The sequence below is a fragment of the Manis pentadactyla genome, chromosome 11, assembly GCF_030020395.1.
Source record: "Manis pentadactyla isolate mManPen7 chromosome 11, mManPen7.hap1, whole genome shotgun sequence".
Taxonomy (NCBI): Eukaryota; Metazoa; Chordata; class Mammalia; order Pholidota; family Manidae; genus Manis; species Manis pentadactyla.
In genome coordinates, this window is record NC_080029.1 from 100,867,622 (window position 1) to 100,939,710 (window position 72,089).

Here is a 72,089-nt window from a genome sequence, read left to right on the forward strand (position 1 = left end):
TCTTTCACTAGTATATTCTCCCAATTCCCCACTGGTGCAAGTTTTAATACTGGGATGTCTGCTTTGTGCCAGGGGCTGTCTGTGCTCTGCCCATCGCCAGTGAGGAGGTATTATTCCTCAGCTGCCTGCTGACTGACCCAGCTCCAATGGTCACCTTGTTGTCTGCTTTCTCAGACCCCTCCTGGCTGCAACTGCAGCAGTCTGGGTCTCAGCAGGCTCTGAGACAGACTTTAATGTTCAGGATAATTATTAGGATCGACATCTGTGGGTGGGAGGGGACAGCAACAGGCTTGGGCAAAGGGAGAAATTGGTCAGAGAAGGAGGCTGATGGGCTCAGCTAACCCCACTGGGGTGTCTTATTGAAGTTGTCTTGTGCAGGGCTGAAATAGCCAGGCCTTTCTATCCTTGCCTTGATAAGTTGTTGTATTTGGGCCACCCAGTAAAGAGGCTTCTCCTTGGGCAAGGTGGATCTCTGTGCATGGGGCAAACCCTGAAGAAATGACAGCTGACAGCGGTGTGCTGGCCATAGTCCCCACAGCTGGGCAACGAGCCCTTTCTTGAAGGGCATCTGGTCCATCTATCTCAATATCCACCATGGGCATCATGTCAGCAACTTACTCTTAAATTGTTCAAGTAAAAAAAAGTTCATTTTGCTGTATGTGCAACTTTTCTGTAAGTTTGAAATGCTTTTAAAAAAAAGTGAACATATTTACATAAATTAAATGTGACTAAGAAAACACCTAAAAAAGAGTGTCCTGCTGTGATTCAAAGAAAAGGGAATGATCAATTATACCTCAATTTAAAAAAAATAGGGAATGATGTTGAAAGACAAAAATTCACTTGAATGAGTAACATATGGGTCACCAGCAGAGTTTGTGTGAGATAAGGCAATAAAGGCAAGTTGAGGCTTCATCCTTGCTGACACAACATACTTCAGAAGGGCAAGAACAGAGAATGCCTATTTCATCACAGCTAGATAGTCTTTTAATTTCACCTCACCTCTCTGAATAGGTTAAGCCTTTCACAGATTATCTTGCACAGTTACTCTTTCCTATCTCTTTCTTCCTTCTGTCTCTTTCCTCTCCAAGACCATCATGGAACTTGGAATGTGGAGATGTGAGTATTGCTCAGTTTCCCCAGACTGGAATGAAGATTATTTTTAGGATTAATCTCTGAGTCACAGAGGGAGGAGAGAAAGACTCATTTTAATCTCTTCCTTGTCCCTACTTCATAACGTGCTGTATAGTGAAGTCATTTTAACAATTTGTCCTTTTTCCTCTTCCCCAAGAATTGTTTGTCTGTTATATTTCCTTTGGAAACCTGCATCAGAGGCTTCTAAAAATGGAAGAAATTTTTATTTGCCGAATGGACCACAGGCTAAATTAGATGGCCTTAAACTGCTTTCATGTAAGTAAATCTATTTATTATAATACTGATTGTTGGGATTGAGAAGTTATATAGTTACTCCTCATCCCCTTCTCCCTGTCGCCTGAGCTGTACCCACTCTGAACTTTCCCTTCTGTTTCTCCTAGACTAAGAGTAGGAGACAGTCGGCTTTTTGTGGGGAGATGAAGGCAGAGATTTTGTTCTAGCCTTCTATTCTTGCTGCAACATGATTGAGCATGTTTCATGCTTCACTCCTTGACCACATTTTTTTAGGGATAAATTAGCATGAAAACAAAGAACGCAACACTTTTTAAAAAGTTCCTACCAATTCACATATTAAACATTGAAAAAAAACCCTTCCCAACTAAATTGCCATGGAAGTAGGGAGAAAGTTCTATCTTGGATAAAGTTGGCACTTAAAGAGTATCTGTGGAATGAATTGAATGAAACAAGAGGAGTTGGTTTAACATCAGGAAGCCATTTTTTAAAGAGGCAAGCTTTTGGATGGGAATAGTAATACCACCCTTTATTTATACAGTCATTTAGCATTTTCAGAGTGCTTTCACACACATTATCTCATGTAAAACTTGTAACAACCCTGCAAGTTGTTAGAGAGTGCCAGACTGGAGGAATCTTTTGTCTGAGTCACCATGGCTTTCCTGTGTTTGCCATGGCTTTCCTGTGTTATGTGCACAGATGAGGCAGTTATTATTTACACCATTTTAAAGATAAGATTATATGACTGGCTTGGAGTCTAACAAGTAATAAATGGCAGAACGGGAGCCAGCACCCAGGTCTGCTGATTACTGTTGGTGCCAAGACGAGATGGATTCTTCCAATTTCAGAGTGGAGCCCTCAAGGGTTACTGATGGGGGGCTTGTCTTGCTTAAAACTTTCACAGACTCTCTGAGAGTGGGCATATGAGAAAGGTCATTGGGATGAGATGTCCTTAAGCTCTCTAGAGAGTAAACACCATGCAGATGGATCTGAAGTGAAGAAAAGATAAATTGCACAAAGATCTGTAAATGGATGGATCATCCATTGTGTCGTTTCATCTGTAATGATTTTGAAACAGGGAATTTAGGACTGTTAGTCTCAAGTGTAAGATAAATTTTAGCCGAAATAAGCAGGCGAAGAGGGGCAACAAAGGGCCAGGTAGTTTATTTGAATGCCACTCCCAGGTGATGCTCCGCGGTCTGGGTACTACAGGCCGGGGAAGTCACCCCCGGTCAGGGAGGTGGGGGCTTATAAGGGATTAGGAGGGGGAGGAGTGGGCAAGCTATCCTAGGGGGTGTGGAGAGGTATGATTGGCTACAGGTGACATACTAGACAACTAGAAACTTTTTTCCTTCCAAGAGGGAGGAGGCTGACATCCGGGTCTTAGTTGGCACATTAGAAGGATGGAATTCAGGAAGAGCTGTTCCCTTTCCATATAAGGCACGGACCTTGGGGTCTGGTCTCTTCTCCCCCTATGGCATCTCTCTGTTCTGTTTGCACGTCCTTGTTTTTCCTTCCTCCAGCCTAACATCAAGTACAGTTAAAAGAAGATGAGCTTGGAGCTATAATAATAAAGTCATAAAGCTTTACACAGTAAAATGCTAGTTAAACTATACCTGGAATCATGTATCTCATACTGCCCAGAAACCTTAAGAGTAGTGGATTCACCAGGTCATAGAAAAAGGGTAACTAAAATAATCATATAACTTCCCTAAGAAGAAAGTTGATTTAAAAATAGGATTAAATAAGTGGCTATTTGGAGGAAATCTTTCCTCACCCTTCTGAAGTTTATGTCATAGAGGGCAATTACAATATTCAAAACCATCTCATTTTCAACACATTTACTGATGGACCACCATATTCAGGCACTACGTTCAACATTAGATTTTACAAGGAATAAACCAGACTTTCATGATCGTTTTCAGAGAGTGCCAGACTGGAGGAATCTTTTGTCTGAGTCACCATGGCTTTCCTGTGTTTGCCATGGCTTTCCTGTGTTACGTGCAGTCCTCAGGTTAGGCTGGTGGGCGTGGGTTGTCGGAGACCAGTCAGCCCTGGCGAAACTGGGGTCAAGTTCTTCAAGCTGAGGATCTGAGGGATGGGGCTCTTCATACCATCAGAGAATAAATTGAAGTTCTCACTGTAAACGACCTTCTTCTCATTAACATTTTGTTTACCTGGGTCCTCTGTGTGTTCAGCATTTCTGAGCAAGGAAGGCTCATACAGTCCCTGCATGACTGAATTAGGTTCCCAAAGTTGGCTTTTAACTTGGTTGTTTGAACATGAAATTTTTGCATTTTCCCAGAGATATAACATGACAAATACTGGCTGGGTTCTCAGGCCAACCTTGGCAGTCCAGTAGCCCATATGCAGCCTGACTATGAGAGAAGGAGAACTGTGACCCACAGCATTGTTTCTGTGGGAAAATGTGCCCCAGCAGCGGAACGAGGTCTTCCTTCCGGCCTCACTTCCTACCTCATCAGTAATGAAGCCAGAATGTTTACTACAGGAAATGCAGCTCCTGAGTGTGGGCGGCTGGCCCTGCGCAGCCTTGAGTACCTTATCCACAGAGCAGATAGTCCTTCACTCTCCAGCCCTAGCCCTGCCAGTGAAGGGGTTGGGGGCAGATGGGGAGTCTTCTCCTGACCCACCTTCTTCAGAGTCCAGCTGTTGGGACTCTTCATGTGACGGGGCGCTCAAAGCCGGCTGCATCATGTATGGGGGGCCCTTTTTTCAAAAAGTAGGAAAAAATGCAGTTAAAGTTTTTTTCCTTTCTTCTGATCCCTCTCTCTTGACTTTTCATGATGTTTTTAATTTAGATAGGCATATAGTTAACTATTATAACTTTTTAATATTTTCTCAGCATAAAAATTTAAGTTACTAGCATGAATTTCATAATTAATTTTTATATTGTGCAATACCAGTTTGAGATACAAATATAAGAACATTTAATTCCTATGTGAAATCGCCAAAATTACACAATTCTGTTTTGTAGCTCATACATGTATATATATTTTGTTCTTAACCAGATGGTGCAAACATTGCAGAAAACTTAACCAGTATTATTCCACTTACTGACACACACATCCTACCAACACTCTCTACCTTTGACTTACTGAGGAGTAAGAAAGGACTGAAAGGAAAAGGAAGTGTTTTCAGTATAGGCAGTTGGCTAATACAGGGAAGTAAGGCAAGAAAGAAAGGAGACCATAGGGTTCCTCGGTCTTTTGTGTTTCTTAGAATACCACTGTGTCCTGTTCATGTTCAAAGCAAGTTCTGGTTCCAATGGAAAAGATGGCCTCTCAGAGCTATCAGCAGCCCCACTTACTCAGGTGCAGATGTAACACACCTTGAAATTACTTGTTTTACTGAACTCCAATGCATCGCGGATCCACCAGAATTCTGTATGCATGGGGGATTGAGAACACTGTGTACATGGGTGGCAAGGTAGAGTGAACATGCATATGGCATCTATCTCCTGCTCACATGCATGCTCCATTGTCCCATCGAACTGCACTGCAAGACATGAGTTCAAAGATAAAGTTTGGAATTTCGGTGTTAAATGAAGCATGGGGTGTCTCCAAGCACGGACTCCTGTGTAATGCCCTGGGAGTGGGGCAAGGGGTTAGGGAGGAGGCAAAGTGGGCAGAGGCTTGTGGCAGTCTGCAATGGGCAGGATGGGTGGACGAATCTTAGGTCTCCTGAGGGCCTGGCCATTTCCCTTTCAGAATACTACACCTAGTATTGCTGGAAACAGTGATGGCTTTAGTCAGAATCCAGAGGTGGATACCAGCCTTTGGGGATGATGATATTTTCAAGGAAGGGTGTTCCAGTGGAGGTCACTACCAGCTGGCAAAAGATTTCTCGAATAGAAGGTGAGTGATGAGATTGTGGCAGGCCTACAAAACCACATAATATACTAGTTGGTAACTTGAGAACTCAGGTTGCCCAGTATAAACAAATTTTCAGCCCAAGTTTACTTAGAGTTACAGATAATGGTAACTTTCTTCCTCAAATGACAGACAGCTACAAAGAGAAAGGCAATGACCCTGCATCATGAAAGCTTTGGTACCACAATTCAAAAGACTTAACACTCCCAGTAGATAGGCTGAGGGACAGTTTGTCTACTCTTTCCTTCTCTTTATGGAGGTCATGTGGCAGAGACCCAGGTTGTTCTAAAAAACCGAACACAGTTATAGAAGATTTTGTGATCTCAGGAGATTCAAGTTGCAAAAACAAGACTATCTTCAGAAAGAGTAGGAGCATCTGTTCTCTTCAAGCTATCAGGGCTTTTAAGATAGGAGGAGGATGGGAGAGGAGCCAAGATGGCGGCGTGAGTAGGGCAGCGGAAACCTCCTCCCAAAACCATACATATTTTTGAAAATACAACAAATACAACAATTCCTAAAAGAGAGACCAGAGAATACAGTATAACAGCCAGGCTACATCTACATCTGCGAGAACTCAGCATCTCACGAAGGGGTAAGATACAAGCCATGGCCCAGCGGTACCTGAGCACTTTCCCCATCCCAGCTCCCCGGCAGGAGGAAAGGAGTTGGAGCGGGGAGGGAGTGGAAGCCCATACTGCTAAATACTCAGTCCTAGTCATCCACACCGGGAGCACTGACACACATTGCATGGTGCACTGGATATTAGGGAAACAGAAAAGCAAAATATGCGAGCGGTCCCTGAGGCCAGCTCCCCTGTGACAAAAGGAAAGCGAGTGCTTTTTGAAAGTCTTAAAAGGGACAGGGGCCTCACAGCTGGACAGAATCATCCTGGCACTCTCAGCCCAGCAGGATGGGAATCCTGAGGAGCTTCGGGAGCCCCAGCCCCTTGGGAGGCAGTGCAGCTCTGAAGTCGCTCATGATGATAAACAGCCTGCCGTTCATTCCCCCTCCGGCGCAACCCCACTACAGCAGCCGAGCAGCCTGAGAGCAACCCCACCCAAAGCAGCTGCCCATAGTCTCCTCCCAGTGCGCAGCTGCCCGGGCCAGACTCAGAGGCCACCACCAGCACGCAGCTGCCCAGAGCAAGCAGAGGAAGCTGGCGCAGGGTGCGAAGGGGTGCTGTTCTTGCAGAAGAGCATACCCGGCATGCCTGCCTCTCCCTGCAGGGCTCTGGGCTACCCCAAGGGCTGCTCCTGGTGTGCAGGTAACCAAAATAGGCAGTGGAGAGGAGCACAGTGACCATCAAGCAGGAAGGTAATTTGTTCGCCCAGCTGACAAATGCACCACCTGCCCAAGACTACCTCTATCGCCATGAAAAGGCAGAATAATTTGGTCCAGTCCAGAATTACCCAGACAACCCCCGAGAGAGGACCGGGAGAGACAGATATAACCAAACTTCCTGAGAAAGAATTCAAAAGAAAGGTTATAACCATGCTGATGGACATGCAGAGAACTCAGCAAGGGCTAAAGGATCAAGTTAGGAGGGAGAATACAGAAATAAAACAATCTCTGGAAGGACTTAAGAGCAGACTGGATGAGGTGCAAGAGACCATTAATGGAATAGAAATCAGAGAACAGGAATACAGAGAAGCTGAGGCAGAGAGAGATGAAAGGATCTCCACAATGAAAGAATATTAAGAGAACTGTGTGACCAATCCAAATGGAACAATATTCACATTATAGGGGTACCAGAAGAAGAAGAAGAGAGAAAAAGAGATAGAAAGTGTCTTTGAGGAAATAATTGCTGAAAACTTCCCCAAACTGGGGGAGGAAATAGTCTCTCAGACTATGGAAGCCAACAGATCTCCCAACACAAGGAACCCAAGCAGAACAACACCAAGACATATAATAATTAAAATGGCAAAGATCAAAGACAAGGACAGAGTATTAAAGGCAGCCAGAGACAGAAAAAAGGTCACCTACAAAGGAAAACCCATCAGGCTATCATCAGACTTCTCAGCAGAAACCTTACAAGCAGGAAGAGAATGGCATGATATATTTAATGCAATGAAACAGAAGGGTCTTGAACCAAGAATATCCAGCACGATTATCATTTAGTTTTGAAGGAGGAATTAAACAATTCCAAGAAAAGCAAAAGTTGAGGGAATTTGCCTCCCACAAACCACCTCTACAGGATATTTTAAAGGGACTGCTCTAGATGGAAGCACGCCTAAGGCTAAATAGATGTCACCAGAGAAAATAAAATCATACCAAGGAAAGCAGACCAAATATTAACTAAAGGCAAAAAAATAAAATCAACTATTCACAAAACCACTCAAAGGAAACACAAAAGAGTACAGAATAAAACACCTAACATATAAAGAATGGAAGAGGAATAAGAAGGGAGAGAAATAAAGAATCATCAGACTGTGTTTATAATAGCTCTATAAGTGAGTTAAGTTAAAAGGTTAGATAGTAAGGAAGCTACCCATGAACCTTTGGTACCCAGGAATCTAAAGCCTGCAATGGCAATAAGTGCGTATCTTCCAATAATCACCCAAAATGTAAATGGACTGAATGCACCAATCAAAAGACACAGAGTAATAGAATGGATAAAAATGCAAGACCCATCTATATGCTGCTTACCAGAGACTCACCTCAAACCCAAAGACATACGCAGACTAAAAGTCAAGGGATGGAAAAAGATATTTCATGCAAACAATAGGGAGAAGAAAGCAGGTGTTGCAGTACTTGTATCAGACAAAATAGACTTCAAAACAAAGAAAGTAACAAGAGATAAAGAAGGACATTACATAATGATAAACGGGTAAGTCCAACAAGAGGATATAACCATTAAAAATATATATGCACCCAATACAGGAGCACTGACATATGTGAAAGAAATACTAACAGAATTAAAGGAGGAAAAAGAATGCAATGCATTCATTTTAGGAGACTTCAACACACCACTCACTCCAAAGGACAGATCAACCAGACAGAAAATAAGTAAGGACACAGAGGCACTGAACAACACACTAGAACAGATGGACCTAACAGACATCTACAGAACTCTACACCCAAAAGCAACAGGATATACATTCTTCTCAAGTGTATATGGAACATTTTCCAGAATAGACCACATACTAGGTAGGTCACAAAAAGAGCCTCAGTAAATTGAAAAAGATTGAAATTCTACCTACCAACTTCTCAGTCCACAAAAGTATAAAACTACAAATAAATTGTACAAAGAAAACAAAAAAGGCTCACAAACACATGGAGGCTTAACAACATGTTCCTAAATAATCAATGGATCAATGACCAAATTAAAATAGAGATCAAGCAATGTATGGAGACAAACAACAACAACAGCACAAAGCCCCAACTTCTGTGGGTCACAGTGAAGGCAGTTCTAAGAGGAAAGTATATAGCAATATAGGCCTATTTAAAGAAGGAAGAACAATCCCAAATGAATAAAGTCAAAATTATTGAAACTGGAAAAAGAAGAACAAATGAGGCCCAAAGTCAGCAGAAGGAGGGATATAATAAAGATCAGAGAAGAAATAAATAAAATGGAGAAGAATAAAACAATAGAAATCAATGAAACCAAGAGCTGGTTCTTTGAGAAAATAAACAAAATAGATAAACCCCTAGCCAGACTTATTAAGAGAAAAAGAGAATCTACACACATCAACAGAATCAGAAATGAGAAAGGAAAAATCATGACGGAACCCACAGAAATACAAAGAATTATTAGACAATACTATGAAAACCTATATGCCAACAAGCTGGAAAACCTAGGAGAAATGGACAACTTCCTAGAAAAATACAACCTTCCAAGACTGACCAAGAAAGAAACAGAAAATCTAAACAGACCATTTACCAGCAACAAAATTGAATTGGTATTCGAAAAACTACCCAAGAACAAAACCCCCAGGCCAGATGGATTCACTGCTGAATTTTATCAGACATACAGAGAAGACATAATACCCATTCTCCTTAAAGTCTTCCAAAAAATAGAAGAGGAGGGAGTACTCCCAAACTCATTCTATGAAGCCAACATCACCCTAATACCAAAACCAGGCAAAGACCCCACCAAAAGAGAAAACTACAGACCAATATCCCTGATGAACATAGATGCAAAAATACTCAAGAAAATATTAGCAAACCGAATTCAAAAATACACCAAGAGGATCGTGCACCATGATCAAGTGGGATTCATCCCAGGGATGCAAGGATGTTACAACATTCGAAAATCCATCAACATCATCCACCACATCAACAAAAAGAAGGACAAAAACAGCATGATCATCTCCATAGACGCTGAAAAAGCATTCAACAAAATTCAACATCCATTCATGATAAAATCTCTCAACAAAATGGGTATAGAGGGCAAGTACCTCAACATAATAAAGGCCATATATGACAAGCCCACAGCCAACATCATACTTAACAGTGAGAAGCTGAAAGCTTTTCCGCAAAGATCAGGAACAAGACAGGGATGCCCACTCTCCCCACTGTTATTCATCATAGTACTGGAGGTCCTAGCCACGGCAACCACACAAAACAAAGAAATACAAGGCATCCAGATAGGTAAAGAAGAAGTCAAACTGTCAATATTTGCAGATGACATGATATTGTACATAAAAAACCCTAAAGACTCCACTCCAAAACTACTATAACTAATATCTGAATTCAGCAAAGTTGCAGGATACAAAATTAATACACAGAAATCTGTTGCTTTCCTATACACTAACGATGAACTAGCAGAAAGAGAAATGAGGAAAACAATTCCATTCACAATAACATCAAAAAGAATAAAATACCTAGGAATAAACCTAACCAAGGAAGTGAAAGACCTATACCCTGAAAACTACAAGACACTCTTAAGAGAAATTAAAGAGGTCACTAACAAATCGAAACCCATCCCATGCTCTTGGCTAGGAAGAATTAATATTGTCAAAATGGCCATCCTACCTAAAGCAATCTACAGATTCAATGCAATCCCTAACAAAATACTAACAGCATTCTTCAATGAACTGGAACAAATAGTTTTAAAATTCACAGGAAACCACAAAAGACCCCAAATAGCCAAAGCAATCCTGAGAAGGAAGAATAAAGCAGGGGGGATCTTGCTTCCCAACTTCAAGCTCTTCTACAAAGCCACAGTAATCAAGACAATTTGGTACTGGCACAAGAACTGACCCACAGACCAATGGAAGAGAATATAGAGTCCAGATATTAACCCAAACATATATGGTCAATTGGTATACGATAAAGGAGCCATGGACAAACAATGGGGAAATGACAGCCTCTTCAACAGTTGGTGTTGGCAAAACTGGACAGTTACATGTAAGAGAATGAAACTGGATCATTGCCTAACCCGATACACAAAAGTAAATTCAAAATGGATTAAAGACCTGAATGTAAGTCATGAAACCATAAAACTCTTAGAAAAAAACATAGGCAAAAGTCTCTTGGACATTAACATGAGTGACTTCTTCATGAATATATTTCCCTGGGCAAGGAAAACAAAAGCAAAAATGAACAAGTGGGACTATATCAAGCTGAACAGCTTCTGTACAGCAAAGGACACCATCAATAGAACAAAAAGGCATCCTACAGTATGGGAGAATATATTCATAAATGACAGATCCGATAAAGGGTTGACATACAAAATATATAAAGAGCTCACACACCTCAACAAACAAAAAGCAAATAATCCAATTAAAAAATGGGAAGAGGAACTGAACAGACAGTTCTCCAAAGAAGAAATTCAAATGGCCAACAGACACATGAAAAGATGCTCCACATTGGTAATCAGCACAGAAATCCAAATTAAAACCACAATGAGATATCACCTCACACCAGTAAGGATCGCCACCATCCAAAAGACAAACAACAAATGTTGGTGAGGTTGTGGAGAACGGGGAACCCTCCAACACTGCTGGTGGGAATGTAAACTAGTTCAACCATTGTGGAAAGCAGTATGGTGGTTCCTCAAAAAACACAAAATAGAAATACCATTTGACCCAGGAATTCCACTTCTAGGAATTTACCCTAAGAATGCAGCAGCCCAGTTTGAAGAAAACATATCCACCCCTATGTTTATCACAGCACTATTCACAATAGCCAAGAAATGGAAGCAACCTAAGTGTCCATCAGTAGATGAATGGATAAAGAGGATGTGGTACATATACACAATGGAATATTATTCAGCCATAAGAGGAAAACAAATCCTACCAGTTGCAACAACATGGATGGAGCTAGAGGGCATTATGCTCAGTGAAATAAGCCAGGCGGAAGAATGATTTCACTCATCTGTGGAGTATAAGAACAAAGAAAAAAACTGAAGGAACAAAACAGCAGCAGACTCACAGAACCCAAGAATGGACTAAGAGTTACCAAAGGGAAGGGGACTGGAGAGGATGGGTGGGAAGGGAGGGATAAGGTGGGTGTGGGAAGAAAAGGGGCACTACGATTAGCATGTATAATGTCGGGGTGGGGCACGAGGAGGGCTGTACAACACAGAGAAGACAAGTAGTGATTCTACAGCATCTTACTACACTGATGGACAGTGACTGTAATGGGGTATGTTGGGGGGACTTGGTGATGGGGGGAATCTAGTAAACATAATGTTCCTCATGTAATTGTAGATTGATGATACCAAAAAAAAAAAAAGGAGGAGGATGGACAGAGTACAAATAAGAAAACCTTGGACAAAATTTCCCAAAGGCAGAGCGTCACTATGTCTGTGTGCCTCTTAAAAAGGGTGTGTGTGTTTGTGTGTTTGTGGGGTGGGGCGGTGGGGGGAAAGACATGGCGGGAATGGGGACCTATTGTATTACTAGTTTAATTCTACCATTTCTACACATTTATCTCCCTTCCAGAAAATACTGACTTCCAAGGCAGATGATTTATAGGGAGGATCCTTTAACTTTTATTGGTTTTATAAAACTACCCCACATAGGAATTTCTTAGTACATTTACATGTTTAGTTATATAACTACTATTAAAAAATTAAGTGTATAGATTTTTGTCTCAGAAAGTGATTTTATTACAAGGAAAGCCAGGTTTTGTCAAAAAATTTAAGTAGCTATTACAGTTTTTCTACAAAATCCATTTACCACAGCCTAAGAGAATATGTTCATGAAGTGGTTACCTGAAACAGGTTACTTAGTAGAAACTTGATAAATAATGCTATTACCATTCTTCCAAGGAGTAAGCTCTTTGTTGCCCCATCAAGTTAAATGTGGATTCTTTGATTTTCATTTACTGGTGTCTCCCACTTCAAAAAGCATTCAAGTGATCTGTCTCTTACAGAACTTCACAAACAACTTCAGTAGATTCTGACTGAAAACATTTTCTTCTTGATTTTTAGCTAGTCAATCCTCATGATCTGCAACTTTTATTTGCAAAATTGTCTACTTGCTTAATTTGCTACCCCTAAATTAGTACTCATCACTTTTACAGTCATTTGTGACATACACAGTTGCCCTATCTACATGTTCCCATGGAGGTTGAATGAGGTGACACTCTGCCTTCTTGTTTCAACTTTCATACTACAAATAAGTGTCCTATATGCAGTGGTCTATATAGTGCCATAATTTTTTATTTTTGTTGCTGATTTAGCTGTTTAAAATGGCCCCCAAGCATAGTATTTATATGCTGGCCATTGTCCCTAAGTGTAATCAAGCTGTGATATTCCTTTCAGAGAAAATATGTATGTTAGATAACTTTCATTCAGTTGGGGTCGTACTGCTGTTGGCCAGGAGTTCAATGTTAATGAATCAACAATATATATTAAATAAGGGGTTTTTAAATAGAAATGAATATAAAACAAGGTTATGTATTGATTGTTTGGTGAAAATGTTGTGACCAAAGGCTTGCAGGTACCTAATCCTGTATTTCTTGAAGCAATGGTTCAGCAGTCACTAATTGAATGTTTGCGGTGACTTCTTAGAACAGAGCTATCATAAACAGCAGGAATCAACTGTATTTGGCAGTGAATTTCTTCAGTGGAAAGATGCTTTGTTTACAAATTGAACTACAATCTGTACTCTCAAAAACCCTAGAAGAGCAATCACGTTAAATGAAAAGTATAAAACAGACACACAGAAGCTTCAATGTAAGGAAGACCTCGGACATTCTCAGCTCTCAGCAGGCCGCTACACACACACACACACACACACACACACACACACACACACACACACAGGCTGCCACACACACACACACACACACACACACACACACAGGCCACTACACACACACACACACACACACACACAGGCCACCACACACACACACACACACACACAGGCCACCACACACACACACACACACACACACACACACAGGCCGCTACACACACACACACACACACACACACACAGAGGCCAACACACACACACACACACACACACACACACACACACACACACACACACACACACACACACACACACCAATTCCTTTTATAGCATCCCTGACAGGTGGCTATTGTTTTCTGATTGAATGCTTCCAGTGATGTAGAGCTCACTTCATCAGGAGGTGCTCTCCACTATGGCTCAATTCCAATATCCAAAACTGTCTTTTCTTATGCTGAGCCAAAATCTTCCTCTTGGTAATAGTCGTCCTGATGGTCTTAGATCTGAACTCCAGAGCCACGTGGAATAATATATTCTCTCCTTTGCCAACAACCCCTTTAGCAATCTCTTTACTGCAGGTTAAGCAGACCCAATTCCCTTATCTTTTCTTCAGAGTACATAGTTTTTACACTCTTCTTGGATGTCTCTTTCTACTGAATTCTAATTTGTTATGCATGATGGCTCTTTTTATGTGGCATTTAGAGTTGAACACAGAAGTTCAGAAATTCTGAGCTTCAGCTCAGGTCTGGTACCTGTGTGACTTGAACACTGTTTTGCATTAATACAGACTGCTTTGTTAGTTTTCTGGTGGCTGCTCACACTGCATAAATATCTGTAACTTATTGTCATATTATCAGGTCAAGCCAAGTCTCCCAAATCCTGGCCTTTTTACAGTGATTTTTCTTAACAAAGATATTATACATTTATTTATTTGCAGAAGGGATGGAAACTTTATTAGAATTTATTATTAGAACCTAAACATTGGTTACTTATATAAGCCAATTTCATCATTATTATAGAGCAATATTATTTGAGTGAATGTTTTTGATGTACTAAATGCATATGGATTAGTAAAAAAAATTAAAAATGAATGATTTTGTAGAGTTGCAAATGTTGGCAGGTGCTAGATAGACATGGTTTAAAAATTTGTTTTATTAAAGTATAGTTGACATACAATATTATATTGGTTTCAAGTATAAAAATAATGATTCAACAGTTATATATACAATATAAATCCTCATCCCAACTAGTGTAGTTACTCTGTCAACACAGAAAGAACTGTTACAAAACTACTGACTGTATTTTCTGTGCTGTACTTTCAGCCCCATGTCTAATTTATGTTATGATTGAGATTGTTCTTCTTCCCCTTCACCTATTTCATGCACTCACCCCATATATACTTACAGTTGTTACAGCCAAATGTCACCTCTTTTTTAAGAAATCATGATTTTGAATCATTATTCTATTACCTATCATATTCTGATCTCTCCAAGTGCTTTAATTCCTTAAATCTGATAAATATCTTAACTCACAACATTGATAAAAATATTACTGAGGACTGGACAAAGGGGGAAAATCTGAACTGCTTTTCTTGAGAATTTGAGGCCTCAAGATTAGTGTCACTCCATTAATCAGCATTCTTTGACTCGACCTTTCTCTGCAATAATTGAAACCCATATCTCACCATCTTATCCACAAAGGTGGTCTTGACTTTTTGAAATGACCACCATCTTTGTTCAATGTAATAATTCTAACAAGAAAGGAAGTGGTATTTCTTTATAATGAGTTACTTGAAAATAATCCATGATGACCCCTATTAACTGTTACATATTCCCTAACACACTGTGTTCAATGATTATATTAGAATATTATCAGGGATTGGCATCCAGGTTAGTAGTCTGTATTTTAAAAATCTGTTTTAAAATCAGTATTGTGATTTTCAATATTTATAACAAGACGGTAATTGGAAAAAATATAAAACAAGTAGCCTAATGAGAACATTTAAATTCAAATAGGCAAAGTGGGAGCAACTGGGTGACTCAGGACTTACCTCTCACTCATCTCAGCATTCACCATCTAGTGATTCTGCCCCAAGAATATTGCTTGTATTGTCATCCCCTTTCTGTGCCTACTAGAGAGACATTCTTCCTCTTTGTCTCATGGTTAAACCAGAGTTTGGATTGGGTTTTCTGTCACTGTGATAGAATTCTGACTTGCAGAGGAAAAGGTGGCTCTTTAAAGGACATCAGGGTATCATTCCCAGAGTAAGGCAGACTGGATGCAGGGCAGAAAGAAACACTGTATTCTCCTACCCTCTCCCTTTCACCAATCTCTTGCTCTTCTAATCTACCTTTTCCATTCATGTCAGAATTATCATTCTAAAATACTAGTTGCATCAGCTAAATTCCTCTCCTATTGCGTTTAGCATAAAACCAAAAGTTTTGGCATCCAATCAAGGTCCTCTGAATCTGGTGCTAACTTGTCTTCATTCCCCTTGACCTATCAGATTTCTCCCATTTTCCAAAGTGTGCCTGGCACTTTCATGGCTTTGTACATTCTGCTCTCTCATCTGGAAATGTCTTTTTCCTGATCCTTCTTGATGGAATCAAGCCCAGCTCAAATACTCTCTCTTCCAGTTGAATCTTTCCTGATGTCCCCAGTCCTCATCAATTACTCCTTCCAGCAAGAGCAGGTACTTTGCATCTCTGCTCAGGAAGCAAGAATCTCCTGCTGCCTTACGGTGCACTTACCTGTTCCTTTCCTGCTTTCCTCCACGATGACAGTAGTTTAAAACTCTTTCAACAATAGCATAGCTCATAGCAATAATGAGCAATAAATAGAAATACACTTTACATTGTGACAATTGGCACATTAACATATGTTTGTATTTCATCAATTATAAGAAATATTCCATTTTAAAATCTCTGAAATCAGGATGTAGCAATAGGATATCATATTCTGATAGACTTTTCGCTTTCTTAAGAAAGTGGTATGTCATAATTGCTGACATTTTAGATTTGTTGAAATACAGTATGTAACTGAAACAAAAGTTTCACAGACCAATGTTTACCCTTTCTTGCCAGTAACGCTGTCTAGTTTTTCTTTCTCTATTTCATTAAGAAAAAAATGCAGGTTGTAATCCACCAAAATGCTTTGGCTAATCACTTACAGTTTGAAAAACTACTGAGAAGTTAAACTACATTCTGTATAAACATGACTTTAATTCCAAGAAATTCTTGCCCAAGAAGATGAAGTTGCAAATAAGTTAATTGCAGTTTCAGTAACTTCCTCAAAGTCCATTTATCTGAACAACAGAATACTGACTGAGCTAGCCTTCATCAGCATAAATAACCCTCTCCTCAACCAGACTATTTTATTGAGTTTATCAAACAACTGTTCACTGCAAAATTTTCCTTTCCCAATGTCCACCATCCTAAGCAATTATGTCACAAATTTAGCCCAATCTCAATCGTGCTCCTTTATTACAGAGAGGCCTATCTTAAACCAGATCCCCTAAATCTTGTAACTATCTTACTCTTGAGGTAGCTTTGAGACACTATTAATACTTTGTCAACATAGTGGTCTGCTGGAAGCAAAAACCTGGCATTGCTTATCAACAGGTTATTTTGGTGCTCTTTGCTGGAAGTCAGGAGCTGACTACATTATAAGCTCCTTGAAGAAAAGTCTAGTACTTGTTACTTATTCTCCTCCCATGACTCCTAGTGATCAAATATTGATGGATGGGGAGAAAAGGTGTCTTAGGGATCCAAGAAAGCCTAGAGCAGTGGCAGTAGGAATGGATAGTGGTCGTGGGTAAGGAGCTCTTGCTGCAGAGGCTCTATCCACAAATTACAAATCTTGTGGTTGAAACACAAGCCTCCCCTTTCTCTTGGTTTTTATCTACTCACCATCTCGTCTTTGCCCCTGGTACTCAGATAGCATTGTTTTAAATATAAGAAACATAAAACATTCAAGCTTCCTTCCTCTCACTACTTAACTTCAAACCACTCTTGCTACCTTTGTGGCAGCCTTTGCTTCACGCTTGAGGCTTGAAGCTTGAAGCTGTGCATAATAATGGATAAGGGGTAGCCAAAAGTTTGGTGATTAAAATATGAAAAAATATGTTGATCTGAGTCTCTAACTTCATAAATACCTACATAAATTTCACATATACAGTGAAATGGCTCCCTGGGCTCAATAAGACAAGATTAAGTAAGTTTGTTTTTCATCCAGTGGGCCCAAGAAGGTATGTTTCCCACTACATCTCACAGTACGTTCCTTCCCAAATTTTCTACGCGTCCGTTAAATTGGCCTAGTCCCAATCCCTGCAACAAGCCAGGGGCTCTCCTCTGCTGGAGTCCAGCTCCAGCAGGGGGGTGTGAAGCCCAAAAGGATGAGATGGAGTCGGTGCATGGAGAGACAGGACACAGAGTCAGATGGAAGTGGTCTCTCGACAAAGTGCTGATGACAGCTTTGTTTATACCATTTTGCACAAGGATATGATTATTTATTGTTCTGTTGATTAATTGGTATAGGCAGTTGATTAATAGGTATAGGCAAGCTTTTTTCTTTCTGTTTTCTTCCAATCTATACATGGTTAGCCAAGTGTTAGGTCTTTTTCTGTTCCTTGATGGAAACTTTTCCTAGCAACACTCCTCCTCCATGTCTTTGCTCACATACAGTTCCCTCCGCAGGAACACCCTCCTGCTCCTCCCCCCAGGGTTGTACTGGCTCCTTCTTAGAGGCAGCTAAAAGGTCACCCGTGGTGACCTCACTTAGAAGCCTTCCTCAATTCCCTCAGGCAAAATTAATGACCTTGTTAGCAGCACTTGGCTTCTAATGCGTTTGCCTTTACGTCGGCTGTTGCCTTCTAGCCAATCCATCTTCAAGTTCAGTCTTGTTCTCAGACCATCCCGGGTACAGGGAAGAAGGCCAATTCCTCTTGTAGGGCCTTGCCATTCCCAGTGCCTTGCCAATAGTAGATGCTCAGTAAACGACCGAAAGAGTTTCGTCACTTTGTGCTCTGGTGCTGGGGCAAACAGCAGACCAGAGAGGGCCCAATTGTCCACCTCCCCAGCCCCCAGAGACGGCAGGGGAGCCCGCGTGCCTCTCCTGCCACCCCCGCGGCGCGCGGAGCAGTCAACCGCGTTGGAAATTCCGGCGCGTGTAAGCGCTGGGGGCCGGGCGGGGGCGGGGGCACCCGTGGAGTGAGCCTGTGACGCATGGGGGCGTGGTTGCAGGAGCCCCCGCCCCCTCTCCCCCGTCCTCTCTCGCGGGTCGGGGTTACATGGCGGCGACTGCGGCAAAGCGAGAGCCTTGGAGACGCCGCTGCCGCCAGCACAGCCGGAGACCTGAGCCGACACCGGGGGCTGTCCGCGGGCCCTACACTCCCTCGATGAGTCGGAGAAGTCCCGTGAGTGTGTGTGTGTGTACGTGTGCGGGGCGCGCCGGCGGGGCGGTTCGGGAGGGCGCCGCTGAGGGCCCGGCAGCGGCGGAGCCGGCTCCCTCCTCCATTGTGTGTGACCCTCCGGCGGCCGCCGCTCAACAAAGGCGCTTTTGTTCCGTCGCCGGCCCGCCTGCCCGCCGGCCAGCCCGCTCGGGCCTGGCCAGACCGTCCCTGCGCGCGCTGGCGGGCGGCGGGCCGGGGTCCGGGCGTGGGGCCGGCGGAGAGGCCGGCGCGCCCCTCCCACCCGGCACGCCCCTCGCCGGCCGCCGGGCCGGGCCCGGCGGTCCCCGCCAGCCAGGGGGCCACGCGTGCCGGCCGCGTGCCGTTGCCGGTCCCGCAGGTTCGGAGCCCGGCCGGGCCGGCGGGCGAGGGGCTGCCCGGGAGCCTGAGGTGGCGCGGAGTCTCGCCTTGCTGGCACGCTGCCCTTCCATCTGCTCCCGGGCCGCCTCCCCCATCCCGTTCCGGTGACTCGGCCTCAGCTGACTCCGGCCGGGCAAAGTCTCCAGTGGAGCCGGCAGATTGCGTAGCGCGCGCCACTTAGCCGGCTGGTCTCAGAGCCCAGAAGTCCTCGGCCCAAGTTTTGAGTTCTAGCCACAAGTGAGGTACAGAAAACTCGTCTGAATCTTAATTCCTGACCTCCAAGCCCCCAACCCCGTCACGCCCCGCAGCCTTTCTTTAGCTGCGTTCGGGCCTTTGAGCGGTGGTCTGTTTTAAGTACCCAATGAAAACTTGTTTTGTCAGTTCACTGAAAAAGGCCTCCTCACTCCACTGTGCATTATCTGATTTGGTGAGGTGCTTTGAAAAGTAAAGGTGTTTGGGGCCGCCTTTTGTTCTTGGGCTTAGTAAGACTCGACTCGTTCAGGTATTATGTGGGAGCTCCGTGAAGCAAGCCCTTTTTTATTCCTTTACTTATTTATTATTATTTTTTGCTTGCTCATTGAAAAAGATCCTGTGAAGGGAACTAACAAGGTGGAATTAGAAGCCTGCTGTATTTGGAGCAAAATTCATGTTCTTCAGTGCTAAAAATGCCCTTAAAAGTCAGGCTTAGTCAAGGGGGAAAAAATTTAACGGGACAAAGTGGGACATAAACAGCTTCAGATTAATTAATTTTCTGATTACTTGATTCTGCTAGCCTTCTTATTTTATAAAGTTCTGATTGGACATATCCTCTCTTTTCAACCTTGGGAAACTGAAATGGGAAGAGTAATCTGACTAGAAGAATGTAGAGTCCAAAGGGGGCCTGGCCCAGAAAGGGAGCTGCCTCTAGAGTTTCTTAGAAATGTCAGATTTTAATGTTTGAAAAAGAACTTTGAATTCGGTGGAAGCATCTCTAAAACATCTTGAACAAGTAGTTGTTCAAACACGTTTATGAAGGGCTTGCTATGTGCCAAGGAGAGTAAAGTCCTTTCACATATATGTTACATCACTTAGTAAGAATTACCTTGTGAAACTAAAATTGCTTATTGCTGTCCAAAATTCAGTAATTGCAGTCATCTAGGAAATATGCCAGATTTGAGCAGGACATGTTTTATCACCTAGGTATGTATTACTGTTCAGAAAAAAACTGTGGGAAATAAGTGTTTATAAAAACCTTTATAGATGACCATATTTTGGAGTTCAATTATTTGAAAAAAGAGGATTAAAAGTAGTATTTGGCTACTTTCTGTGATTAAGATCTAGAGAAGATGGAAGATCAATCAGTTTTACACTAGAAGAAAACACATGTTCTAAAATGACAAGTGTTAGTACTAAAAGGGTTGCATACGTTCATTTAAGCGTGCTGAGAATTCGTAACTGACAAAATAATGTTTGCTGACTCAGGGTACGTTGCTGAAGGGGATGGGGTCTGGTAGGAGGAAGCTTAGAAGTGCTGCAAGTTTTGAGTTGGGTGATGACTCATCCAGCCCACGGACTGCTACGTGGCCCCTTTTTTTTATACACTGTATTTTTTTAAATGACAGAGGAAATATTTCTGTCCACATTATAATTTTCTCTCTCTTTCAAGTGTATCCAGTTTCTCTAAAAAAGTAGTAATGGCTCCTTAAATTGCATTTTCAAAGGATACATATTGTATAGGTGGAATTTTGTAATGTTTGTTGAGAGTAAAATTAATTTCTGGTCTGTTGCTGCAATTAAATATTTGATACTAGCAGTTCTTTAGTTAAATTGAGAGAGATTTGTTACAGATTATTTACAAAGAACAGATAGTACTTTTATGTGGGTAGAAATTAACCTTATGTTCTCATTGGTAAGGTAAAAGGTATCTTTATAATATCTAGAAATTAGTTGAAGTGTTGTAAAGTTGCAGAAATATTTAATCAGATGTAGCTCTGAATGTGAGCGTTTCACTCTGATGGAATTGTACCTACAGTGCTTTCTCCTGATCTGATAAATTTTCTGCTTTAATAAAACTTGAAATAGGTATTGTTAGAGACACTTTTTCATCAGTCTTTTAATATAAGTGAAAGTACAGTTCCAAATTTAAGACTTACATTGTAATTTAATAAGATGTATTGACTCATTTAAAAAAGCCATTGTTTAGCAGATTGACTTAAAATAAGATTGAGGAAAAGACTGAGAATAGCAGTTTGTTTTTATAAAAGAAACAAAGCTACTATCCTCTAGTTTTTCTTTACTATTTCCCATAAAGTAATTTATTTGAAGACTTTTGTGAACAATAAAGTGTACTGTTACTGTGAATTAAATCTTTGGATAGATTTTGGAAGAGCATTGCATGACTTACATAGAGGAACTTCAGTGAAATTTTGTTCAAACTTTGAAATATGTTTTCTACTAAAGGAAATATAAAATACAAAAATAAAAGTATTGTAGGTTTTCAAAGCATCCTATCAACTTAGAGGTTGAAATGTATTTCCAGTGTCCTTTTTTAATTTATTCATTTATTTTTTTAAGAATATAGTTAATTAGCTGTCATGCTTGATTCGGAATTTACAAACTGGATGGATACCTTAGCCTGTCTCTTTTCTTTGAGGTGTTGCCTTATGAAACTGTGAGCCTCACAACTGCTCTCCAGTTACTTGTTCACATTGCGGGCTGAACCCTCAGCGCCCCTGTTAAAACAGAAAGAAGATGCCTCAGAGTAAATTTTTTGTGTCATTGTTGGCAGCCCCCTCAGCTCCCTCAGCTCCTTCAGCGTGTTTTGTGGGCTGTTACTTTACAGCCTGCTGGTACTGGGGGGACTCTTGTCAGTTTATTGCTCGGAGCCCTGAGATTTTACAAAAACAAAAACAACAATGTTATTGTAGTTAATGGCTTTTTCCAGGGAGTTGGTTTTCTTGTGGAGCTGGTGTTTTCAAGGTAACTGGTGTGGGCGGAGTCCAGCATTGGTCTTTTTCCTTCCATGAACTGCATATTTAGAAAATACAACATGCCCATCTGATAGCTTTTAAAAGGTTTGTCTTTCATACACGCCAGCCTTTTAAATCAATTTCTGAAAAGTACAGAGATTGAGTGTTAATATTTCAAATCACATTTTCCCAGTGATTTTTCATTTAAGTTTGATGTCTTTTCATAGAAGAAAAATAGTACCACAAAAATTGTTAGAATCCTAGTGTTTACTTTCAAGGAGGAGATTGCTTTTGCAGAGCCTGAATCTCTGTGCATTTACTTTTGTACAAACTATAAAATATTAGTGTTTACAGAGGGGTCATGGACCTTATCTTGCTCCAGATATGTCATTTGACAGTTGAGGAAACCGAGGCCAAGAGAGAGCTAAGACAAGGCACTTAAAATGTGATTTCTGGACTGGTAAGCAGTATTAGTATCACTTGGGAATTCATTAGCAGTGAAGAATCTCAGCCCCATCTCAAAACCTGCTAAATTAGAATTTGCGTTTTAACAAGATTTCCTGGTGATTCAAATGCACATTCATTTCTGGAAGCACTGCTAGAAAATGCATACATAGTTGCTCAGCTCATTAGTGACTGATTTGGAAAACTCAGGTGTTTTTTAAATTTTTTAATTTTGATATCATTAATGTACAGTTACTTGAACAACATTATGGTTACTAGATTCCCCCTATTATCACGTCCCCCGCATATACCCCATTAGAGTCACTGTCCATCAGCGTAGTAAGATGCTATAGAATCACTACTTGTCTTCTCTGTGTTGTACAGCCCTCCCTGCGCACCCCCGCTACATTATGTCTGCTAATAGTAATGCCCCCTTTCCCCCTTATCCGTCCCTTCCCACCCATCCTTCCCAGTCCCTTTCCCTTTGGTAACCATTAGTCCATTCTTGGGCTTTGTGAGTATGCTGCTGTTTTGTTCCTTCAGTTTTTTCTTATACTCCACAGATGAGTGAAATCATTTGATACTTGTCTTTCTCCACCTGGCTTATTTCACTGAGCATAATACCCTCTAGCTCCATCCATGTTATTGGAAATGAGAGGATTTATTTTCTTCTTATGGCTGAATAATTTTCCATTGTGTATATGTACCACCTCTTCTTTATCCATTCATCTGCTGATGGACACTTATGTTGCTTCGATTTCTTGGCTATTGTAAATAGTGCTGTGATAAACATAGGGGTGCATATGTCTTTTTCAAACTGGGCTCCTGCATTCTTAGGGTAAATTCCTAGGAGTGGAATTCCTGGGTCAAATGGTATTTCTATTTTGAGTTTTTTGAGGAACCTCCATAGTGCTTTCCACAATGGTTGAACTAATTTTCATTCCCACCAGCAGTGTAGGAGGGTGGAAAACTCTGGTCTTTTGAGTTGCTTTTTCCATTGGCCCTCCTGAAAATTGAAGGAAATTTGTGGATCTAATCACTGTCCAATAGAATTTTCATTGATAATGGAAGTGTTCTATTTTGTGCTATCCAATGAGATAGCCACTAGGCACATGTGACTATTGATGACTTAACAGGTGGCTAGTGCACCTGAGGAACTGAATTTTTAATTTTATTTAATTTTGACTAATTTACATTTAAATAGCTTCATGTGGCTAGTGGTTACTTACTATATGAGACAGCACAAATCTAGATGATCTTTGCCCACACTAAATTTAAAATCTAAGTTGTAATATACAACTAATTAGGTTTAGTCTAATAAGTTCCCTCTTCGTTTACAAATAGGAGAGATGATAGGTTTCTAATTACCTACTTTTCTAATACCACCAGCTACTTAGTAGTTACTATAAAGCAATGACAGTTTTCTGATTGGTTATCTTGTATTCAAAATAGAAAATCAGAGTTGCAAGAATGTGTTTTCCTGTTGCTTCCATAAAGATATTTTCACTTGAATTTTTAGAAATTAAAAATAGCTATTAAATAAGTGTTCCCTTCATAATTTTGTAGATAGCATCGAGGGGACAGTTTTTGCCTCTGGACAGTTGGTACCTCCAGGGATGTTTGGCATTTGATAGCTTCCAGATCAGTCTGCTATTTGTTATTTCCAGGTGCAGAAACACTGAGTGGTCCTTAACCTCTCAACCTATGCAGTAGAAAGATTCTAATCCTAGACTAAGTCAGACTGGCCTGAGTCCAAATCTTGACATTTACTAAATGTGTGATTTCTGTGAAGTTTCCTTACCTCTTTGGAACATCAGATACACAAACCTGTTGTTTGTAAAATGATACTAACAAGGTAGTGATTCTGAGTAACAGAAATAATTTATCACTTAGAAAATGTCTGACACTTAATACATACTCAGTAAATTTAAATTACCTTTCCTCCCCCTCCTGCTTAGCTTTTATAGCCTCTGTAGTTTAGTTTTATGCTTAGAATTTCAACCAGGCTTAAGATGTATTCTGATTTTAAGTCTTGCTGGTTTCCACCAGTTACTATAATTTCATCCCTTGCTTCATTCCTATAATACCCCTTGTAGATTCCTCCACTTGTGCTCTAGATTCCTTTTGACTTCTTAAGGACTCATCTCTTGCTTTATCATGAATTTTTCCCTTTCTGTTAGGTCATCTTTATTAGTATATAAATGTGCTTTAGAGCTATACTGTTCAGTAGGGTAGTCATGAGCTGTGTTTTAAATAAAAATATTTTAAAAATTCAATTTCTCAGTCATGCAGGCCACATTTCAGTTGTTCAGTAGCCATATGTGGGTGTTAGCTACCATATTGGACAGCATAGATACAGAAGTCTCTTAAAAATCCTCTACTGATTCCACAAATTCTTCTCTACCTACTGTCTCATTTTTCTGATCTTCTTACAAGCAAATTTTCAAGAGTTGTTTTTGTGTACTTTCTTCAGCTTCCTTTCTTCTTCAGCCTACTCCAGACTAACTTCTATCATCATCTCACCACCGAAATTTCTCTGGTCAGGATTGCCAGTGATTTTCACTTACCAGATCCATCTTATAGGAAATCTTTTAGCATCATTGATGATACTTGACCACTGTTACTTGCCTGTTTACCCACTTTGCTTAGCTTATGAGACACATATGCTTGTTTTTCTCTTACCTCACTCCTTGCCATACTTTTTTTTTTTACAGGCTTTTGCCCTCTACCTGTCCTTTCAGGCAGATTCTACTATACTGACACTGACTCCGTTTGGGTTCCCAGACCCAGTTCGTGTGCACTTGTGTGTGTGTTTTCTCATGGTACCAGCAGGGTGTCTGTGGATTCACTCAATTCTGGTGCCATCTGACCAGAGACAGCACTATATTCCTCAGGTTAAGGGCTCCATCCTACCAGACTACCCTCCCATTTTCCACTCCAGATGTCATTTGCACGCCCCAGGCTGTTACTGACCAGCTACAGATGGGAGGTTTCAACAACCTTCCGCTTAGGTTTGATAAATTTGCTAGAGTGGTTCACAGAACTCGGGAAAACACTTAGATTTACCAGTTTAATAAAGGACACTGTAAAGAATACAAGTTAATAGCCAGATGAAGAAATATGTAGGGCAAGGTCCCAAATAAAGGAGCTTCTGTCCTCATGGTGCTTGGGGCCAGGCTTAGTGGCCTGTGGAAGTGTTCTGGTTCCCCAAGCATGGAAGCTCTCTCAAGGAAGCAGGATGCAAAGGAGGGAGCAAGCACGCAAAATGCTTTTCTCCTGAGGCATTTTTGTGAAGGCTTCATTGCACAGTCATAACTGATTAAGTCGTTGGCTATTGGCTGATTCAACCTCAGACCCCTGCCATCTCCTTTCCCAGGGGTTAGGGGCTGGGTGCTGAGAGTGCTAATCATCTTGTTGATTCTCCTGGCAGCCAGCCCCTGCCCTTAGGTGGTCCAAAAGACTGCCCATTAATATAACAAGACACCCATATGACCTTTATAGCTCTGAAGCGTTTTCAGAAACTGTGCAGGAAGACCTCATATATTTGAGAAATACATATTTGGTCATCTGAGTGACCAGATACATATTTCTTATAACTCATTATATCTCAACCTGACTCTAACTATTGGTGTATCCCAGAGTTAAGACTTTGGCTTTTTGTTTTCTTTCTCTTTCTCAGTTTTTTGCCTAGGTGGTCTCATTCAATGTATTATACATATTATCTACCTGTGGATAATTTTCAAATTAATGTTCCTGGTTTAGTCTTCTTGCATGAGGAGAAGACACATCATCCAACGGCTTGATATTACACTTAGTTATCTAATAGATATATCTAAATAGACTTAACATATCCAAAATAGAACTTTCTCCCATATTGTTGTTCTCCTAGTCATCCCCATCTCAGCATTTAATTCATCACCATGTTCTCTTGGTCTCCAAAATATCATTTGAATCTGTCTCCTATTTTATATCTTCATTTCTACCAGTCTCATCTCAGCCCTCATCATCTCACATGGCCTACTGAAATAGCTTTAACTGGTCTCTGCTTTTACTTGATTATCTGGTTCAGTCCATTCTCTTCCCAGTAGCCAGAATAATTTTTTAAAAATGGAAATGAAACTATGCCAGTTGTCTTCTTAAAATCCTTCAGTAGCTTTCCTTTGCTCTTAGTTATAAAATTTAGAATCCTGCCTCACGTGTTCCTTTCTGCCTGTTCAGTCTTACCCCATATCAGTCCCCACTCCCTTCAGTCAGGTTGCTGTGGCTACAACTGTTGTCTTTTCCTCCAAAACACCAAGTTCTGTCCTGCTTTAGGTTGTATTAGGCTGTTTTCTCTATTTGGAATGCTCTTCTCCCATCTCTTAGCAATGCTGGTACACATTCTTATAACGTTTCAGCTCCTTAGATGTCCATTTTCCAGCCACCCAATCATAGTACTTGGACAAATCTGAAGTTATGTTATTAGCTAACTTGTTTGTTAGTCTTTCTGAGGTAGGGCAGGGACATGGGACAAGCATCATGATTAATTTTTCCTGCCTGTGATTAAAAATGCTGAGATATAAATAGTATAGTAAGAATAGGAGGGGCTCCATCTTAAGGCTAAGATTCCATTTTAAAAACCAGGGTGTTAGGAGGTAAGATTCCTAATGTGTTTTATGGTAATCAGACAATAATGGACCCTATCTTAAGGCAGGGCAAGTAGTCTGAAATGGTATGTCACCACTGCTTGAGGGTAACCACTATCTTGGAGAAGAGCAGGATCAATAAATTCTTTGTGTTAAGTTTATTTAATAGAATATCTAAAGGACAGACTATGGATGGTGGCATGTCTCTTACTGGGGATAGACATCCTGAGACTATAGCCCCCCACCCTCCTATCCCTTTGCCCATTCTAGAAAGCCTTAACAGAGAATCCTAAGCCCTTAAGTAGGCCTCCACTTAGGTTGCCCGCACTTCCCTTTCTGCTAGTGTGTACCTTTTACCTTAAATACTTTGCTCAACTCACTGTGTTTTGTCTCTGTGCTCTTCGAGTGGTAAGCATTTTTGTTACTTTGCTGTTTTATTCAATTTTCTATACTTAAGCACAAGTCTTCACTCTCTCTTTTCTACTTCAGACAGTAGCGAAGGACTCCTAAGATCTCTGATTTGGGCTTGCAAGTTCCTGTTGCAGGGTGACCCAGGCAGGATGATAGTTGTACAATCATGCTCTTTAGTAGCCTGCTGCCAAATCTCCTTTCTTTGCCTTTGGGAAGGTCTCAGAACATAATCTCAGGCCATCAAGTGCTCTGCGGCTCCCCCAACTCCTCAGGTGGTAGGGGCTTAGTTCCTATGCTGTGCAGATTCAGGTGGACACTCGTCGCCAGGTGACTGGCTGAGCAATTAAATGAGCTTTCCTTTCCTCTTCCTGTTCTTACTTGCTCTCTGCTGCCTGTGTGACTGTTGCCACTCACTGCCACTCTTGCCTTAGTGAATTCGTTTCTTACCTACACTTGTCTGGCGTGGTCGAGAATTCTTTCTCAGAGTCAAGAATCTTGTCCTGTCCAGGTTGAGGTCTCACTCAGTGTGCAAGGAGAGACCTCTCCAAATGCAGATGCCTTACATTTCCAGATTAGAATGTAAACTCTTTGGAAGCAAAAGAACCTTAATTGTCTTATTCTCCACTGTATCCTGGCAAGTGGTCAGTAAATTTTTGTGGACTCTATAAATAATGTTTCTTTGTTTCCTCTAAATTTCTGAAGGGAAAAAGTACATTAAAGATTGCATTGTAGTCGGTGCAATATGTAATTCTGGACTGGGTCCTTTAGCTCTTAAGTGCATTATTGATATAATTGCAAAACTTAAATGGGCTCTGAATATTAGGTGGTAGTACTACACCAGTGTTAATTTCCTGATTTTGATGATTATATTTTGGTTATGCAAAAGAATATTTTTTCTGTAAGAAATTCACTTCACTCTCAAAGGCATGGGGGGATATGTACTATTTTTTTTAAATTAAAGTGTCTTTGATATATAGTCTTAGGAAGGTTTCACGTGAATAACACTGTGGTTTCAACATTCACCCATATTATCAAGTCCCCCACCCCATTGCAGTCAGTCAGCGTAGTAAGATGCTACAGAGACATTACTTGTCTGCTCTGTGCTGTACTGCCTTCCCCATGACCTACCTGTATTGTGATTGCTAATTAGTGCCCCTTAATCCCCTTCCCTCCTTCCCCACCCATCCCCTATGGTAGCCGTTAGTCCCTTCTGCAGTCTGAGTCTGCTGCAGTTTTTTTCATTCAGTTTTGCTCTGTTGTTAGACTCCGCAAATAAGTGAAGTCATATGTACTGTTCTTGTCAATAAAAACTTAACATTGTTATTTGAGACTAGATCATGGGCTTTCGTTGACAGACCTGAGGTTCAGATCTCACTGATGTGTGATCTTGAATGTATATTTAAGTTCTCTAAAATAAAGATCTTAAAACCCATTTTGCAGTGTTGTTAGGATTTAGTGTAAGAGTATGTGCCTAGCACAATGCTTCACACTGTGAATAATAATTCACATTATTAGTCAAGTTTGCTATTAACTGTTCCTTATATTCTTTTAAAATACAAATATTTAAAAAACTCTTCTTACATTCAATGCTATGACCTCCTTTATTACATAAACTTTTTTCATTAATTGCTTTTGTAATTGTTGATAATGTGTGATAAATATGCACCAAGATATTTATTTATATCCTCAAGTTAGAGCTTTTGGGCCATATTCCATAATAAAAAGTTTTAATATCTTGAAACTATACTTCTACAGCAGAGAGTAGAGCTCCTCCAAGTTATTTCAGTTAAAATACTTATATTGATTAACATGGGTAATTTCCATTTCCTTTGTAATTTTCAATGTTTCTGTGGTATTAAAATGTTAAAATGTTAATCAGTTTGTTTGTATTACTATTGATGTAAAAATACACAAAAACTGCCTGGCAAAATAAATCATTACTTAAAATTTGTGATTTATTTAGTTTTTTCTCTTTTTGCTTCCCTGTACTCCCCATTGATGGGCATGTTATTAAGTATACATAATACCCAAAAGGTGAAGAAGGTATTTAAAGATGACCCATGAACCTTTCATTTGTTGTCACAGTCCATTTTAAGTAATAAAAACTACTTCGCTAATATTGTGAACCCTGTAATTACATGATTCAGTTTACATTCTTCCACTACTTGGGGCTCTTGTCTTACGTTTGTAACTTTACATATGCTGTAAACCCCATTTTACTTTTTTTTTTCCTTTAAACAGTCGAAGTCTCTTAAAGACATTTAAACATAGGTTTTTTTTTCTTTTTTTTTTAGTTTTTTATATTTCTCGGTTACTTATCCTTTTTGGGTATTGTTCTTTTCTGCAGATCTGGGGTTCTGTTTTGTGTAATTTTTCTTAAACCTAAAGAACTTTGAACATTTTTTGTAAGGTCTTGAAAGTCTGATGGAAACTAATTTTTCCACTTTTGTCTCTAGAAGTGTCCTTTATTTCTTCTTCATTTTTGAAATATATTTTCCTAGATAGAGAATTTGGAGTTGATAGTTTTTCTTCTGGCACTTGAAAGATGATACTCTGTTGTTTTCTGGCTTTCTTTGCTCCTAGTGATAAATCAGCCATCATTCTGTTGTTCATCCTTAGTGTATACTTTCTCTTTTCCCTGGTTGCTTTTAAGAGTTACTCCCCCTCCCACTGCTGCTGCCCCCCATTTTCAACAGTTTGAGCATGATGGGCCTAGGTGTAGGTGTCTTTGTATTTATCCTGCTTGTTGTTCATTCAGCTTCTGGGTATGCGAGTTGATGTCTTTTATCAGTTTTGGAAAACTTTTGTCCATTTTCTCTTCATATATGTCTGTGCTGTCAACTTTCTTCTTTGTGCTTTTTAGCCTAGCTGCCAGCTCTTTGGACTGCTTGGACATTTTCTTTCCTTTCCAGTACTACCTCAGGTTTGTCTTACCTCATGTTTGCCCTGTTTCTTTGCCTTAGGAAGAGTAGCTGCCTTTTACTCACAATGCCTTGGAAGAATTTATCTTATGTTTACTGTCTTGTCCCCCATCTTTAGTTTCAGCTACCCCCCGTTTCAGCTGCCTTGGATGTGGTGGAGGCCCGTACACTTCATAAGATTGTCAGCTTTTATGCCTTACCTTCAAACTTTTGCACTCAGTGAGGACCCATGGGGGAGAGTTGACAGGTGTAGCTTTTAGCTGGGCCTCCTCCAAATTCTAATGTGTTATATGAATCCACATGCAGGCCATTAAAAGTTGGTTGTAAGTTTGGCTGGTTTCTTCATAATCCTGTTAGTGGAAAATTCTTGTTCTCCTGTCACTTTGTCAGGAATGAGAATTGCCATAGTCTCTTCTCTTATGAAGGGTTTGACATTTTGTGGAATTCAGTTTATTTAGATTTTTTTGCATCCTTAGCTTTCTGATTTTTTTTTTTTGATCTATGATTTTGTAGCTTATCCTGCTTGTGTTTTATAGGGTAACAGTAATGGTGTCTTGTAACTTCCTGCATTCAAATCAGAAGTGGAAATCCTGAGCTTGTTATTAAAATTATAAAATTTTAAAGGTGGAAGAAACTATTGAAGTCATGTGGGTTAGCTAAATCATTTTCCTGATAAGGAACTGAGACCTAAAAACAAGAGCTGCTCTGATTGTATAGCTAATTTAGCTACAGGTCCTGGAGTGGACATTAGGTCCCTTTAACTCATTGTTTCATTTGTTTTTTAAAATACGGACTTAGTGAAATCAGATAGGAGTTTTTCAGTAGTGTTAAACTCTAGTGTGAATCTGATAGAAAACTTACACTGTTTTTTTAATCTTACAAGCTTTGTTTAGATCTGAAGAAAATGAGATACGAAGGAGGAAGGATATTGTCGAAAATTTATATGCCATTCTTTCTGAATAAACTGAAGACTGTCCAATCAAGTCTGTGATTCTTGTCATTTGATGAGTATCCAGAAATGTTCTGTATGACCTGTATAATGTGGCCTTCAGACCTTCACCAGGGTTAGCTAAAAAATAACAGCAGCTACATTTGAAGTGCAGTCTAGAAAGCTGTAGTGCTAGGTGCCATGGAAGATGGACTGAAGAATAGTAAAATCTGAGTAATGTCAGTGTCTTATGTATTTTCATGATACCTACTTGGTATTACATGGGCTGATAGGACTTTTTACAAAATCCTGCTTGTCTAGTAATATAGGAAGACACTATTTCAGTGGCACAATCCATCTTTACTACCTCAACAAAGAAAGGTGAAGTTTTGTCTCATCAAGTCTGAGTGGGTTCAAATCAATTGCCTTCTTCATGTGCTGACAGACCTGTTTCGCCAGAGTGAGGCTCCTGGGGGAATGCCTGGAAAGGAAAGTGCCATATGTAGGGATTATTACTGGTGTTTCCTGTGGTAGAGTAGAATATGTTCAGATTCAGAAAAAATTGAGTGTAGAGCTTTGTAAAACTTTCTACTTCGTACTAGAATATGCTGTTTCCATTTAGTTCTTCAGTACAGTTTTTAAGGTGCCTACTGAGTACCAGTTACTATGCTCAGAAAACGTCAGGAAAGCTACTTAGTCCCATTAGTCCCAAACCTTTTAAATAGACAAGACACAGCTACAACAGTGGGTGGGGAATGGTGCCCTGGAAAATGAAGAATAGAGGATCTGAAGAATAGAGATTAGATTAGATTGAGGAAGAATGGCAAAAGTCAAGGGAAGGAGAACACTATTAGAAAAGAGGAGAAAGATGTTAGTGGGACAGGGAAGAATCTGCTATAATACTCTAGGAGCATGTGCTCCATGAGGTCTGGTGGTTCTTTTTTTTTTTTTTAAGAACTTTTTTGACCCTGCCTAAAACAATGCCTGGCATATGGTAAGCACTTGGTAAGGTTTTGTTGAATAAAAATGTGATGGATGGAAGAATTGAAGCTCTGTTAGTCAAATATGTTCAAACATCTTGGTTGTCTGCTTCTGGGACCATGTTGATTGCATTTCCCCACTCCCTTGAATTAGGTGTGACTGTGTGACCTGCTTTGGTAAATAAGGTGTGAGGAGAAGTAAAATGTATAATTTTGGGTGGAAGCAAAAGAGTTTAAGTCATGTTCATACAAGTCTAACATAGCTGCCATCCAAGCTGTTGAAGTAGTTGCAGTCTCTACCATTGCCATTCAGTGTGCCCGAGGGAAAGGAAGTGGGAAGCTCACTAACTGGTGCTTAAAGCTTCCATCTAAAAATGATTTTCACTGGGAATCCTCAGATGTCCAGACATACTTGAAGAAAGAAGCTTACCCACATGTTCCCACTTACTTATTGCTCCAGTGTTTCTTTAACATCAGTTAAGAGAGGAGTCTTGAAAACGAGGGCTTTAGCAAGAGGAAGATAGGGGATGAAGGGTTATTAATAATTACTTTAAAATACCTGTTTTGTATAGAAATATTATAATTACCTGAAAAAAGATTAGTAGAAGGGATTATGTTTGTTTAATGATCAGTGTACTGCAGTTTCAACCACATTTCTCCCATTCTGGGCATACCACCATAATAAATGCTTGGAAACAAAAACCAGGGAAGTGAAAGACTTGTACCTTCATAGATCATAGACTTTTAGAATTGGGTCTTTTGAGATTCCTTGACTAGTTGACCTGCTCTGTGAAGTCCAGTATTTCCATATGGAAACCCTAGAGTAAATAGCAACTAGAGAAGAGCATTAAAATACATACACTGGCTCTTATTTATAATGGCTTTTTAAATGGCCAAAAGCAAATAAAGGTTATGTTAAAGTATATTTAAGGTAAGGTTTGGACAATTTAAGAACCAGTTGGGAGGAGTTTTTAAAATTTTGTATACTTTGTTAGAAGCTATGTAATCCTCTGTCTTTGACTTTGAAAGTTTGTCTTTGTAGCTAATTGTAGTTACTAATAGGCAAAGCCTGTTAGATTTTGGTGTTTTTGTTTTAAGGAACTCTCCCCCCACGCTGGGTTCCTGAGGTTCACTGAAACTAGTTTGCAACATAGGCCTCCTTGAGATAAGTCCTGAGAGGGGTCCCTGATTACTCTTTGGGCTACCCTACATTAGGAGCAAGGGCTTTGCCAAGAATGCATATGAGTAAGCAGTTAAGTTGTAGCCTTTGGCCTTCTCTGCTTTAGAAACTTAGTAGCTTTAATGAGAGCTGGGGACATGATCTTAGGGAAACTGAATTTGCTATAACATCACTGTGTGCCAGGATTAGGAGATGGTCTTAGGTTAATATAAGTAGAGCTCAACCTTTCCTTTCTCTTCAGAAGTATCTCCATCAGGAGATGGAGGCTGGCTGGATTCCAGTTAACTCAGATTACTCACTTGACCCTTGAGAAGAGCAAAATAGGCAAGAGCTGTTGAGGAGGGGAAAGGGGAAGACCTGTCAGTGTGAATGTGATCAAGCCAGATAACCCATGTCAGTTTTAACCTTAGAAGAAGCAGAGTGGAAAATGGAAGAGAAAACCAGAAAAGTAACTATGTTTAAGGCCTTCACTTCAAACTTGCTTTGCATATTTGACTCCCTTTCTGACACAGGTCGAAGTTCCTGATAAAGAAGCGAAAGAAAAGCAACTTTCTATAGAATGGGGAGTTGATAGGGCAGAGTGAAGTTAATTCTCCTGTTTTTATTTCTTCCCTTTGTATTTTATAACTACTTCATACACTTAGGCTTGACTCAAGAGTACTTGTTTTTCTCTTGGTGTTGGGGTAAGCCAAGTGGGGTAAGCAAGAGGGAATCTTGGGGGAAGAAAGGAGTGCCTGAGGAGACAATTGTGGCTAATGCTGTTTCAGGGAACATACTTAGAAATGTAGGAAGCTGGTACCCAGCCTAGGCTACATAGAGAGCTTTTAATCCCATGTTATGTGGATCATTGAAAGAAGACCAGAGGTAAACCTTAAGCCGACTTCATTCTTAAAAATCATCTGTGTGCTTCATTTTATGCACCAAATTGTTATTAAAAACAAAAGGAACTTTGATCCAGCTAATTAAAACTCCAAGCAGCACAACTGAGGTTGGTAGGAATGGGTAATGTTTGGAGGCAGAGAAATTGGAAGGATCAATTAAATTTCTGTCCTTAGTTTTCCTTTCCTTTTCTTGAAGTGTGTGGAAAGTGCAAAAGGAATGTGGAACCCCAGATCTTTCATGAGTCTGAGGCTTGAACTTTGCTTTTATGAAGTTAAACATGAGAGGTGGTAGAGAAAATGGTATAAATGGGACATTTCCAGAGGTCAGTGGTGTGGATGGAGGATGCTCTGACTGGAAAACTGTTGGTCCTCTTGAGTTGTACTTGCATGCTTTAGTCAGGCCAGGGAGCTCCGTGATTGATGTGAAAGATGGAGGTGGTTGGAGACATCAGGGTTTGGAATATAATTGCTGTAAGGGTTACAGTGACAGGAAGGAAGCTGTTTTCATGGTCAGTAAGAGCATGGGAGGCCTCTGTCTTTTTATGGCTTCCAGAGACACACATCCTGACCTACCTTAACAATTAGGTCAGGTCCCCCAGTGTGTAGGCTTTCATAGCATTCCTTGGTACCACTTGTCCGCTTTGCATCCCCCCTTTTACCTGTTGTTAGTTTATTATTGTTTGCCTCCAACCACAGTATAAACTTCCTGTGGGCAAGGCTCAAGTCTGTTTTTACTTTACCACTTTATCCCCAGTACATAATATATTGACAGCTACATATGTAATTAGCAAATACTTGCCAAATGGAGCATGATTGAATGGAAACACACATTGGATCTGCTTTATCATGCAGAGGTACATTGTCTTCTGATGAGCTTACTGACTGAGCTGGGCTTACTTCCCAAGCTCCTGAATGAAAAAGTACTCCAGTAGCTTTTTGATGTAATGGATATTGAAGGACTTTGAAGAGTAATACTCAGCAATGGGCACATCACTGAGCAAGCAAGCACTGTGATTGTAAATAGTGGGTTCTTTTTTCTTTTCTTCCCCAAAACTTGTTATTGGTGCAGTCCTCACTTTCTAGTGGAATTACAGCTTTGTTGATAAATATTATTTTCTCTCTTAAAAATGGTCTCATACTTAGAGAAATTCTGTTCAAGGCTTTCAGTATACAGGTATACCTTGGAGATAGTAATTGTGGGTTTGGTTCCAGACCACTTCAATATTAAATGAGTCAAATGAATTTTTTGGTTTCCTGGTGCCTATAAAAGTTATGTTTATGCTATACTGTATTTGTTAAGTGTCCAACAGCATTATGTCTAAAAAAATACTCTATTACTAAAAAATTCTAACCATCATCTGAACTTTCAGTGAGTTATAATACTGAGAACGGATCATCATAGTAAAAACAATAATAATAATGAGAAAGTTTGAAATAATTTTGAGAATTACCAAAATGTGAGGCAGAGATGTGGAATGGGCAAATGCTGTTGGAAAATGCCAATAGACTTGGTCAAGGCAGGGTTGCCACAGACCTTCAATTTGTAAAAAACACAGCTATGCAAAATACAGTAAATTACAGTATGCTTGTGGCCATCATCTGAATCTGTAATGAGGATTCTGCAGTTCTCAGCCTAGGCATAACTTTCTGCTACCTTCCCCAGGATGAATTTGTACCTACTTTCTACCCCTGTAAGTGCTGACCAGTCACTGAGATTTCTGAAAAACATTGTCATTTCTGTAGTTGTTTATGGTCGACGATGCTTATTGGCCTCACTGAAATTGAAAGGGGGTAGATGTGGAGGGAGGTCTTCTAGAGTCTCTCACTAATGACTTTAATAATCTGGCTGCAGTTCCTACTATAGTGCTGTTCTTTAAGATGATAGTGGTGGCGTTTTTTGGCAAAGCATTATTTGCACTCTACTATGATTGATTGCTCTATTAATGAAATAGAAGCTTAAGAGAGTAGTTAGAGATTTTACTGTTCTTACGTCTAGACTTAAAACATGTCAAACTCTTCTTGATTGAGCTTTAAGGAATTGCCTACATTGGGGCAAGATGGTTAGGTGTGAATAAACATTCTATTTCAGGCAGAGAGTAGAAATGAAAAATTTCAGAAATACTGGAGCTTTTGAAAAATACTGTTTTTCTAGGATATTTGGTAGGGAGCAAGATGTATACAAGTAGGAAAAACTGGGGGTTGGGGGAAACACCACCACTAAAACCCTTTAAAATCAGAAGTATTTTTTTAATTCAAAGGTTTATTTGCAAACTTTAACTTCTAGATGGTTTACTGTAAATAGACTGATAAGCTATAGAACTTTTAGGAGTTTGCTTGTTTCTGAAAAGTAGACACAAACTTGCAAACAGAAGAAATTACCTGTTACAGTAAAAAGAAAGAAAGCTATATTGTTAATGTCCTTCACAATATTGCACAGATACAAGAAGTGTTCATATTTATTAAAAGAACTCAGGGCTAGTAAATAACAATTTTTATTAAGTAAAGCTGTTGCCATGAGGATCATCTGTCAACCTAGTCTCTGGGTTATTAGTATCATCAGTTTCTCTCTTTCATTTTTTTTTTTTTTATTAAAGTATCATTGATATACAGTCTATGAAGGTTTTACATGAACAGCATTGTGGTTTCAACATTCACCCATATTACCAAATCCTCCTTTCCCCTTTTGCAATCACTGTTAGCATAGTAAGATACTGTAGAATCATTACTTGTCTTCTCCATGCTGTACTGTCTTCCTCACCATCTATCCATATTGTGATTGTGAATTATAGTGCCCCTTAATCCCCTTCTCCCTCCCCACCCACCCTTCCCAAACCCTACCCTTTTGTAATCACTAGTCCCTTCTTGGAGTCTTGAGTCTGCTGCTGTTTTGTTCCTTCAGTTTTGCTTTGTGTTTATACTCCACAGATGAGTAAAATCATTTGGTACTTGTCTTTCTCCACCTGGCTTATTTCACTGAGCATAATACCCTCTAGCTCCATCCATGTTGTTGCAAATGGTAGGATTTGTTTTCTTTTTATGGCTGAATAATATTCCATTGTCAAACATTTTTAATATTTGCGCATTTCTTGGATTAAAGATTTGCTTAGATTGAGGCAAGTGCTGTTACCTTATTATATTTTTCAGAATTTCATATTTCCATGTATGTATGTAGGCGTGTGCGGCTAGCAGGAAAGAAGGACAGATTCCCTGCTGAAAGTTGTCACATCTTCAGGTTCAGAATGGGCTGCTTTATTTATTACCAGAAACACTGATACAGTTTCTCATTGCCCTTTAATGATTAGCACATTGAATAGAGGGATATTGTACCTGTTGCACTTCCAATCCCTTCAGATCCATTCAGAAAATAACACTGTATATACACCTAATACAAAGTTTTAGTTCAGAAGTAAGCAACAGAAGGCCTTTCCATTTAAGGGTTAGGCTGTATTACTTGCTTATTGACATATACATGTAAATGAGCTACTATGTTGGCCTATTGTTTCTCAGACATGCTAGTCCCTCTGTCTAGGAGTTATTCCCACATAGCATCCCTAAGGCCTACCTACTCCCTTACTTCCTCCTTTACAACTTTGCTCCAGTATCACATCAGAAAGGCATTCCCTACTCACCCTCCCTGTCTCATTTCTGTTTTATTTTTTCCGTACCACTTACTGCCATATGACATCTGTGTGTTGCTTATTTGTTGGCCTGTCTTCCCCCACTGTATGATGAACTCTTCATATGTACACCACCCAGCTTTAAGATTTTACTAATTTGTCGTACTTCTTTTTTTTTTTCAAAAAATAACACTAATATTAAAGATAAAGTTGGAGCATACTGTGTAACTCCTCCCTCATCTTAATCCCTTCGCTCATTCCCCAAGGTAATTATTCCCATGGCTTTGTTACTTGTCAGTCTGGTATGTTTTTTATACTTTTGCTACATGCGTGCACACCCATAGAATAGCATTATTTTGCATGTTTATGAACCTGTTGACTGATTTCAGCATGCACATTTCTGTCTGCAGTTTGCTTTTTAAATTTAGTGTATATTTGGTGATTTCTACTATTTCTATTCATTTTTGCATTATATAGTAAGTCACTGTATGAATGTAACTCATCTTATTGTTAAAAGCTTAGGCTGTTGCTATTTTGCCATTACCCCCCCCAAAAAAAGTGCACATTTAGATATTCATTTACAAGCATTTCTCTAGGAAGTGTTCCTTGTAGAAAAATTGCCAAGTGATAGGTATGCTGTTTATTTATTCATTTATGTATTTATTTATGCCAAATTACTCCTTGATAATCTGTTAGTAATTTAAACTCCCATCAGTATTGTATGAAAAGTTCCTTTGTTTCATATTCCTCCTCAGACTTGATAATAAGAAAGTCTTAAAAAATGTTTTTCCAACCTGAAATGTTATCTTTTTGAGGTAATTTGATTTTTCTGATTATCAGTGAAGTTAAACATGGTTTATTCACCATTCAAGTTCACTCTTTTGTAAATGAAAGAGAATGCTCTACAAATTTCTTTTGTGCTGCTGGATTTTTATTCATTGAATACTGATAGGCATAGTTAATAAGTAAACGTGTTATTTAATGAACTAAACACATTGCAGGCTTATTATATGTTCTTTGAGAGAAGTGTTACTAATGTTTTACCCCTCAGAAAATCCTAAAAAATTCTGTAAAAATGTTATGAACCTTCCTTCCTTCACTTGTTGGTATTTAAGAAATGATATAATTTAATGAGCCTAAATATTAAAAAGAATCTAGTATGATGGGATCTGGAGTCTGAGCCAACAGATGTGAATTGCTTACAGCATGGGTAGCTATTACTGATTGAAGGTAATCTTTCCACTTAGTGGCTATAAATAAATAATGTATCTGTAGTAGTTTATAGCTAAATACCCAGTTTTTGTCATTTTACAAAGTTGAAGAAAAGAGCATTTCTTGCAGTGGTAACTCTTTCCCTTCTTTTTTCTCATCCCCCAGGTTGTATCAGAGTAAGATGGACGGTAGCTTTGATTGTGATTGTGGTGAGCTGGAGCCACCTGATCACTAACAAAAGACATCTGTTAACCAACAGCTGCCAGGGCTTCCTGTTGAAATACACAGCAAGAAAGGAAGAAAAGAAGCAAAACGGAAATAGTGCTTACCAGCACCTTAGAATGATGCTGCTCAGGACCAGTCCAACACTGAATGTATCTGCACTGTGAGGAGAATGTTCATAGAAGCTTGTTGTGTGCATATTTATTCACATTTTTGTTAAATGTCAAATCGTTTAGCACAGTAAATCTGAGTGCATAGTATGTCATTTCATTCCGTTTGAGTTTCTTGAGTGTTTTTTTTAAATGTCTGCAGAGTTGCTGCCCCTTGAACTATGAGTACTGCAATCTTTTTAATTCTCAGTATGAGTAGAGCTTTCTGAGCTTTTAAATCTAAGGGGAACTCAACGGGCCTGGTTGGCATATGCAATGAACATCGAGAAACCATCTTGCTGTGGAAGCAAAATTATTTTTCTTTTCCCTTTTTGAAAGATCTTTCCTTTTGATGTCAGTTTTCTTCCTTGTTTACACAAGTTCAACAATTCGAAAGGAAGAGGCAATAGTAAGGGTTTCAAAATGGCAGAGAAATTTGAAAGTCTCATGAACATTCATGGATTTGATCTGGGCTCTAGGTATATGGACTTAAAACCATTGGGTTGTGGAGGCAATGGCTTGGTTTTTTCTGCTGTAGACAATGACTGTGACAAAAGAGTAGCCATCAAGAAAATTGTCCTTACTGATCCCCAGAGTATCAAACATGCTCTACGTGAAATCAAAATTATTAGAAGACTTGACCATGATAACATTGTGAAAGTGTTTGAAATTCTTGGTCCTAGTGGAAGCCAGTTAACAGACGATGTGGGCTCTCTTACTGAATTGAACAGTGTTTACATTGTTCAGGAGTATATGGAGACAGACTTGGCCAATGTGCTGGAGCAGGGCCCTTTACTGGAAGAGCATGCCAGGCTTTTCATGTATCAGCTGCTACGTGGGCTCAAATACATTCACTCTGCAAACGTACTGCACAGAGATCTCAAACCAGCTAATCTTTTCATTAATACTGAAGACTTGGTGCTGAAGATAGGTGACTTTGGTCTTGCGCGGATCATGGATCCCCATTATTCCCATAAGGTATGTGGAAAGCCAGTTGAGACAGACGTTTAAACTGATAAACATCATCAGGAATAGGCACATGTATCCTTTGTACATTGTGGCAGAATTTGTAATTAATCATATTAAACTTTACATAGTATGTTTTTTTCTGATACAGGTCTATTTTCACAATTACCCTGTGTTGTGGAGTGGGGTCCTAATTAAATGGAAATTTCTAAAAGTATGTGGTTATTTATGTATTATGACTGCAACTGTCCCTTATTTAAAAGTAGGATATATTCTTAGGTGTTTAGGACAGAAGTGTGGTTCTGTCTGAGGTAAGGGAGGATGCTATTTCAGCTTTTAGGTTTTTTATCCCTTTGAGCCTGTACTATTCTGTTATGCCTTCTTTAGGCAAACTTAATTTAGTTTGAGACCTAAATTTGCATAAAGGTAAAACAAGCACTAAGAATAGCTAAAAGGAATCATAGTAACTGCCTTAGATAACAATTTGCCTTGCTATAAGAAGTAAATATTTTCTGAGCTGAACTGTAGTCTTTCAGTTTTCAAATGAAATTGTGTGTAGGACCCTAATGTTTAAAATAGAAAAGTGGAGTTGCTTTAGTTATAAAGAACCCCTAGTAGCCCTGCTTGCTTGGCTTCTCATTGCACATGTCTAAAACAAATCATCTTCACATGTATTACCTCACATTAAGTATAACCTATTTTTTAAAAAAACTAACATAGAAGTTGAGTACTAAAATGAAATGGATGACCACATCCTATTTATGGGTAACAGTAAGCTGTTGTGGATAGAACTCGGAACTAGGAGTTATACTATCTAAAATTGAGTTCCACTTTTAATCCAAATAAGCTATAACCACATAACAATAGATTCATTAATCTACGTGAGTGTTATCGCCCCTATAAAATGGAGTTAATATCTGCCATCACAATTTCTTAGGGTTGCTTTGAGGATGAAATGAAGCAGTATATGTGTAAATGTTTTTGTCAAATGCTTTATAAATCTAAAGTAGGTAAAACTGATGAGGAGTGGAATATGGGATAGAGCATTGTCCCTGTCCCCTGGGTTGTCTATAAGGAGGCTGATATTGGTTTATAAGGAGCACTGCTCTTCCCTAACCTTTCTCTCACTGATTTGAAGCATACCTACTCCTTAATTAACTGAAGACTTGGAAGGGAAAAACAGCTCCTATTTTGAACACGTTTTGAATGTATGGCCTAGTTTACACACTAAATTCTTGTAGTGAGCAGATTTCATGTGAATATCATATTATAGATGATATATCCCAGGGGAAGTTAACCTCTATTCAGCCACAAAAATGCAAGAGCCTTGAAGATACGTGTAGAAATCAGCAGTATTGTTTTAGAATTAAACAAATGAAGTTTTTTTGTTTTTTTAGATACAGAATTTTTGAATCAAGACTTATGTACTGTTCTCAGCTTAAGTAAAATATTATGATTTTGATTCTTTTTCAGGGTCATCTTTCTGAAGGATTGGTTACTAAATGGTACAGATCTCCACGTCTTTTACTTTCTCCTAATAATTATACTAAAGCCATTGACATGTGGGCTGCAGGCTGCATCTTTGCTGAAATGCTGACTGGTAAAACCCTCTTTGCAGGTTAGAAGTTTAAAAAGATATGGAAAAAAATTATTGCATAGAAATAATTTTGCATGTATCTATGAAGCAAGATTTACCTACTATGATTTAAAACTATTGTAGTCTGGAATATTAAAATGAAAAGATAAAATGGTGCTCTTAATATTTAAAAATTGAAAAAACTTACATTCACTGAATTGTTCACTTAATTAATTCAGTCAGAATTCTAGTGTCTTTTGTATATGTCTTATTTCTTAAAACATAATTTTGTATTTTGTGGATTCATAATACTTGTTTGTAATCTGTGTAAAATGATACGGTTGCCTAGTTCTGTCAGTGTTTGTTACTTCCTAGTGAAACTTTTTAGCTGTCATTGAAAATCCAATAATCTTTCTTTGCCCCCTATGATACCTGTTGCTTGAACTGCCTTATCTTGTTGACTGACTGCTGTGATCTTCCAGAAACAACCAGACAAGTGAATTTTTTTGTTGAGTTGGTGCTATGAGGGAGTTCTGAAGAGGTGTAAGGGAGAATTAATTAAGATGGGAAGAGGTGACTAATCCATGAAAAACATCAAATATGATAAAGCAAAGTATCAGTTTATATAAAATTACTTAGTATAGACTGTAAGAGCTACAAAAGGCTTCATCAGTGATGGCCGGAATGGCAGGATTAAAGAAGTCAGAAGATTTTTAACTGCATAAGAATAATGAAGAATTTTAATGGGAAGAGAGAAATAGTGGTATCTATTTAAAGGTCTTTATATATATAAGGGCATGAGCCTGGTGCATTCATGAATCAGCGAGAAAAGATAGATGAATACAAGGTGTCAAATAATAATGAAGATTTTTATGACCAGTTAGGATGGAGTCAGAAATTAGGCAGAGGTGTTTCCTTTTGAAAAACTTCACAGTGGTAGGGTACTGAAGATATTTTAGAGAAGTAATGTGATGGTGATTTAGACCTTTTTTCCCTTTTAACGTTACTCTTTCTCTAACCAGTCCTGGAGTGGACCTCCCACCACTCCCAGATTGTGCTAAGAGCAGAAGGAAGGGAATGGAGCAGGTTCTGCTTACAAAAGAAGGATTAGTAAAAGCAAGATTAGGGTGCAGAAAGGAGCACTGTTAAAGAAGGGATGGTATGCCTAAATGCCCTTAAATTTTTTTTTGTTGATGCTTGTTGCCAGTACTCAACTCACATATCATTAACCAATCCTCTAATTTTTTTCCCTAAATTTACCTGAAATTAGTTCTGTGATGTGTGATAATGATTAAATTTTAATTTAGAGAACTATGAGAAAATACCAGTGATTCCTGGAAACTATATGGTTAAGTGAAATTTTTTCCTAGGAACAATACCGTGATTGGAGTTATATTCCTGATATTCAAGTATCGTGCAGCATATATAAAATAATTATTGAATTATTTATTGCACAACAGATTACTTCAAAACATAATGGCTTAAATCCGAAATATCTTAAGTGACTTAAGTGAATAGATACTTCTACAAAGAAGATAAACAAATGGCTGATAAACTCATGTTCAACATCATTAGTCATTATGGAAATGCAAATCAAAACCACAGTGGATACTACTTCATATCCAAAAAGACAGATAATAAAACAGACTACACTTTATGTAAGTGTTGGTGAGATTGTGGAGAAATTGGAATCCTCATACATTATTAGTGGAAATGTAAAGTGGTACAACAGCTGTATTTATTATCTCAAAGTTTCTGTGGATCAGGAATTTGGAGGTGCTCTCACTGGGTGGTTCTATCTCAGATTTGTTTAGTCAAGATGTTGGTTGGGGCTGCAATTGTCTGCAAGCTTCTGCGGCAGGAGGATCCATTTCTAGATAGCTTGCTGACATGACTGTTAGCAGGACGCCTCAGTTCCTCACCATGTGGGCTTCTCCCTAGGACTGTGTGAATGTCTTCACAATATGGCATCTGGCTTCCTCCAGAATGAGTGATCCAAAAGATGGAGCAAGGAGAAATCTTCATTTTTTTTTTTAAGTTCTATCAACATACCATACAATTTGCCTACTTAAAGTGTACAGTGCAGTATTTGTTAGCATATTCCCGGAATTATATAACCAGCTAATTTTAGAACATTTTTGTCTCTCCTAAAAGATACCCTGTAGCCATTAGCAGTCACTTCCCATTTCTCCCTTTTTCTGGTCCTAGCAACCACTAATCCACTTTGTTTTTATAGATTTGCCTATTCTGGACATTTCATATAAAAAATCATAAAACATGTGGCCTTTGTGATTGTCCTTTTTCGCTTAGCATAATGTTTTGAAGGTTTCTCCATTTTATAATATGTAATAGTACATGATACCTTTTTATGGCCAGGTAATATTCCATTTTATGGATATATCACATTTTGTTTATTCTTCAGTTGATGGGTATTTGGGTTGTTTGCCCTTTTTGGATATTAGAAATGATGCTGCAGTGTACATTAGTGTACAGTTTTTTCTGGAAGTGTTTTCAATTTTGTTGGGTTTGTATATACTGAAGAGTGGAATTACTGTGTCATATGATGACTCTGTTTAACTTTTTGAGGAAATGCCAGACCATTTTCCAGGGCAGTTGTACCACTTCACATTCCCAGTAGCAATATATGAAGGTTCCAATTAATCCACATTTTCACCAACACTTAAAGTATAGTCTGTCTTATTATCTGTCTTTTTGATATAAAGTAGTGCATATGAAATAATAATAGCTTGTTATGATTTTAATTTGCATTTCCCTAATGACTAATGATGTTGAGCATGTGTATATTAGCTATTTGTATATCTTTTTCTGGAGAAATACCTACAAAGATCTGTTGCCTATTTTTTAGTTGGGTTATTTGTATTTTTATAATTGAGATGTAGTTCTTTACACAAGCTGGATATATGTGTATCAGATAGATGATTTGCATGTTTTTTCTCCCATTCTGGAGGTGTCTTTTGAAACAAAAGCTTTTAATTCTGATGCAGTCCAGTTTATCTATTTTTTTCTTTTGACACTTAATGCTTTTGGTATCATATCTATGAAACCATTGCCTAATCCCTAGGAGTTTTATAGTTTTTAACTTTGAATTTAGGTGTATAATCCATTTTGAAGTAATTTTTGTGTATGGTATGCAGTAGGGGTTCAACTCCTTTCTTTTTGCATGTGGATATCCAGTTATCCCAGCACCATTTATTGAAAAGATTATTCTTTCTCCATTAAATTGTCTTAATCCCCTTCTTAAAAATGAGTTCACCATAAATGCAGAATATCTTTTTGTGTCCTAGACTCAAAAGTTACACACTCTCATTTGAGCTTTATTTTATGTGTTAGAAGAGAGTCATCTAAGTATACTTCACACTTAAGGGGAGGGGAATTGGATTTACGTCTTGGAAAGGAAGAGTATCAAAGAATTTGTGGACATATTTTAAAGCTACCACAGTAATGAATATTGTCTCAGGAAAATAAAATTTAATTTGTTTTAAAATCATTAGATCATACTTCAAGTTGTATGAATTGGGGTCAACTTACTGCTGTATTGATCATACAGAAGTACTTAATGTATTTTTGAATGTTCATTTGGCATTTTGAGATACTGTTCAAGTGTAGCAATAAAAAGAATTGGATTAACAGCCTACCACTAAATAGCATGATTTGATCTTAAACCTGTGTAAACTTTAAACATTTAATTAATGGGAATTGATTGTGAAATGATATAAAAGATCCTCTTGTAGCTTCCTTCTGTGCATTATTGGTAGGTTTATGAACATTCGGTAAAACCAGCATAGGAAGATCTAAGTGTTTATTAGACCTCAAATGAACATAGCAATAAGAGGCAAGGACTAAGCATTCATTGGAAATCTGTGTATTTTTAACCTATAGGAACTGTCCTTCCTTTATTTTTTGGCCTTACTTAAAATCTCCATTTGGATATTTAATAGAATCTCAAATGTAACCTATCCGAAACTGAACTGCTGGTGTCTCTCCCTCATATTTTCTCTTTGTGCTGCCTTTTTCATCTTGGTAAACCAGATCCACTTTCTAGTTGCACAGGCCAAAGTCTTGGCATCATCCTTCACTTCTGTCAGTACAGATCCTGTGGGCTCTTGCTTCACAATATATCCAGAACCTAATTGCTTGTGATTATCTCTGTCATTACCCACCAATTCAGACAACCATTATGTCTGTCCTGACTAATGCAAGACCTTTAACTGACTTCCCTGCTTCAGTATTTGCTGTCTATAGCCTAGTTATCACCTAGCAGCCATAGTATAATTCTTTGAAAACAAAAATCAATTCATGTCACTTCTCTGCTCAAAACTGCACATTTCCTATCAAATTCAGGATAAAGCAAACTATTTGTATTCTGATACACTCTCTCTGCTCAAAACTGCACATTTCCTATCAAATTCAGGATAAAGCAAACTATTTGTATTCTGATACACTCATACTCTGACCTCATCTTCTATTACTTCCCCTGAGCCACTCTACTCCATCTACACTTGCCCAGTGATTGTTTCTTGGATACACCAAGCCTGCTCTGTCCTCTTGGCCTTTGGGACTTTTCCAGTCTTCCTGGAACTCCCTTCCTCCATGTGAATATGTGATGTGTTCCCTAACTTCGTTCATTTTCAGTTTTTCATTGGGACCTTCTGTGGTCATCCTATGTAAATTAACAAGTCTGCCCCCAGCAGTGCTTTCTATCCACCTTAGCTTACTCTATTTTTCTTCATATCATTTGTCACCATTTGACATGTTTATAGAATTATTATGTCTTCGTCCACTAGATAGTAAGCTCCATGAAGACAGATACTTGGTCTGTTCTGTTTCACAGCCATATACTAAAGTGCCTTGCTCGATAGAAGGATCTAAGGAAAAATTTCAGTGTTGAATGAATTTCTAGAAATTAGTGGAAAAGCAAACTGAATTTTTTTAGTCACCCAGTTAGCCTAAAGTTTCCCCTTTTATTTCTTTAATTGTGGTCCTGAAATGTTAATTGAACCTAATACATGACTATAAAACTTGTTATTTTGCAAATCTACTCCAACTCTCCATTTTATTGATGATGATGTCAAGCCATCATGTTAAGTATCCCAAAATTATAGCCATTTAATTAATGGTACCTCTAAGACCAGAATCCAGATCTCTTGAATTCCAATTCATTTTATTTCACTACTTTATGATAACTTAATATGAGGCCAGATTTCAAGAGTAAGTTTTTTATAAAAACAGAGCACCTAAAACTAAACGTGTCAGTGAGCAGAAATTGAAATAGCTAATGCTTTTTGAGCAGACTGACAATATTCAAAGCAGTGAAACCTGCTGATTAATGTTTCGGGTAAAACCGTTTTCCCCATAGTGGTCATTACAATATTTAACTTAGTTTCCTATAGCTTTAGAATGTTTACTGCCAAATAAGGAAACATTGAGGAATGTGTTTGTTTATGCTCTATTTGGTGTTCTGTTTTTTTTAAATCTCAGGTGCACATGAACTTGAACAGATGCAGCTGATTTTAGAATCTATTCCTGTTGTACATGAGGAAGATCGTCAGGAGCTTCTCAGTGTAATTCCAGTTTACATTAGAAATGACATGACTGAGCCACACAAACCTTTAACTCAGCTGCTTCCGGGAATTAGTCGAGAAGGTATTGTGATTCAAGAGTAATCACCATGTAATGGTGTTGGTGTGTGTGAAAACAATTTATGTAGGGAAGCTTTAGTTTTTTTATCCTTACGTGTGCATCTTTCTCCTGAGTAGTTTTTAGACACTTAAGGTTTATCTAAAACTTTGACTCTCACTTTCCCTTTTTTGGCCTGAAATACTGAAGCTAGGATCTTTGCTCCTTTGGATAACTTTTCAGATTCCAGGAGGTGTACCCCTCCCTCTCTCCTGGTTCTAATTTCATCTACTTTTCTAGTTTACCTGTCTTATTATGAGAGTAATAGGTGAGGATATTGAATCATTGGCTCTCACTAAGCTGGAGTGGAGTTCTGTGATAGTTGTATGGTAAGTGTGAGTATGAATGTGATTTAGATACGAAAGGGCAAATTAAGGTTTGGGGGCGTAGCAGAGAAGGAAAGGATCCAGAGCAAGGGAGAGATGGAAGAAAAAACAAAACTATATGAGCAAACACATTATGTAAGAATTTGCAGATTGGTGTTAGGATTATTAGGTGCTGAAAATGAGTTTGTAGAAGCTTGGAAGTAGTAGGAACCTGCAGAGAATCAAAACTTTGTTAACTACTAAAGCAATTAATTTTTAACTCTTGTAGTAATGACCTGTAATAAGATAACATTTTTTAAAGAATATTAGGCATGAAAAATACCTTTCTTCTTGATTTTGTCTTAAATCATTAGAAATTAATCATGCATGCATTAAGGTACATCAGTGTCAGGATTGTACAGTTCTTGCATGAATCAAAAAGTTAGAGATAACATAGTTTCCTAAACATCTTAAAGTTTGTATTAATTATATATCCATTATTCATATCACCCACTCTGATTATTTATGTGGTTCAGGTTAGTGTGTTTCAAAGTGTAGCAAGTGTTTTGAGAAATAGGAGCATGAAATATGGCAAAATCATGATGACATTGTCTTTCCCCCCTCAAATATGCTTGGAACTCAAATAGTGAATGCCTAAATAAAAAGGAAGCAGCTGTACTTAATTTTAGTAGATTTTGTAGGCCTCCTTTTCAGTAGTTCTACATTCCTAACCGGTCTCCAAGTTTATCTTCATAATCAGATTCCCCTGCTGGCTATCTTGCTCCCTAACCTTGTAGCTGCTGTAAAACATCTGTGTTCACAATTGAACAGCAGTCACTTAGCATTTGGCTATGTGTCAGAGTCCTGTGTGGGAGCTCTTTAAACCTGCAGACTATTAAGTCAGAATCCAAAGGTGGAGTGGAGAGCAGGGCAGGTATCTGTGTTTTTAAAACCCTATACAGGTGAGCCCTGCTCAGTCAGGTTGACAGACATGGCTCAGGGATAACCTGGATCTGCCTTTGAATCATTGTTTCTATTGCTGTGTCTTTCCAAAAGAGACAGCTAGTAATAATAGACATTGCTGTTGAAGCATTTGCAGTCTAGCTCAATTTGAATCTTTTTCCCTACACTTACTAGGGTGGAGACCACGTCTTAGCCATGGAAACTTGAACATTTGGCTGATGGCTGGGATTTATTCATAATGTGTTGCATGAATGTCTTTGTAATGGATTCGTTAACTGTTGGGCAAAGTTCCATGACATGCACAAGTGGCAGACTGTGCCCACATAAAAGTGCAATGCAGAATGTCTAAAGTTCCTGAGACTAAAGATTTATTACGTAGACATATACTCCACACCAGTTTCTTCTCAATTAATGCTGGAGTTTCATTTTTGGGCAGAGCACATTCTGAGACAATGGGGACTTAGAATAATACATGTTCTTTTCTCCCACTCTGTTCATGGTCTATGGAGAGAAAGAAGCAAGCATGGTTAAATACATACGAATTACCACATTGGACTTCTAGGAACCCTACTCTGGTTAATGTTTTTAGATGAATACCCTGTTTTAATTTCCCTCCATAATTACCTCTTGTCTTCCTTTTCTCTATTGTTTACCATGTATTCCTTAGCACACTTTCTGGTAGCAGATAGAGTGATTACCTCTAGTGCTGTCTGATAGAATTTTTTACAGTGATGGAAATGTTCTAGATATGCATACACTTTGGAGCTCAGCCTGGCTAGTTTCTTCCTTACCTCTTCCTGTTTCCACCTGCTGCCTACAATTTCCAAATGCTATATTCCTCATGTGTCGTTGGACATCTCTCCTCATTCCTGCTGAGAATAGTGATTGTGCTGGGCCATCCGTCCATAGCTCTGTACCTTAGAGTTTATTGCCTTGAGATACATGGACCCTGGGTTAATTTAAATGGACTCTTGCAAAGTCAAAGAACAACTTGATGTATTGTGAAATGATGTCTTAGATAAGGATAATATAATAGGAAGAGGGAAAGGAGGAGGAGGTGGGTGGGGAGAACAGGAAAGAACTCAGTCCTGGACCACTGAGGGGCATAAGTAGCAACGAGCCTTAAGTTTCTTCTCTTTAACCTTTATTGGATTGATTTGAGGATTGAATGAGATAATGTATGTGAAAGCACTTTGTAAAATATAAATGGCTATATTAAATGTCAATGTAAATGCCTATAAAATTGTTCATGTTAATGAGAAGTTGGGAATTAAGAATAAGGTCCTTTCTAGAGTACAGCTTGTTTTAGAAAGAAGGGCTATCTTTTCCCTTGAGACAGAAGGTAAGGATAAAAGGATGTGACAGACCATAGTGAAGAAGTAGGGACTGAGATCAGTGTGACGTGGGTTTTTGTCTGTTGAGAATGGTAAGAGAAGATTGAGAGTGTAAAGAGATGGTGTTGGAACATTGCTGGAATTCCAGGTCAAATTGAAATTCCACAGTATAAATTTGTAGTGAGCCAGATACATATATATGTGATTTTTGCCTCTAGCTTTCATCAGTAAGGTATGGCTGGGGAGCTGAGGTGGTGGTAATGATTTAGAGTTGAAGACGGGTATAAATCATAAGGCATACAGGTATATATGGTGGTGGAAGGGCAATCTTCAGGCTGTTGACAGTGTGGTTCAGGTTGGGTGAGGGGCTTAAGGACTGAGTGAGTGGGAAGCATTGGGTGTGTGGTTGCTCCCCTAGAGCCCTAAAATGATCAGGCACATCGTGTGATGTGCTGGAGGGTGACTGAAGTGAAACGGAGATCAACAAATTAGTACAACAGCTAGTCAGTGAGATGGGGAAGGAAGTGGCAAAGGTCTTTTCTTCACTAGATACTGTACTTTACATTTAATTTATACCTTATATGGTATCTTTCTGCATATCTATTTTATACATGAAGAAGTTGAAATTCAGCAAGTTTAACATGTCCAGCCCTACACAGCTAGTAATACAGTTAAGCTAGTAAACTGCAGAGTTGAGATTAGAACCTGTATGTGTTAGGTTTAGCGATATGAAGTTGCTGTCATTTGACCATTTTTGACTGACAAAAATGGAAGCTTCATATGGTTCAACTTAATATATGCCTTCTTTTTCTTCATAACTGACCATAAGATGGGATTGGGGTATATTTCAGATATTTACTGCATTTATTGAACAAATGTCTTTTTTAAAAAAATCTGTCAATCAGTAAGTTTTATTTCTCTGACAAAACAAATGAACTTACCTTTTAATTGTATAGTCCCTTTCTTTACTGTATGGGTTGGTGGACTTTTGGTACTGTTAAGGTATGTTACCCCTTCTTTTGCAGCACTGGATTTCCTGGAACAAATTTTGACATTTAGCCCCATGGATAGGTTGACAGCAGAAGAGGCGCTTTCCCATCCTTACATGAGCATATATTCTTTTCCAATGGATGAGCCAATTTCAAGTCATCCTTTTCATATTGAAGATGAAGTTGATGATATTTTGCTTATGGATGAAACTCACAGTCACATTTATAACTGGGAAAGGTAAATTGATCCTAAATTAGAAAAATACCATTTATTGTATTGTCAGTAAACCATAATGCAGTGAGTTATATTTTTAAATTGTACATGGTAAGACTATGTAGAAGTCTGAAAAATGTAGTAATGGTTTTTCTGGCTTTCTGCTAAACATATTAAAATATCTTTAAATAACCTTTATATAATTTAAATATTTAATAGTTACTGGTTAAGATATACATAATGGGAAAAGTTAAATGCTTCTTTGAAACAATTTCAAAGCCATTAAGGCATGTTTAGGCAATAAAATTATAAAGTATTCTAAATGTGAAGGTCGAAGCTTAGAAATCTGAACCATTTTAAACTACTTAAACTATTTTAAACTTATTTTTATGAATGTCACAAATTTTTTTAAGATGTTGGATGACAGGACTCAACCTTATTTAATAAGGCATCTCCATAGTTTCTCACATTTTTATATATCATCCATTATGTCTTAGGGTAGAGATTGTTTTGCTTCATGGTATATGCTATATTCTAATCTGTTCTCCTAATGACATAAAATTAGTTTTGGGATGCTTAACATAGGGTCACTGTAAGGAACTTTTCTAGATTGAATAGTATAAAACATCAAAGTGGATAACATACATTTCAGTTAAAGAATTTCTTCTCTTGCCTCCTTTTAGGATTTCTAAATTTCTGGGGGAGTTTAGATATAATTCTCCCTCAAAGTAGTGTGATGGCATATAACAATGAGTCAGTTTTATTTAAAATCTTCAGGTGGTTTTGATATTTAGCCAGGTTAGGGAATCACTAATGACAGTCTTAAAACTTCAGGATTCATATATTTTTGTTTAAAATAAAAATGATTGTGGTTAATAATTAAAGAAGTAGTTAATGTTGAAATTAGTTTATTCATTGAATTTTTTTCCTTCTAAAATATACGGCAGCACACACCAGTCAATTGCCTGGTTTTTTTCTCCACGTGAACATTTCTACCACCTACATATAATTCTTCCCACATACACCCAAAAGTCTTCCAGTCTTTACATTTTCTGTTGCATATAGTTAAGTCATCTCATCTCTTCTGTTCCCTCCTTTCCATGCCCCAGTCATCATGTGTGTCTCAGACTGCCTCTGCTGGGCATGCTGTCACCTTACTGTGATGTGTCAGTAAGAGGATACCACATTCAGTGGCACATACACATGGAGAGCTTTTTTTTATTTGTTGTGGTGATTTCCAGCAAGCTTTCCCCCTTTTCTATTCTCCTTTATGACTAGTAGAGTGAGAAATCTGTATGAGACCTGATTGAGATTAGGGATCTGCATTTTACGATCATACAGTGGTTTTCCTCTATATGAAACTCTGTTGGCATTGAACTGTAGACATGCCAGCTATTCAAATATTTATCTGTAGTTGTGTTTGAGGAAGAGAGTTAAGCATAGACGATAATTGGTCTTTGGAGAATTCAGAGCTTTATTATATTTACATACATCACTGGTAATTACCAAATACTGCCTTATATTGGTTTATATAGTAACAGATCTTAGTTGTTCATTAAGATTATACATTCCTAGAGGGCAAGGAGAGCTTATGGCTTACACTTCTATTATTCTCCCATAGACCTAGCATAGTTCTTTCACTTAAAAGGCACTCAGTGAAGTTGAAAGTGAAATCCTAGGCCTGGATTAACACTAATGTATTACTTTTTTCAGGTACCATGATTGTCAGTTTTCAGAGCATGATTGGCCTGTGCATAACAACTTTGATATTGATGAAGTTCAGCTTGACCCAAGAGCTCTATCTGATGTCACTGATGAAGAAGAAGTACAAGTCGATCCTCGAAAATATTTGGATGGGGATCGTGAAAAGTATTTGGAGGATCCTGCTTTTGATACTAATTATTCTACTGAGCCCTGTTGGCAGTACCCAGATCATCATGAAAACAAATATTGTGATCTGGAGTGTAGCCATACTTGTAACTACAAAACGAGGTCATCATCATATTTAGATAACTTAGTTTGGAGAGAGAGTGAAGTTAACCATTACTATGAACCCAAGCTTATTATAGATCTTTCCAATTGGAAAGAACAAAGCAAAGAAAAATCTGATAAGAAAGGCAAGTCAAAATGTGAAAGGAATGGATTGGTTAAAGCCCAGATAGCTCTAGAGGAAGCGTCACAGCAGCTGGCTGAAAAAGAAAGGGAAAAGAATCAGGGATTTGATTTTGATTCCTTTATTGCAGGAACTATTCAGCTTAGTTCACAACATGAGCCTACTGATGTTGTTGATAAATTAAATGACTTGAATAGCTCAGTGTCCCAGCTAGAATTGAAAAGTTTGATACCAAAGTCAGTAAGCCAAGAAAAACAGGAAAAAGGAATGGCAAATTTGGCTCAGTTAGAAGCCTTGTACCAATCTTCTTGGGATAGCCAGTTCATGGGTGGTGGGGAGGACTGTTTTCTTATAAATCAGTTTTGTTGTGAGGTAAGGAAGGATGAACAAATAGAGAAGGAAAACACTTACACCAGTTACTTGGACAAGTTCTTCAGCAGGAAAGAAGATACTGAAATGATAGAAACTGAGCCAGTAGAGGATGGGAAGCTTGGAGAGAGAGGAAATGAGGAAGGATTTCTGAACAACAGTGGGGAGTTCCTCTTTAACAAGCAGCTTGAATCTATAGGCATCCCGCAGTTTCACAGCCCCGTTGGGTCACCACTTAAGTCAATACAGGCCACATTAACACCTTCTGCCATGAAATCTTCCCCTCAGATTCCTCATAAGACCTATAGCAGCATTCTGAAACATCTGAACTAAAACACTCAGCAGACATTTCTCTTTGTATGCTTCATGAAATGTGTTTTGTCTTTTTTATTACTAGTGTTTTAAGTCATTTTTTTTTTACTTGAATCAATTGGTGTCATTTAGAAAGGATTTTATTCTTGATTTTTTAAATCCAGACTTTTTTTCTACATGTGAGATGGCTTTCATTTTAACTGGCATGTCATTTGCACACAAAAATAAAGAATAGAGCAAAATGCAATGCAGGAGGAGAAAAAAAAAATGCACTAAGACAAGTAAAAAACATTCTCTCATAGAACAATGATCTGTTTTACAGGAAACAAAAATCTTGCCTTGAAATTTACACAGTGAGACTGTACATAATTGCATGGAAATAGCTATTTTTTTCCTAAAACATTTTTTCATTCATGAGTATTTTCAAGTTTTTCATACTGTACACATTTCTTAAAACACATGATACCAGCAGCAACTGAAAAATGAATGCCGAATTTGGTACACATGTGTTATCTACCTCAAGGTAACAAAAGTATGTGGCAAAACATATACCACCCGTAGTGCTTCACAATATGCACTTCTAGTTAGCCAGCGTTTATTGTAGTAAACTATTGTTAAGATTCACTCACCATTTATAAATGTTCTGGTATGCATTCTTTATAGTGAAGTGTTACTACATCACATCTTATTTATTTTAGCAAATCAGTATATTTTCCATATTTAATTATAAAAGTTAGTTTTTGAAATTTATTTGCAAATACACTTTTTCCATTTGGCACTATGGTTTGTTGCCCACTTAGCTGAATATATATAATGTCAGCTTATCTTAAGGCTGTCCACGTTCTTAACTTACTTAAGTATTCATTTTAAGTAAAGTGCTCACTGTGTATAGGAATTTGTATTTTGGAGGTGCTTGATCTATCAACAAAGAAACATTAGGAATTACTTTATTATAAAATGCTCCTAGAAGTCTTAATTGTGTTTATTTTTAAAAAGGAAAAACAACCTGTAATGTTAGACTTGTGTGCATGGAAGTAATTAAGGTACATCATTATTGTAGTTTTAAAAGTGTACATGATAAGACTTACTTTGTTTTTACTGTATGTTTTTACTGAATGATCTATTCCCCATCCCAAGGCAAGCATGAATAAAATTAGGTTAAATGTAGCATGTGGCATCTCAATCTCTTAGAATTTGCTTCATCTGTTTTATTTTATTGAATTCTGTCTGTATCTTTGGTCATCCTGTTTGAAGAAAAAGGAAAAATAAAACATGGCCAGCAAATACGGCTCCTGTTTACCTCTTTAACTGGTGAATATTACCTGCTAGAATGAAAATTTCTAGCAGAATCTTATCATAGTAACACTTTCCAGCATCTTTACATTGTGGCTGTAACTTAAACTATTATTAGACTAAGACACTCAAAAGAAAAAGGTCTCCACACAAAAATCTCTTGTTGACTTAACCTTCATACATAAAAATGGATAAGGCTTGTATATATTTCAAAACTATTCATGTAAAAGCTTTGAATGACACAGAAGAACCTCCTTTTAAATGTGTTCGCTATAGTACATCATCTTTTCTTTGCTGAAGAAGTTACCCTTTTACCTATTCAAATATAAAACCATTCTTCCTTTAACCTCACTTTTTTGTCTTCCATATTTTGTACATAGCCAGTTCTATTACTATCTGGACTTTTACCTTCCCAATGACCTATTCATTGATCCATCTGAATCAACAAAGCTTTTAAAAATGCAAATATTTTCTGGATGATTGTCATGGTTAGATATTGTGAATTTAAATATGTACTCTCATTACCTTAAAAAGGCAAGTTCTTAGAGTGGAAGCTTTGAGTTTTTCACCATTGGATATGATTTTGGCTGTGGATTTTCATGTATGTAAATTTTGTTGAAATAATCAACTATTTTTTGTTAAGTTTATCATGATAGGGTGTTGAATTTTGTTAAATGCTTTGCATCAATTGAGATAATCATGATTTTTGCTCTTCATCTGATAATGTGGTGTATTACACTGACTGATTTTCATATGTTGAATCACTGTTCCAGGAATCCTTTTAATGTGTTGGATTTTGTTTGCTAATATTTTTTTGAGGGCTTTTATATCAATATTCATCAGATATATTGGCTTGTAGTTTTCTTATAATACCTTTGTCTGATTTTGGTGTCAAGATAATGCTGGACTTATAATGACTTTGGAAGTATTCTCCAATTTTTTTGAAGAGTTTGAAGATTGGTGTCAGATCTTTAAATGTTTAGTAAGACTTCTCTAGTGAAGCCATCTTGTTGTGGGATTTTCTTTGTTGGGAGGTTTTTGGTTATTGATTCAGTGTCCTTACTAGTTACAGGTTTGTTCAGATTTTTTATTGCACAGTTCACTAAGTTGCACACTTCTAGAAATGTATCCATTCTGGGTTACACAATTTGTTGGCATGTAATTGTTCATTATATTGTCTTAGGTCTCTTCTGTATCAGTTATGTCTCTTTCATTTATGATTAATGTTAAATTTGAGCCTTTTTTCTTAGTCTAGCTAAGAGTTGATTTTGTTGATCTTTTCCTTACTTCTGCTCTTATTTCCTTATAATTTTGGGTTTAGATTTTCTTCTTTTTCTAGTTCCTTGAATTATAAAGTTAGATTGTTTATTTGAGGTCTTTTTTAAAAATAGGCTTTATTTTATAGAGCAGTTACAGGTTCACAGCAAAATAAGCAGAAGGTCCAGAAATTTCTGATATACCCAGGCCCCCACACATGCATACCTTCCACCCTTATCACCATCCCCTGCCAGAGTCATACATTTGTACACCTACATTGACATATCATAAAATTCATAGTTCATGTTAGAGTTTACTCTTGGTGTCGTACATGGCTGTAGACTTGGATAAATGTGTAAATGACGTGTACCTACCAATGTAGTATCAGAGTAGTTTCACTGCCAGAAAAATCCTCTTGTGTTATGCCTACTCACCTCTCCCACTAACCTCAGGAAACCACTGATCCTTTTATTTTCTCCATAGTCTTGCCTTTTCCAGAATGTCATATAGTTGGAATGATAGTGTGTATCCTTTTCAGACTTTTTTTTTTTCACATAGTAATACTCATTGGTCCACTTGATTGTGTCTCCTTAAGTCCCTTAGTCAGTCTGTACTTTTTTTTTTTCTTTTTGTTTCTCTGATAATTTCAAATGATGAGTTCATTGATTCTTTGTTCTGCTTGATCAAGTCAGATATTGATTCCCTCTATGAATTTTCCCATTCAGGTCTTGTATTCTTCAGCTCCAGAGTTTCCATTTGTTTTTTTTTTTTAATAGTTTTTATATCTTTTATTCCCACTTTGTTCATGCATCATTTCCTTCATTTTATATAGTTGTTTATCTGTTCTCATAGCGCTTTAAGATGATTATTTTGAAATATTTTTTAGTAATTCATAGATACCCATTTCTTTTTGGTCAGTCAATGGAGATTTGTTCATTGAGCTGTTTCCCTGTTTCTTCATGTGCCTTGTTATTTTTGTTACGATGTTTGCATTTGAAAGAACAGCTGCCTCTCCCTGTTTTTTTAGACTGACTTTGTACTGTGGAAAATCTTCGTCAAGTCATTCCAGCTAGAGATTCTAGGGGCATCCCAAACCTTTTATGGGGATGTGTCATCTACATCTTTGCAAGCACTTCCCCTGCCTTGGACTGATTTGGGGGTTGGGGGAGGTTTAGTGTTTTGCTCCATCTGGTGTCTCTCTGAGGTACTGCAGGTTCTCTGGCACTGCAACAACGCTCTGAGCTCACTCTTGTTCTCAGGGACCCCCAGGCATCCAAAGTAGTGCTATGAGTCAGGCCACACACTAAAACCATGCTCCCAGGCACTCCCCAAAGAGCTGGATGTTAGGTGATAGTTCTTTTTTTCCCTCCAAGGGAGAAGCTTCCAGGTGAGCTTTTCCTAAGAATCACGAGCTATGCTAGCTCGGGGAAGGGGCTGACATGATTGAAATGAATCAGCTTTTCTTATCCATTTCAGCACACCTGTTTTTGACTTTGAGGTTGTCTGGTGTACTGTGACTTCTAACTGGTTTCTGGAGTTCTCGTGAAGGCTTTTTGGACCATATATTAAGTCAGTATTGTGTTGGGTAGTGTAGGTAATGAGGTCTGGGCTTCCTGTTCTGCAATCTTGCTTATATCCAAAGTATAATTTACTTTTTAAATGACTAATTCTGACTTAGAGGGATGTTGCAGCTGTCATGCAGCTGTCAGACTTTTGGGATAATCTGTGTCATTTAAATTTTTCTAATGACATCTCTGAGTTGCTGGATTAACATTACAGTTTTTAGTTATTCTGAAGCTTAGATATTAGGCTTAGTTTAAGGAGCCAGTACAACACCCCCAATTTTTTTTTGTTTTTTTAAATGAGATTTCAAGCATGTAGGAAAGAGTATAGAATTTTTTAAAAAACATGTCAACACCATTTGCTTTGTTCATCTGTTGTTGATTTGCTTCAGATAAATACCTGCAGATACAACGTTAAATACCTTGTTTAAACTTCCCATACTGATTTCCTTTCTACTTTACTCAGAGGCAGACACTTCTAAATTTTATCATTCTGCATAGTTTTATACTTTTACTATAAATGACCTATAAACCTATTATTTTGCGTGTTTCAAAACCTCACATAGCGTATCTTTCTACAACTTCTCATTATTCACTAAACCAGTCTCTGAAATTTATGTTGATACATATAGCCTTAATTCCATTTTAATTGCTGTGTTGCAATGTTCCCATTTTTAAAATTTGTTTTCAAAATCTTGCTCTTGCAAACATGTTTGCGGTGACAGTTTTGTGAACATGTATGAGTGTCTGCAGGGTATATAGCTTGAAGTAGAAATGCTGGGTCACAGAGAATGCATATCTTCAAGTCTATGAGATGCCATATTGCTGTCTAAAAGCAATTGTACTGATTTACACTCCTGCCAGCAGGATGGGTTTCTATTCATCCTCTCACAAGAAACCAAGTCTTTTCCATTAAATTAATCCTATCAGGCTTCTTGTCTTTAGTTTACTTTAATTAAAATAGGAATTAGAATTTACAGTTCCAAACAACTGCACAACAAGGTCCTGACTACGCCTAAGGGATTCTTAGGCAGTCCTTCAATGATGATGAGTCTAGTTTCTTATTTCCTGTTGCAATTGTTGTATCTTGGGAACAGGTGGATTAAACCATAAAGGCCAAGCCTATTATATAATTTACACTGGGGCCTATATCTAAGTAGTAAAAGTAATTTATGAATCAACGCTGGTGTCAAAATCCAACATATCACCTTTGCTTCTAGGTTAAATAGGTTCTGCATAGTATTGCTTCATAAAATTGTTTTATTTTAAAGTACTGTTTTCTCTCAGATGCTGTGGGTGTATATTATATAGCACATTTAATTAGATGGTCAGCATGTCCTTGGAATTACTCACCTCTGAATCTCAGCCTTTTCATTTCTTATTTACTATTGAATTCAAAACTAATAGCTTTACCATGTATATGATAAAAGCCTAAATGGCTTTATCATGTTTCTTAGTTGATTATAGTTTTACCCTGTGCCTGTTCATATTAAGATTGCTTATCATTCAAGTCTGTTATATTAAAATCTGGATAGAGAAGGAAAAGGACAAACTAGGAATTAAGATATCTGAGTTCTGGATCCAGTTTCACCACGGACTCACTTGCTACTCATCTCTATGGGCCAAAGTTCCTTATTAACTGGAAGATGCAAATTACTTGAGCCTAACAATACAGCCTACCTGGAACAACTGAACAGGACGGCACCTTGTTGAATTCTATTAGAACAATAGCCACAGTGATTAGCCCTTACTGGTAATAGATACTGTTTGTATGTCATTTCTGTAATAGCTCCTTTGGGTGAATTACTGTGCCTTTTAAGCAGATTGAGAAGGAAATTTCGTGTTCGGTGCACCCATGCTATTTGGTGGAGGAAAAGAGACAAGTACTGAAAGCCCAAGGTTTACCTTTAAAAAAGCAGTGTGAATTTTACAAACTCTTGCCCTCCTGGGGCAATATCCTTAAATTAGCCAGATAAAGAGAAGGGTATCTGAGCTCTTCCAGCAGTTGGTATGTAACAAGTATCTTACAGTAGAGAGAGGGAGGGTTAGTTGGATCACCCCCGTTGGAGCATTGTCTCAGTTCCAAAGCAGAGGTCTAACGATCAGATTCCATTGGATTTGCCTGCTTAGCTTTGATGCCTCAGTGTAATGCAGTGCTGGTTTTACAAATCTATCTAAGCAGACCACTTTCCTTCCATTACAACTGTCTGCAATGCCGTGTAAGCTCTTGGTGCTGCTGCAGCAGGGTGATGGTGGTGTCGGGCCAGGTCCTGGGCTTTTGGCTCAAATTCCAGTCCAAGCCTGTTTCTTCATGCCCACCTTAAACCACAAACTTTGGTCCACTTTTGTCTGTGTACTTTGGCTCTGCTTCTACCTGCACTTACATACCCACCTAACTCAAACCTTTGAGATGACTTCAACTGCCAGCCGAGATCATTGAACCTTGCAGTATTGCTGAGTCTTTAAGCACACATGCTTCAGAGTCGGATCCAAACAAGTCAAAATTTTATTCTACTGCTTACCAGCCTTGTATAGGTTACACAGCCTCTTGATTTTTCTCATTTGTAAAACAGGAGTAATGACTACTCAATTCATGGGGCTGTAAGGATTAAATGAGATGTACACAAAGCCTTTTAGTATAATGCCTGGTATTTCATAAATCGTAATTGCTCTTGTCTTGTTTGAATTAGTGCCCTTGCCTCCCAAATTGGACTGGCACTCTGAACTCTGACCCTGACTTTGCTTTCAGTGTTGATCTAAGTATCTTAACTTCCGGCCTTGACCTACAGATGGCTTTCTGTTCTAGTCATACTGGGCATCCTGGCTCCAGTTTTTGGTCCTTCCTCACAAGCCCAGACCCTTGCCTGAGTTACCGAAGCATGTGCAGCTCTTAGATCCCTGAAGACTAGACCGAGGACATGTCCACTTTCTGCTTTTGCTGTGAGTGGTGCACATTGCCTCCCAGCTCCACTCCTGCCATGAACAAGCATTTGGAAACCAAAAGCCTGGGAGTCATCTTGTACTCTGAAAACCCACATCCAGTCCCTCAGTGAATCCTGTGGCAATATCCAGAACTGTCTACTTCTCACCATGTCCACCACTGCCATGTGATCTGCTCTACCATGTGTCAGCTGGATTATAGTGATAGGCTCCTAACTGGTTTCCCTGGCTCCCGTATGGTTTATTCTCAGTGCAGCAGCCGGAGCAATCCTTTTAAATCACAGGTCAGACCGTGCCATTCCTCCAGTTACTCCAAATCTGAATGACTCAGCTTCTCAGAGTAAATGTGAAAGTCTTTACCAAGGCCAACAAGGCATGCCTCCACTCCTCTTGAGCTTACATGGCTCCAGCCATACTGGCTCCCACTTTGGGGAGTTTACTAGCTTTCTCTGCCTAGAAACCTCTTGGCCCAGAGAGCTGTATCACCTTCTTGCTCTCTTCTTAAAGTCTCTGTTCAAATGTCACCTTATCACAGAGCCTGTGCCTGACCAATGTGTATAAAATAACCCATGTCCATCACTCCTACACACCTGCCCTGCTTGATTTTTCTTTCCAGCACGTACAGCAACATGTTACATCCTTCTTTTATATTATCTCTCCCTCCACTTAGATTATAAGCACTTTGAGGCAGGGAATCATCGGTTTTGTTCACTGCTGTATCCCCATCCCTTAACAGTGCTTAGCACATTCTAAGCACTCAATAATATCTTTTGAATGAATGAAGGTATGAATGGGGCTTAGGAACCGTGAGGCTCAATTGATAGTTCTGGGGTTTGCTTACTAGTTTTGAGCTAAGTTACAGCTGTTATGGTTCTCCAACTTTCCATAATTTGCAGGTGGTCTTTAATTTTGGGGCTCCATAGGTGCAGCCCTCCAGACCCAGAAAGCTCTAAGCTGCAGTCCCAAGAGCAGTTACAAGTTCTCGGAAAATGTGGTCTGGTCTGGCAAATTTATTATCCTTAATTGCATTGTCAAAGGGGTGTGCAGTTTAGGTTAATGACTGTATTGCTCTTGACTAGCTTTCTTGCCTCCTTGAACTCTGTTCCTGGAAGGTTTCTAAGCCTGTTGGGGGCTGAGTATACAATGATGCCAGGGCCTTTAGGACACGAAGGGAGAAGGAAAGTGGTGGTGTGAGGGGTGTGTTTGCAGGACATTCTGAGGCTGGGATGGTGGGAACCAGGTGGGCACAGAGGCCAGCTTCCCAAGCCCTCAGTCTGCCCCTTCCTGGTCTTGCTTTCCATCCGTGTGTTGCTGATCTGTTTTCCTCATAACCTGAAAGATTCTTAGCAGCAGATACCTGTCCCATGGAGTTAGAGATGAATCAGACAAAAGAGAGAAAAAAACTTAGCCAAACAGGAAAGAGGAAGAACATTGGTCAGTCTAAAAAAAAAAAACTGGTAAAATACACATACGTTTTAGCACTTTAGCCATTTTAAGCTCAGCGGCTTTAAGTAATTCATGTTCTGCCCAGCCGTCACCACTTTCTATCTTCAGAACTTTTTCATCTTCTCAAACTGAAACTGTATTCCCGTCAAACACTAGCTCCTCAATCCACCAGCCTCTCAGCCCTTGGCGACCACTACTTTACTTGGTATTTCTATGAATTTGCACACTCTGTGTACCTCATAAGTAGAATTATAAAATATTTTTCTTTTTGTGCCTGGCTTTTGTTGGTAAGTTTGCACTTTTATCTGTTTTTTTTTTTTTCATTTTGATATCATTAATGTGCAATTACTTGAACAACATTATGATTACTAGACTCCCCCTATTATGAAGTCCCCCCAACATGCCCCATTACAGTTGCTGTCCATCAGTGTAGTTAGATGCTATAGAATCACTACTTGTCTTCTCTGTATATACTGCCTTTTCCGTGTCCCACCCCGCTACATTATGTGTGCTAATCGTAATGCCCCTTTTTCCCCCTTATCCCTCCCTTCCCACCCATCCTCCCCAGTCCCTTTCCCTTTGGTAACTGTTAGTCCATTCGTGGGTTCTGTGAGTCTGCTGCTGTTTTGTTCCTTCAGTTTTTGCTTTATTATGCTCCACAGATGAGTGAAATCATTTGATACTTGTCTTTCTCCACCTGGCTTATTTCACTGAGCATAATACTCTCTAGTTCCATCCATGTTGTTGCAAATGGTAGGATTTGTTTTCTTCTTATGGCTGAATAATATTCCATTGTGTATACATACCACCTCTTCTTTATCCATTCATCTACTGATGGACACTTAGGTTGGTTCCATTTCTTGGCTATTGTCCATGTTTATGATTTTTATTTTGAACTCTCTTTCAGGCAGATTGGTGAGCTCAGTTTCATTTGGCCCTTTTTCTGGGGTTTGTGAGATTTTGGTCTGAAACATGTTCATTTGACGTTTCTTATTTCTGTGTAGTGCCTACTAGTGCCCAGAAGCCCCAGTCTCTGGAGCTGCTCATTCCCTAGAGTGAGGCTGGGGGTTGTAGGGGAGTGGAGCTGGTGCCTGGGGGGTGGAAAGGTCTGTTTCCTGATTCCTGTCTGCGGAGCCTGTCTCCAGTGTCCGAGCCAGTGGGCCGAGCACCCAGGTGTAAGCCTCTGTGCTCTGTGCTCGGCGTCTCTAGCTGTTGTAGGCGGTTTGAGAGCTGGTGCCGGCAGCCTAGGACGGAGGTGCAGCAGGGTGCGTGTCACTGTGTGGTCCTCAGAGCTGAGCAGGCAGCCAGGGGGATGGAGCGCCTGAAGCTCCTCTAAGTTCCCAAGCAGCTGGGCCTAGCGCACCCAGACAACCTCGTCCAGTTCTCCCCTCCCCCGCACAGCAAGCTCCATGCAAACCCTGCGCCCTTAGCAGCCCTCTCGCTGCTAGGAAGCCTCGCAGACAGCCCGCCTTTCCCTCCTCCCAGAGTGGCAGGGTGTGGATCCCCTCCTCTGCAAACGGCTGGAATGTCAAGTGTCTCAAGCACTCCACCTGTCTGAGCTCCCCAACCTCCAGAGCACCACACAAGGTAGGTTTGTGCTCCTAAAGTGGACCTCCAGGGCCGGGTGTTCAGCAGTCCCAGGCCTCCACCCTCTCCCTGCTCCGTTTCTCTTCCTCCCGATGGGGATCTGGGGTGGGGGAAGGGCTCGGGTCCCACCGGATTCAGGCCTTCCTTCCTGACCCTGTTTTGGGAGCTCTGCCTCTGTTCGTGAGGTCTGCGTGCAGTCTGGTGCAGCCTTCTTTCCTGTTGTTGTTTTAGGGTTAGTTGTGTCAATTGACCACATTTTCATGCTATTTCTGGTTTTGGGAGGAGTTCTCCATCTCACCTCTCATGCCGCTGTCTTGAATCTTGAACTTCTCTGTGCATGTTTAAAAGTTTATAATTTCTCCAGATTACAAAAGTAACACATATGAAAAATATAAAAAAATTTAAAGATCATGTGTATATACTTACCTTGGAGATATCTTGGTAACATTTTAGTGCATTTCCTTAAGTATATACATATATCTATAAAAATATCTTTTCCTTCAATAAAATTAGGATATTTTTAATTACATTCTGTTCACATTTATATTTTGTATTTCAATTAATATTGACAATGCTTATGTTATTTCAAACTGTGCAAATGTAGTTTAAATAGATAATTTGTTATGTGGATGTAGGAGAATTTACCTAATCATTTCCTGTAAGTGTGGTGGTGGGAAATTATCTTGATGCTATTGTGGCCTGCAAAGATACTGTCCTAGAAGACATAAACAGACCCACAGACCAAATTAAGCTGTTTAAATTGACTTAATAAATGACTCAAACACCCTAAGAAGCCAGGGAAAGAAGACAGAGTAGGTGAATATATTAGACTATATTATTTGGATCCGGCTTGGGCAACATTCATACAGCCTGTATCTTTCTCTCTGCCTCCACACCATTCCTGGCTGATGATGTGGTCATGAGGACCAGATCTGGGAATGCGCATAGGGACTTGGGAGATGGAAGGGGCCTGGAGCCCGTACACACACCCTCTGTTGGAGAAGTGCAGAGGCAAGCATGCCTGGCCATAGATCTCTTGTCAAAGCCCCTCTTGGGTATCAGGAGCTTGTCTTCCTCTGTTTCAGGCAGACACTTTGATTCAGAATGGGTACCAGCAGTGGGTGGCCAATTTTGGGTGCTCATGAGTACTAGGTGACCACTTGGTTCTTCGATCCCTTCCTATCTATGTTTAGACCATATGTGTTCTACTTCATTTATAACTAATAAGTCTTACAAGCTCCGTGCTTGTGAACTCTCTATACTTGACATGTCCTAAGTCCCATCCATCCAGTTGTTTTGTTCTGTAGAGCAGAACTGAGTATTATTAAATGGCACAGCCAACACACATGGTACTTGTTTCTAATTTTTCTTGATTATAGATAATTCTTTGGACACATTTGAACAGAAAGCTTTTTCAGTATTTCAGGATGGATTAGTAGAAGTAAAATTACATGGGCTGAAGCAAGATTTTTAGGGCTTTTAACACAGACTGTCCAGAGGCAGGTAGGGGAGAACGCTCACTGCAGCTTCACATTTAGTTGGTTTCTTCTCGCCCATTCCATGGGTGTGTAGGCAAGCACGTGTGTGTGTGTATCTGAATATAATTATTTTAAAGTACAAGTGATAGCATACCACATTTACTTTTTAGGATTCTGCTCTATATTTTGTAAGTTTTTGCAAGTAAGTACATATAGAACAGGCCATTTTTTTAATGGCTTCTTAATATTCTGTCATGTGTACACACCATAACTTATTTGCCAAGACCCAGATCGACAGACATTTTTTGGCCTCTAATACTTTGTTATCCTTAAAGACTATCCATGAACAAACAGCATTTTGCATATATGTGAATTTATAAGATAAATTCTTAAAAGTAAAATTGCTGGGCAAAAGGAATATAAAGTCAAAAAACTGATAGATTGTGCTAAATTTCTCTGTGGAGGAAAGATTTAAGAGAAGTCCTGTTTCCCCACTCCCGTATCCACACTGTTACACATTTTTTTTTGGTATCATTAATCTACAATTACATGAAGAATATTATGTTCACTAGGCTCCCCCCTTCACCAAGTCTCCCCCACATACCCCTTCACAGTCACTGTCCATCAGCGTAGTAAGATGCTGTAAAATCACTACTTGTCTTCTCTGTGTTGTAGAGCCCTCCCCGTACCCCCCCCACACATTATACATGCTAATTGTAATGCCCCCTTTCTTTTTCCCCGCCCTTATCCCTCCCTTCCCACCCATCCGCCACAATCCGTTTACCTTTGGAAACTGTTAGTCCATTCTTGGGTTCTGTGATTCTGCTGCTGTTTCGTTCCTTCAGTTTTTCTTTGTTCTTATACTCCACATACGAGTGAAATCATTTGGTACTTGTCTTTCTCTGCCTGGCTTATTTCCTGAGCATAATACCCTCTAGCTCCATCCATGTTGTTGCAAATGGTAGGATTTGTTTTCTTCTTATGACTGAATAATATTCCATTGTGTATATGTACCACCTCTTCTGTATCCATTCATCTACTGATGGACACTTAGGTTGCTTCCATTTCTTGGCTATTGTGAATAGTGCTGCGATAAACATAGGGGTGCATCTGTCTTTTTTAAACTGGGCTGCTGCATTCTTAGGGTAAATTCCTAGAAGTGGAATTCCTGGGTCAAATGGTATTTCTATTTTAAGCATTTTGAGGAACCTCCATACTGCTTTCCACAATGGTTGAACTAATTTACATTCCCACCAACAGTGTAGGAGGGTTCCCTGTTCTCCACAACCTCGCCAACACTTGTTATTGTTTGTATTTTTGGATGGTGGAGATCCCTACTGGTGTGAAGTGATATCTCATTGTGGTTTTAATTTGCATTTCTCTGATGACAAGCGATGCAGAGCATCTTTTCATGTGTCTGTTGGCCATCTGAATTTCTTCTTTAGAGAACTGTCTATTCAGCTCCTCTGCCCATTTTTTAATTGGATTATTTGATTTTTGTTTGTTGAGGTGCGTGAGCTCTTTATATATTTTGGATGTCACCCCTTTATCGGATCTGTCATTTATGAATATATTCTCCCATACTGTAGGATATCTTTTTGTTCTATTGATAGTGTCCTTTGCTGTACAGAAGCTTTTCAGCTTAATATAGTCCCACTTATTCATTTTTGCTGTTGTTTTCCTTGCCCGGGGAGATATGTTCAAGAAGAGGTCACTCATGTTTATGTCTAAGAGGTTTTTGCCTATGTTTTCTTCCAAGAGTTTAATGGTTTCATGACTTACATTCAGGTCTTTGATCCATTTTGTTTACTTTTGTATATGGGGATAGACAATGGTCCAGTTTCATTCTCCTACATGTAGCTGTCCAGTTTTGCCAGCACCATCTGTTGAAGAGACTGTCAGTTCTCCATTGTATGTCCATGGCTCCTTTATCAAATATTAATTGACCATATATTTCTGGGTTAATGTCTGGATTCTCTAGTCTGTTCCATTGGTCTGTGGCTCTGCTCTTGTGCCAGTACCAAATTGTCTTGATTACTAAGGCTTTATAGTAGAGCTTGAAGTTGGGGAGTGTGATCCCCCCTACTTTATTTTTCTTTCTCAGGATTGCTTTGGCTATTCGGGTTCTTTGGTGTTTCCATATGAATTTTTGAATTATTTGTTCCAGTTCATTGAAGAATGTTGCTGGTAGTTTCATAGGGATTGCATCAAATCTGTATATTGCTTTGGGCAGGATGGCCATTTTAACGATATTAATTCTTCCTAGCTATGAGCATGGGATGAGTTTCCATCTGTTAGTGTCCCCTTTAATTTCTCTTAAGAGTGACTTGTAGTTTTCAGAGTATAAGTCTTTCACTTCTTTGGTTAGGTTTATTCCTAGGTATTTTATTTTTTTTGATGCAATTGTGAATGGAGTTGTTTTCCTGATTTCTCTTTCTGTTGGTTCATTTTTAGTATATAGGAAAGCCACAGATTTCTGTGTGTTGATTTTGTATCCTGCAACTTTGCTGTATTCCAATATCAGTTCTAGTAGTTTTGGGGTGGAGTCTTTAGGGTTTTTTATGTACAGTATCATGTCATCTGCAAATAGTGACAGTTTAACTTCTTCTTTACCAATCTGAATTCCTTGTATTTTTTTGTTTTGTCTGATTGCCGTGGCTAGGACCTCCAGTACTATGTTAAATAACAGTGGGGAGAGTGGGCATCCCTGTCTAGTTCCCGATCTCAGAGGAAATGCTTTCAGCTTCTCGCTGTTCAATATAATGTTGGCTGTGGGTTTATCATAGATGGCCTTTATTATGTTGAGGTACTTGCCCTCTATTCCCATTTTGCTGAGAGTTTTTATCATGAATAGATGTTGAATTTTGTCGAATGCTTTTTCAGCATCTATGGAGATGATCATGCGGTTTTTGTCCTTCTTTTTGTTGATGTGGTGGATGATGTTGATGGACTTTCGAATGTTGTACCATCCTTGCATCCCTGGGATGAATCCCACTTGGTCATGGTGTATGATCCTTTTGATGTATTTTTGAATTCGGTTTGCTAATATTTTGTTCAGTATTTTTGCATCTACGTTCATCAGGGATATTGGTCTGTAGTTTTCTTTTTTGGTGGGGTCTTTGCCTGGTTTTGGTATTAGGGTGATGTTAGCTTCATAGAATGAGTTTGGGAGTATCCCCTCCTCCTCTATTTTTTGGAAAACTTTAAGGAGAATGGGTATTATGTCTTCCCTGTATGTCTGATAAAATTCCGAGGTAAATCCATCTGGCCCGGGGGTTTTGTTCTTTGGTATTTTTTTGATTACCACTTCAATTTCGTTGCTGGTAATTGGTCTGTTTAGATTTCCTGTTTGTTTCTGGGTCAGTCTTGGAAGGTTGTATTTTTCTAGGAAGTTGTCTATTTCTCCTAGGTTTCCCAGCTTGTTGGCATATAGGTTTTCATACTATTCTCTAATAATTCTTTGTATTTCTGTGGGGTTCGTCGTGATTTTTCCTTTCTCATTTCTGATACTGTTGATTTGTGTTGACTCTTTTTTCTTCTTAATTAAGTCTGGCTAGAGACTTATCTATTTTGTTTATTTTCTCAAGGAACCAGCTCTTGGTTTCATTGATTTTTGCTATTGTTTTATTTAGGGTTTTTTTATGTATAGTATCATGTCATCTGCAAATAGTGACAGTTTGACTTCTTCTTCACCAATCTGGATTCTTTTTATTTCTTTGTTTTGTCTAATTGCTGTGGCTAGGACCTCCAGTAGTATGTTGAATAGAAGTGGGGAAAGTGGGCATCCTTGTCTTGTTCCCGATCTTAGGGGGAAAGCTTTCAGCTTCTTACTGTTAAGTATGATGCTGGCTGTGGGTTTGTCATATATGGCCTTTATTATGTTGAGGTACTTGCTCTCTATACCCATTTTGTTGAGATATTTTTATCATAAATGGATGTTGAATTTTGTCAGTTGCTTTTTCAGCATCTATGGAGATGATCATGTGGTTTTGTCCTTCTTTTTGTTGATGTGGTCGGTGATGTTGATGGATTTTCGAATGTTGTACTATCCTTGCATCCCTGAGATCAATCCAACTTGATCATGATGTATGATCCTCTTGATGTATTTTTTAATTCAGTTTGCTAATATTTTGTTGACTATTTTTGCACTTATGCTCGTCAGGGATATTGGTGTGTAATTTTCTTTTTTTGTGGTGTCTTTGCCTGGTTTTGGTATTAGAGTGATGCTGGCTTCATAGAATGAGTTTGGAACTATTCTCTCCTGTTCTATTTTTTTGAAAGCTTTAAGAAGAATGGGTATTATGTCTTCTCTAAATGTCTGATAAAATTCAGCGGTGAATCCATCTGATCCAGGGGTTTTGTTCTTGGATGGTTTTTTGATTACTGATTCGATTTCATTGCTGGTAATTGGTCTGTTTCGATTTTCTGTTTCTTCCTTGGTCAGTCTTGGAAAGTTGTATTTTTCTAGAAAGTTGTCCATTTCTTCTAGGTTATCCAGTTTGTTAGCATATAGATTTCGTAGTATTCTCTAATAATTATTTGTATTTCTGTGATGTCCATTATGATTTTATCTTTCTGATTTCTGATGATGTTTATGTGTGTAGATTCTCTTTTTCTCTTAATAAGTCTGGCTAGGGGCTTATCTATTTTGTTTATTTTCTGAAAGAACCAGCTATTGGTTTCATTAATTTTTTCTATTGTTTTATTGTTCTCAATTATATTTATCTCTTCTCTGATCTTTATTATGTCCCTCCTTCTGCTAACTTTGGGCGTCATTTGTTCTTCTTTTTCCAATTTCAATAATTGTGACTTTAGACTATTCATTTGGGATTGTTCTTCCTACTTTAAATAGGCCTGGATTGCTATATACTTTCCTCTTAGAACTGCCTTCACTGTGTCCCACAGAAGTTGGGGCATTGTGCTGTTGTTTTCACTTGTCTCCATATATTACTTGATCTCTGTTTTAATTTGGTCATTGATCCATTAATTATTTAGGAGCATGTTGTTAAGCCTCCATGTGTTTGTGAGTCTTTTTGTTTGCTTTGTACAATTTATTTCTAGTTTCATACCTTTGTGGTCTGAGAAGTTGGTTGGTAGAATTTCAATCTTTTTTAATTTACTGAGACTCTTTCTGTGGCATAGTATGTGGACTATCCTGGAAAATGTTCCATGTGCATTTGAGAAGAATGTATATCTTGCTGCTTTTGGGTGTAGAGTTCTGTAGATATCTGCTAGGTCCATTTGTTCTAATGTGTTGTTCAGTGCCTCTGTGTCCTTACTTATTTTCTGTCTGGTTGATCTGTCCCTTGGAGTGAGTGGTATGTTGAAGTCTCCTAAAATGAATGCATTGCATTCTAGTTCCTCCTTTAATTTTGTTAGTATTAGTTTCACATATGAAGGTGCTCCTGTGTTGGATGCATAGATATTTATAATGCTTATATCCTCTTGTTGGACTGACCCCTTTCTCATTATATAATATCCTTATTTGTCTCATTACTTTCTTTGTTTTGAAGTCTATTTTCTCTGATTCTAGTACTGCAACACCTGCCTTTTTCTCCTTGTTGTTTGCATGAAATATCTTTTTCCATCCCTTCACTTTTAGTCAGTGTGTATCTTTGGGTTTTACACGGGTCTCTTGTAGGCAGCATATAGAATGGTTTTGCTTTCTTATCCATTCTATTACTCTGTGTCTTTTGATTGCTGCATTCAGTCCATTTACTTTTAGGGTGATTATCAATAGATATGTACTTACTGCCATTGCAGGCTTTGGATTCGTGGTACCAAAGGTTCAAGGGTAGCTTGTTTACTATCTATCTAACTTCACTTATTACACTATTATAAACACAGTCAGATGATTCTTTACTTCTCCCTCTTCTTTTTCTTCCTCCTCCACTCTTTGCATGTTAGGTATTTTATTCTGTACTCTTTGTGTTTCCCTTGACTG

At 38.7% G+C, this 72,089-nt stretch overlaps 1 protein-coding gene across 2 annotated transcripts; it reads left to right on the forward strand.

The window, feature by feature from the left end:
• Nucleotides 1–1,295: 1,295 nt before the first annotated feature.
• On the forward strand, nucleotides 1,296–55,866 carry MAPK6 (mitogen-activated protein kinase 6). Of its 2 annotated transcripts, none has more exons than XM_057488806.1 (6): nucleotides 1,296–1,407; nucleotides 39,539–40,722; nucleotides 42,184–42,328; nucleotides 47,786–47,950; nucleotides 51,611–51,812; nucleotides 53,502–55,866. In XM_057488806.1, exons 2-6 carry the CDS (start codon nucleotides 40,168–40,170, stop codon nucleotides 54,601–54,603), a joined length of 2,169 nt encoding a protein of 722 aa, XP_057344789.1. In that variant the 5' UTR covers nucleotides 1,296–1,407; nucleotides 39,539–40,167; the 3' UTR covers nucleotides 54,604–55,866. The 2 variants fall into 2 exon arrangements, with proteins under 2 accessions (XP_057344789.1, XP_036773659.2); XM_036917764.2 differs by lacking the exon at nucleotides 1,296–1,407 and adding an exon at nucleotides 18,667–18,833.
• The last annotated feature ends 16,223 nt before the right edge of the window (nucleotides 55,867–72,089 follow it).

What these genes read in the sequence shown, in the direction of transcription:
- MAPK6 (XM_057488806.1), top strand. Translation starts at nt 40,168, where the DNA reads ATGGCAGAGAAATTTGAAAGTCTCATGAACATTCATGGATTTGATCTG. An exon ending in ATCCCCATTATTCCCATAAG is followed by an intron (nt 40,723 to 42,183) that starts GTATGTGGAAAG and finishes ATTCTTTTTCAG; the next exon opens with GGTCATCTTTCTGAAGGATT. An exon ending in TGGTAAAACCCTCTTTGCAG is followed by an intron (nt 42,329 to 47,785) that starts GTTAGAAGTTTA and finishes TTTAAATCTCAG; the next exon opens with GTGCACATGAACTTGAACAG.